Raw genomic sequence first — 72,089 nt, forward strand, 5'->3', positions numbered from 1 at the left:
GGTGATGGTAGGTAGGCATAGTAGGTGTGTTATGGTAGTGAAGGTATGGTGGCTAGTGGTAATGGCAGTGGTACAATTAGCATGCTGAGTCTGGCAGGTGTTGTGGTGTTCGTAATAGTGGTAACTGGGTCGACGTGGGAGGAGTGAGAGTGGGTGGGAGTCTACATTTTCACTATATTCCTCACCTTCTACATCCTCCCTACCTTTACTCTCTTTTATTTTCCTTCCCTATTTTCCTTCCTTTCCTCTTCCTTTTTCTGTATTTTCCTTCTTCATTCTCCTCCATTTTCTCTTCCTCTCTGTCCTTTCTTTTCCTCTTCCTCCCCACTTTTTCTCTCTTATATATTCCTTCCCCATTTTCCTCCCTTTCCTCTTCCTCCCTACTTTTTCTGTATTTTTTTTTCCTTCCCCATATTCCTTCCTTTCATCTTCCTCCCTACCTTTTCTATCCCCTGTTTTCCCCCTCCATTTTCCTCCCCTTTCTCTTCCTATCTGCCCTTTCTCATCTATTTTCCTTCACCATTTTCCTCCCTTTTCTCTTCCTCTCTGCTCTTTCTCTCTTCTGTTTTCCTTCACCATTTTCCTTCCTTTCCTCGTCCTCTGTACCATTCTACTCTTCTCTCTCTGTCTTCTGTTTTCTTTCCCATTCTTCTCCTCTTTCTCTTCCTTTCTTCCCTTTCCTTCTTCTGTTTATCTCCATTCTCTTTCATTTCCTCTCTGCTCTTGCCGTACATTCTCATCTGTTTATCTTCCCCATTCTCCTTCCCTATCTTTTTCCTTCTTATCCTTTCCCTGCATTTTCTTTCTTCCCTCTGTCTTGCCAGTTCTCCTCCTTTACCTTTTCCATCTTACTCTTTCCTTGCATGCACTTTCCCATTTCTCTTTATTTTCCTTATTCTCTTCCCTTTCCTCTTCATTCCTACTCTTTCCCAACCCTTCCCCTCTTCTATTCATTGTCCTCATTCTCTCCACCTTCCTCTTCCTCCACACCTTCCTCTTCCTCCACACCCTTTCCCTACAATTTCCTCTTTCTGTTTTGTTCTCCATTTTCCTCCCCCTCCTCCCCCTACCCACCCTTTCCGTACAGTTCCCCTCATCTGTTTATTTTCCCCCCAATCTTCTCTTCCTCTTCCTCCCAACATTTTTTCAATAAACCCTCTTCTCTGTGTTTCTTTGTCTGTCTATAACCAAATGCCTCGATCTGTGAGGGGGTGGTGACAAACAGATTATCTTCATATCACCCTATTCTCTGTTATCAGGCTGCCCTCCTTCCAACTCACAGCACCTTCATTCATATACCTCTCCACCTCATCCTTGGTTTCCTCCTCTATCTGACTCACATACACACTAGTCAGGTTCCTGTTTATATCCCTTCCTGCTACCTTTCTCTGTACCCTTCCCTCCCTGCCTCTCTCTCCTCTTCCTCTTTACCTTTGTCCACCTCATTTCTCTTCCATCCATTTTGTACTTCCTCCCCTCCTTACCTCCTAACTCTTCCTCCATCTTGTCTATCCTTCCTCTCCCTTTCCTCCTCATCCTTTCCCATTACCTTTATGTCCCTGCATCCCCTGCTCTTCTCTTCTTCTACTCCTACCTTTATCCACACTTCCCCTTTCCTACTTCCTTACTCCTGCCCTCTTCATACACCTCCCTCTCCCTGCCTGCCCCACCATACTTGTCTAGTCTGTCTGCCACTCCGGTACTGGAGAGGGAAGCCTTCATGTTTTGGCATTGATATAACTGGGCAGCTCCTCTGTCCAGTTACACCAACATCCCTCAATTCCCTCTCTGTCCCCTGAAAGGAGGATAGTGCATAGTATGGAGGACAGCTTCAGCCTGCAGTCCACTGGGTATACATTTCAGATGAACCTGGAACCACAACATCATCGTAAACAACAATGTCTGCCTCTCCAATCGTACCTTCCTATAAGTTCCTCTCCTCACAGCTTTGCACTTCTTCCCCTCTCCGTCACTTCCACATTCCTTCTTTGTCTTTGATCTCTCCATAATACCTCCCTAAATCTTACCCTTCTCCACCATATCCACCACACCTCACCATCCCCACTTCCCTCATCCCTCTTACCACTTCTTTACCACTCCATCACAGCAACCTAAAACATCTCCACTTACATATTTTCTGATTCTCTCCCTCATTTCCTTTAGCTCTTTTCACTCCTTCATAACGAAGCTGAAATCTGTTTATCTTTTTTTTTTTTTTTTCCCCTTAATGTGTCGTCTCTGAGCATAGACTTGGCAGCATATTCCTTAAGGCCCAGCAGTCCTCTTATGTACCACACACCATCATCTGTGATCACTTGGGTGCTGATATCAACAAAGGTGGGGGCAGGCACCACGAGGCACTTAGCCATATTGCTTATTTCTGTACCTTAGGCCATTGATCCTGTGGTGTGTTATTTACTCTGTATTCTGGGATACAAGGCCACTGCTTCATCTAGGTTACCACAGTCTCCTCCCCTAGTTGTTATGCTAAGTATTTATTTCACCCACCAACCCACAAATGGTGGATGGACACCTGAGTCAACTGACAGCAGCTGCCCACACCAGTATTCGAACCCTGGTGCTAGCAGGCTGACAGCTTTGCAGTTAGTGATGCTAACCACTAAGCCACCGTGGCAGTTGCTAATATCTACAGTCCATAATAAATACGTGTTAGGGCTGTTGCATTAAAGACGTGTTTGTTGATATTAGTTGGGGTGTTTTTATAGCATGTCGGTAGGTCTTGTGGGGGATGAGTAAAGTCTGTGTTAACGAAATTCAAACAAGCAGACTGTTCCATGGCCCAGGTTGGGATCAAACTTTTGTCTTTTTTAGCAGCAGGCAATCTCTCTAACTACTCCCTCCCTCTTTACCTGATATCTTCACTCTCTTCCTTCACTCTGACATTTTCCTTTAACTCCATTGAACACTCCCTTCCTTCTTCACATATCCTCCATACCTCACCAGCCACTATTCCCAACTCTCTTTGGCATCTCTTGAACCCCCTTTTCTCCACCCCTTCAGCTGTACCCTTTCCTTACCCCATGAACCTCTATCTGTTACCACCCTAATGATCCCACCTTCCTATCCCCTCATGATCCCTGTTACCCCCCTAATGATCCCACCTCCCTATCCCCTCATGATCCCCCTCCTATCCCCTAACAACCCCCCTCCCTACCCCCTAACCAACCTCCCTCTCTTACCCCCTCATGAAACCCCCTGCATCACCTCCCACCCATCTCACAGCTGTGCCTCACCTCACCTCACCTCTCCTCTTGGTGTTCATTTAGCCACAGCTGGGGAATGCTTTAGCCAGTCCTCTTTGGAACTTGTTTACAGACAGTTCTCATTATAAGTAAGGAGTACATTCATAAATATCACAATTTTTTTCCCCTATATTGGAAACAGAAAAGCTTGTTATATGCCAAAGATGTGTTCCAAGATTTTTTTTTTTTTTTTTTTTTTTTTTTTTTTAAATACAGTTGATACTCCAGAATAGGGGAAGTGGCTGATTTTCTTTACAGGTAGTGATGGAATTTTAATGTTTTTTCTGTAATATAGTGTAGACCTGAAAGTGAAAAGAATGTAAAGAAACTGGCATATAATAAGGAGTCAGTATGGTAAATTGGTGGCAATGCAAATCAGCTGTATGTGTAACAGGGGAACCCTAACCCCTTGGAGCAAAAAGCATTAGTGTATTTCATTCTTGCTGCCTCCAGACTTTTTTTTTTTTTTTTTTTTTCTCCAGATTATGAAAGATTTTCAAGGTGTAGTGGTTAGATATAGCGTTACTTAACCCTTCACTTCCGATCTCCCCTAAGCTGGATGAAATAATCAGGAGGTAACAAGAATGATGCTGCCCATATCATCAGGCTGGAAGGGTTTCTCTGATTTACTTTGGACCTCCTAGCAGAAAAGAAAATCTTTAAAAGTTGATGTAATGGCATATGATATTGGCAATACAATGTGTTATATTGAATTATTGGTGCCAAATATAATTCTGTAGACTTACATTTATTTTCGTTCAAATGGAAGGACTGAAAAGTTAAGCGTGTGCAACAGAATCTTCTCTTGCATTGAAAACAAATCTGATTCATGAATATTTCAGGACAAATTTTGCTGCCCTGAAAATTTCAGGGGATGAAATATACAGAGGTGGAGTGTACCATTTTTGTTAATAATGTACAGATGTGAATTTGAATATTGATCTACTCCATAGTGAGTGCTGGAGAGGGATACCTTCATGTTATAGTGCCATTAATAACCAGTTGCTCCACTGATTGAATATACGAATGTTTCGCAGTTCCCTCCTTATCATCTGAATGGAGGATAGTGGACTATAGAAGATGGGAATAACAATACCATAACAATAGGTAATGAGACAATAACTTTTGAAGCCCAGTGATGCAATCTTAGTAACCCAACAACTTTCCAGAATGCCATATAAGAGTTTCATAACATTCAAGTAAAGAGTGAAACGACATTACTGTACGCAAGTGTAGCAGGTGCCAATTAATTCTTCCAGTGGAGAACTGGTGCCTTGTTGTCGTGAGTTGAAGAGGCTTGCCAGCACCTCAGTTATTTATTTCCCATGTTGCACATTAATATTCTTTGTATGTTATTGGCAAATTTTAAATATGGCTATAGTTTAATAATACTGAAGTGAATTTGAATGTGCTTTTAGCAGAAGTAGAAATTACTCTATTATGCTGAAAGCAGAAAAAGTTAGTACTGATGTGCCGCTGCTTCCGTTGTGTCCCTAGGTTTATCTGAACATGAATCCTGTGGACAGCAGGCAGAAATTGCCATTCTCCTGCAGTCCACTATCCTCCCTTAGGGTGAGAAGGAGAGAGTTGAGGGATGCCTGTATACCCTGGCAACAGAACCGCCTGGTTAAATGAGTGTCACCACATGAAGGTATCTCTTTCAAGTGCCTGTATTATTGGTAACTTTTAGATATGGATGAATTTTTCATAAATAAATAAGTGAATACAGTATAATATTTCCTAAGGAGAAGCAAATGTTGTTACAGTAAACTCTCAGTTATCTGTTGTAATACAGTCACGCCCTACACCGAACAGCATGAAACTCTAATGCTTGATATTGCATAGTACTCCCCATCAGCTCAACATTCAGCGTTGAGTCAGATATTGTGTTACTGTACGTCTCGACCCTCTACCCTAAACTCATTCCCGTAAGTAAAAGATGAAACCAAGGTATAAAAACACAATAAAATGATAATACAGTACAGTAATACAGTGCCGGTTGGATACTACTTTTGAGTCAGCTGATACGTCTCAATGCCGGATATTGCATAGAACTGCTGGTTACGTCCCACTTTGGCGCCAAGTGTTGCATAATGTCACCAGATATTGCTTTAATAGAGCCGAGCCAGCAGCGCCGGATATTGTGTTGGGCTGGATGTTGCGACGATGGATAATTGAGAATTTACTGTATATCATAAGCAAAATTGAATATCTGTACTAATATGCGGTACAGTATGCAGAAATAAAGCGATAAGGAAGAGGTGTAATGTTAGTTTTGAAGCCCACAAGAGTACTTTATACAACCCTTGGACTTAGGGATAATGAGAATGTATGGAAAGACAGATGCTGCACATGGAAGAGTACCATACTTTGACATCTGTTAACTATTGATTTTTACGACAATCTTGGGCTAAGGTGTTGACCCTCTTAAAATGTCATTTGAGTTTGCATGTACTGTAACCATTGGCAACCAGATGCATTTTTTGACATCAACAAACAAGCTTTCAGTTGTCTCAAAAGCTTAACATATTGGTTGCTAGTGCACGGTTTAACCCAGCAGACCACAGCAGCTCTTTATTGTCTTCATGGACAGTTTGCCATGGAATTAATGACAGCGTAAAGATTTACTTTGCATAATGAAGAAAAGGTGATCGGAGATTGTACTGAGTATTTAAAAGAAAACATCAAGAAACCTGTTTGAAACCTTATGACAGAGTATGCAGAAATCTTGTATGTTTTCAGAAGACAGAATGGAGAGACAAAAACATTATACAGTACAACCACACTTTGTAAAGTTAAGTATATCTGCCAGGAGTGTAGTTACTTTCAGAAATATTGTCCTGAATACTTACAGAGCTGGAAGAATTTTTGAATGTACAATAGAATGATAGACAAATGAAAGGAACATGTATATTACAGATGTTAAGCATGGGGGAGCAGGCTAAGGATAAGCAAGTGAATGAGTCAAGAGCGTAGTTCTTGTGCTGAAGATTTACAGAACTTAAGAGACTTTGATTGTACACCCCGATACAGAAGCAACAGACAGTTTAAAGAAATGATGTACAGATGTTAAGAATGGGATAGTAATCCAAGAATAAGCTGAGTGACTGATCCAAAAGTTTAATTACAGTCTGAAATTTTGTGCTCAAGACTTACAGAATTGAAAAACTCCATGAATTATTAGCAGAAATGACAGACAGATAAATGGAACAATGCAAAGAAGTTGTTATATATTTTATAGATGTTAAGCATGGAGCAGCAGTTCATGGATAATCCTAGTGACTGTTTGGTAAGTGGGAAAGTGTAGGCGATAATAAAGGATACCGTTACAGTCGAACATAAACCCAGTTGAATCTGCCACACAGCATCTTCACCATGTCTGGTTTTCCCCGTTCATTTATGTGGGACCTGCAGCGGAAGGTTAGTCAGGGTTTTCAATTACCAGTATTGCAAGTGCTTTTTTTTTTATGGCAGATTTTGGTGTGTGTTTTCTATTTATTTTTTTAGTAACCAGTATTTTGATTATTTGGCATTTTTTTCTTACAGAATAATATTTTGACCACTTTTGACTTTTTTTTTTTTTTTTTTCCCCCAGTGACCAGTTTTGTGAGCACCTTTGACTTGTCTTGATATGTTCAGGCATTTTGTTGGTTAAAATTTCAAGCACTTTTGACATTTTATTTTGGTTTATTCATGAGGTTTTTGATGACCATTGTTGCTGACGCTTTTCGCTTGTTATGGCATTTTTTTTTTTTTTTCAGCGACCTCTAATCCAAGGTATTTTGGCTTTATTTTTATTTCCCCTCTAGGTTTTCAGTGGCTTATATTGCAGATATTTTTTTACCCTTTAGTTACAATATCTTCTTGTTTTGGTTAGGTCTTGAACTACTTGATAACCAGTATTGCAAATGCTATTCATGTTGTGTATATTCTTCCTTGTGCTCTACAATACATTTATAGTGGTGGCACCTTAAAATTTTTACTCTTAAACAGATCTTTATTTGGGTTGGAGGAGTGTGCCTGCATATGTGCATGTATGAGCACATGCTTTTTTTTCTTTTTTTTTCTATTTTCATTTTCTTTATTTATCTTCCAAAATTAAAGCAGTGGAGGGAGTAACTATATATTACATGGTTCGATATTTATATATAGCTCCTGTTATATTTATGTTAATGCCTGTATTATTTTACAGTGCCTAAATTGCCAAATATCCTGAGCCATATTTTGTACTCTATAATAAATATTTTCCCGTTAGAATGTGGTAGGGTTTTCACTGCTTCATTCAGTATTCATTACAGTGATATATTTTTCATTTTATCCATTCTACAACCACACTATTTTATTCAGTTTAAGAGAACACCATTGTTGGGAACCAGCAGAAAATGCCAGAAATTAAGTAGATTTTGTATTTTAATTTCATGGGACATAATGTTTAAAGAAAATTTTGGCCAAGGGGATATGAAGTGAAGGTCAAAGAGAGAGAGAGAGAGAGAGAGAGAGAGTTTGGGTAAATTCAGGGAGATATGAAATGGGGGAAATGAGGATGAAAAGGACATATGTTTCTGAGAGAGAGAGAGAGAGCTAGACAGACAGACAGATGACAGACAGAGACAGAGAGCTAGACAGACAGACAGAGACGACAGACAGAGACAGAGAGAACAAATAGGCGGGAGTAAGAGTTCTGGCTGTAAGAGGTGGTGATGGTGACCAGATGGTGCCAGCTGACTAGCACTGACTCATACACATGGTGTGTGTGTGTGTGTGTGTATGTGTGTTTAGGTACAGTATTTATCCACACATGCTCCAGTTTGTACACATTGCATTTTGTATATTTTTAGGCCTCAGGAAATAGAAAAAAAGTTAAAAATAGTAAAATAAATTATGAAAATGATCCATACCCTATTTAAACATTGAACTGTGAAAAGGTAAGTGAAATATTTGAAGTTTATTTTGTGAAATTAACTGGTTCAGGTGTTGAGCTCATGCAGACCCTCACAGGTGTGTGTGTATCTGTGTGTGTGTGTGTGTGAGAGAGAGAGAGAGAGAGAGAGAGAGTAGGAGGGAAAGGGGGAGGGAGAAAAAAGATTAAGACAAGGAAAGAAGAAAAAATAGAATAAGGGGTTTCAGAGAGTGAGAGAGAGTAGAGTACTGTGGAAATCAGTTGAATCAAGAGAAAGGATGTGGAAAGGTCAAATGAATAGGATAACCACAGGAAAAGGAGAGAAAGAGAGAGAGAGAGAGAGAGAGAGATTACCATGGTCCCTGCCAGTATGTATCCATTGAACTGACACAAAGTAGTAACTCCATTTGTTAATGTTTTTGTGTTTTATCATCTAACTGTCTATCTGTCACCGGTCACCGTCATCCTGTAAGGGATGGTTACAAATGAATGGTCTCCATGTCACCATCATCTGCTTTGTAGCTGTTGTTTCTCCAACTCACGTCCCACCCTCTCATCCTTGGTCTCCCTCCTCCCCTCCCCTTCCTCCCCTTCACCTCACAGACAGTTTAAGGATTTGAATTTCATTAAATCAGGCTTTACTGATCTACCAGAAGACCCGCCGACATGTCGTAAAAATACCCCCGCTAATATTAATACACCAGTCCTGTATGAGACAGCCCTAGCATGTATTCAATATGGACGGTGGGTGTTAGCGCCGAAGTGGTGACATGTAGAGGTGTATGGTATGTAGGAGGACTGCTGGGCCTTGATAGCAGGCTGTGAAGCCTATGCCCAGAGTCGGACACATAAAAAAAAAAAAAAAAAAAAAGACACTCCAAATCAGCACCTAATTCTCCATCCTCTTCACATGGCCAAATTTAAATGGTATAAATGAGGTACCAACTATTAAGTGTTTTACCTAAGTGACTATTGATGTGTGTGTGTGTGTGTGTGTGTGTGTGTGTGTGTGGTGACTGGCATATTTGTGAGTTATCACATTATCCATCAGTCAGTATCACCACTGCTTATGTCAGTGATTGGTGCCAGTTTAGGATGCAGCTATTGGTATGGGGGTATACACACACACACACACACACACACACACACACACACACACACACACACACACACACACACACACACACACACACACACACACACACACACACACACACACACACACACACACACACACACACACACACACACACACACACACACACACACACACACACACACACACACACACACACACACACACACACACACACACACACACACACACACACACACACACACACACACACACACACACACACACACACACACACACCAAAACTGAGCTTCTTAGGTGACTACACTGAATGACAAGCCTAATTGTTTCCTGTAACACAGGTTAGTATTTACACTGCTGGGTGGTAACTACATAATCATATAACAAGGTGATGTACAGCCTACTGTGGTGTCCCTGTTAACTGAATGGAGAGATACAGTTGCTGCTTCCATCCAGGAGTTAAGCCCCCACATTCATCCCTGTCCCTCACTGTGTTGAGGCACTGTCCACATACAAGGGAATGGCAGATCATTGCATGGGACAGCCCTGCATGGGCAATTGCTTGCCTGTGGTTGATGAATCTGCTCGGCCAGACAGATAAGGGTTTCTCAACTACTACAACTGTACTAGTAGTACAACCTGAGTTGTGTGGATTGGTGGTACAAAAGCCATTTAGTACAATACCTTTTTTCATTCATGCTACCTGCTGGTGTTTTATTCAGCTGAGGAAATGCATCTCATACGAAAGAGGATGAAAGATTTCCACAACCCACATCAGTCCAGTTTTTATCTTTATTCATGCTGATGCCAGACTTTATATTTAATATATATATATATATATATAGAGAGAGAGAGAGAGAGAGAGAGAGAGAGAGTGTGTGTGTGTGTTTTTTTTTTTTTACCTAGGAAATGCCTCATCATAAAGAGGATACAGATACTGTAACCTCTTAAGACATGATTACGTCATTTTATATTGTATCATATAATTGTTGGTGCACCAGATAATTTTAATCAGTGTAATTTTTTTTTTTTTTTATAATTCATTCTAATACAGTTCAGCTGCTTATGAAAGATCTGTCATAACAAATGGGTTAGAAATAATTAGTTATGCTTTTTCAGTATTTTTCATTCATTCCTTTAATTTGTTTAGAAGCTTTTCAGTATGCATGTATCAGCTCTGTTTATATTAAGGCAGCTCTTCATGCTGCTCAGTCTCTAGCAGTATATTCAGTCTTGTAACCCTGAGGTCATACTCTGCGATCATATCCCAGGTCTTTTTTGGTCTGCCTCTTGGACTTCCATCCCCAGCATTCAGACCTCTCACTCTCCACACCCAGTTGTTATCCTCCATCCTCCTCACATGCCCAGACCATCTCAGTTAGCAGAAAGTTAGGAGAAACTTTACAAACTGAAGGAGTTAGCTGTAGTCCTTCCCTAACCCCTTTATTGTACAATTTCAGAATGACCTCCCAAGTTAAATTGTGTGTTAGCAGCAGTAATGAAACAGAGTATGTTCTTGGATAGTCAGACGGGAATTACTAACATATTTGGTGAGATAAAGTCCTTTACTGCCGTCATCATGAGTACAGTTTTTTAGTTGTGGCCTTGTTATCTTTACATGATTTACCCAGCTTAAGACCATTTCCTCACCCAATGCTTTCTGACGTGGTTGGGATTTCTGCAACACCAAAAGCTTTAGAAGTTCTCGCCCACACCTGCCCATGTCGGGTAGGCCATTGAGAGAGGGAGAGAGAGTTTTGCATCAAGGGCTTCAGCAGTGCAAACCTCCCACTGACAGTTGTACACACCAGCTGGCATTTGCTGTGAACACAGATGGAGAAAAAAGTTTGGATTGGAGGGATTAATTAATGTATAGCTTTTAATGACCTGTTCATTACATGTCTCAAGAATGTATAAATTTATGGTTTTCAAAGGTCTGTCTGTCTGTCTGTCTGTCTCTGTCTCTGTCTGTCTGTCTGTCTGTCTGTCTGTCTCTCTCTCTCTCACCTCCCCCCCATCATTATCAGCGTATGATAAGATTACAACCCCCACGATAAGAATCAGATACGCCCCTCATGCATTGATGAAAGGAAGGCAGGGAAAGAGGAGGAGGGAGAAAAGGGGCAGGGTTGGTATAAAGGAGGGAGAGAAGAGGGGTAGGGCAGGGAGGAAAGGAGGGAGAGGTAGGGAAAAAGAAAGAGGAGGAAGGAAGTGTTGGGGATTGGAAATTAGGATGATAGAGAAGGTGGGGGGGAAGAGTTGGGAAAGGGGAGGGGGAAAACCTGGAGAGGTAAGAGAAACTGAAGGAAGGGAATGGAGTGTTGGAAATTAAATATAAAAATAGAAGGGAAGATAGGGAGAGGGTAGATGGAAGGACTGGATGGAATATAATGTAGAAGAGGAATGAGGGAGGTGGGGAGAGAATGGAGAGGTGGAGGGAAGATGGAGGAAAGACTAGGGAAAGAAGGAAGGGGACAGAGGGAAAGATCACATGGAGTATAAAATGGAGGAAGAAGCACGGCAGAATTAGATTATGGATAAATGGAAGAAATGAGGGTGGTAGGAATGGAGAAAAGAACTGGAGAGATCAAGTGGAAGGAGTGGGGAGAAGATACGATGGAGGGAAAGAAGGGGTGAAGTTTGGGAGGAGGAAAGATGGAGGAAGGTAGGGTGGGGATGGAAGGGGTATCTAAGGAATGTGAGGAAGATGTGGAGAGATGAGATAGTAGGGAGGGGGGTGAAGGGAAGAAGGGTGTGGGGATAAGGTAACAGTGGAAGAAGAAAGAATTGGAGAGGTAAGGAGGAGATGAAGAAAAGGAGTGGAGAGATATGAAAGAAGAAATGTGGGAGGTAGTAAGGGAGAGAAAAGCTGGAGATATATAGAGTGAAAGACAGAGGAAGTAGGGACAGTAAAAACAGAAATAGGGAAGGCAGGAATTGACAAGGAAAGGAGAGGTAGGAGGAGGTAAGGAGAGAAGGTAGGGAGAGGGAGGGGGTAGAGGGAATGAGATAGAGTGGGAGGGGAGTTAAGGTAACGAGGGAGGAGTTTGTCAGAGGCAGGAGGGTGAGATACGCCATGAGTGTTGTAAACAGTGACGGTCATTCTGCCTTAGTGAACTCTGATCCCAGCCTCGTACATCAACTGCAGCCACACACCATGGGAGGTTAGTGTGTATTTAGATATGCACTGGGGAGGTAGGTATATATGCCTCACAGTGAGCATTGATATCCTCCTCATACATCAACTGCAACCACACGCTATGGGGGGTTAGTGTGCATTTAGGTACACACTGGAGAGTTTGGTAGATACATCCTTACTTTCTGAAACCCTTTAACTTGTGATGTTATTTAGTCTACTATTCCAGACAATTGCTTAGGGAATTAGGTAGATATGGCTTTACATTCTGAAGCTCTGAGAAACTTCTGACTTTTTTTTGTAGTTATTCCACCAGACAGTTGTATTTAACTTGTGAAGGACCCGTGTCAGTGAAAGAGTTAAGAAATGCTATATCTAACCTCAGGAATTTGAAAAGTCTTCCCAGTCAAGTATGATACTGGAGATGGTATTAGTAAAGTAAAATCTAATAATGTCATCACATACGAAGGGTTAAACAACGGTAAGTGTATTCAAGGTGCAGTCAGATTAAGTAGCTGTACATGATGGGCTTACTTAAATGATTGTAGGTGTATTTAGGAGTGGGTTGGAATATTGTGCTATCCTTGGCTCTCAAGGCTTGAATAAATCACTTAATTGTTCTTGAGTGACAGAATAACTTGCTGTTCTTGGCTGACTTGACATGTAAGATAACAGGCCTGCACAAGACTGAGTGGGAATAAATTTAGAGATATTTGGCTAGGTACGGCTGAATGGATTGATGGATTGAAAGATAGACTATAAGATTTTAATTTGTATTTCAGTATGTAATTCAGAGTTGTGTAAAATGGAGAGCGTTGTTAGCTTTGGTTTGAAGAAGAACTTCAACAGATTGATCCCAAAGATATATTTTTCATATTATTACTGCCATTTCTTGATGCTTTTATTCATCTTAGGACAGGCTTTTTGAATTGGACGGACTACATAAAGGGTGATCAAAAAGTCCTTGTGCACTTGAAGAGTATGGTGTATTAAGTGAACTAAAAAGAAAAAAAATTGTATCCAGAATTTATTTTAACCAACAAATCATTCAAACATATTTTAAACAAAAGCACAATATAAATTTAACTGTACTTACCTTTATATCAGATGCCTTTATTTAAGTATTATAGCCAATACAGTAGTATAATAAATCATATTCTTTGTAGCGTATAAAAGTGCACAGGGACATTTTGATCACCCTTTATATATACAGTAATTAATAATCCCCTTCAGTATGAGAGACTTTTCCTAAGTGGAATAAAATTGTTTGGTATCAGCAAGAACAAAGAACTAGGGAGGATGCCACCCATCTTGTTTTTGCAGGAAAATAAAAGACATAGGATGATTCTGTGCTCCCGTTCTTTTAAAGCAAGCATAACCTGTGATGACTTTCCTCTCGTAACCCAAACTTGTTTCTGCAAGAGGAGCAACAGATATTGGAAGACCTATGTATTCTCCTCTCCCTGTTCCTCCTACAAAACAAAATTATAGTTACAAAAAGGTGCTGATCATAAGTTTTTGAATTTGGGCCCAGGACAGTATCTGCCAGTGTCATTATTCTGCTAGAAGTACCTCATGAAGGACTGGTGTGTTTTGCTTGTGATGTACTCGTAGTTGTATCCTGCTTATACTGTACACACCTCAACCCCTTCTATACTCTAAGATCAATCAGTCGTTTCCTGTGTCACCCCATGGAATGCATAGGGCCTCGATTAACTCTCTTCATCAATATTTGTCTCTTACCATCTCCTTCAGGTCCCACCAACACTCCTCTCCTGCTTCTCTTTTCATTGTCCTCAACCAGGTTTCCCTCGGCCTACCTCAGCCTCTTCTTCCTCAAGCAGTCCACTCTGGCACATCCTGGATTAAACTGCCTTCTTTTCTATATATGTTCCCCAGCCATTTCCAGCAAGACAGTCTAACATATTCATCAACTGGTTCCACTCTCGTACGATCCCCTACTTTTTCATTTGTACCTCTGTCTCGCAAGTTTACCCCAAGAATCCTTCTCAGTATTTTATTCGCAAATCTTAATGTTTTCTTATCTGTTGCAATTGTACTGTACCATGACTCATGCCCATAAATTAAAATTGGTCTAACCATGACCTTGTAAATTTTTACTTTAGTATGTACGATACTTTTATTTTATTTGTGCTAACTGGGTTCAGGGCTGTGAGGGCAGGGCCTCTGGCCCATGTTCACCTTCTATTTATTCCAGTTATGGAATAGAGAGACTGCTTGAGTTTGAACACTGGAGGGTTGCCATTAGGTGACCAGGGCAGATGCATGCAAGCATGTTGAAACTTTTATAAATGAAAGTGAGAGAGTGTCATTAATGGAAGGGGGTCAGTGAAGGCTACATATAACTCCTCAACTTCAAAAAGTTTCATAAGTTGAATTTACTGAGGTAGAGGGATGGATGGAAAGGTACATAAGTATGCATGGTGTGAGTTGCAGGGAGGAAAGCCTGATGGTGGAAGACAGGATGACATAGAGTTAGAGTATTTATGGCCACCCCTCTAGGATTATGGTTTCCTGCTATTCATACATAGATGAATAGATAGATAGATGAAACTGTCTAAGGTATTGGTAAGAGTGCTGGTTCTGTGGTCAGGTGTGGTGTGAGTAATGCTAGTGTACAGCCATGATTAAAAGTTAAGTTCACTGACACTTCTCTGTTGGCTGTGGCAGTGGAAAGTGTTACATGAACTGTTTTTATGTGATAGTAATATGAAAGACACAGGATATTATTATGTGAAAGAATGATACTCTGTGATTTGGGCAGGATTGAGAAATGTGGGAGGCAGGACACGATGCTGGCAGAGGATTTTTGATGAAGTTTTCCCAAAGCTGTACATTTGTGGCACTCAGTCATCATTAAATATATTCAGGTGTTTGGTAATTGCACTGCCACCCACAAGGGGGGTTATGAATGTCCTAATGGCTGAAGATTTGATGCATTAGGCTGACATTTTGAAATTTGAGCTGTATTGGAGGTGGCATAAAAGGATTCATAGCACATCTCTTTGTGTGACTAATTTGCATATTACACCTGAGCATTTAGTCGTATGTTATATATAGCATTTTCATATCGACATAGTGTATGTTGGTGACATACCCAAGCCAAGTGAGTTGTAATATGCATTGTAAATCACCACATGGAGAGGATGGAAAATGAGAAACTGACTAGTACAGTATATGTGAGTGAGGTGGAAGGGGAGAGGAGGAGGAGGGAGAGATCAAGGATGAGTTGGAGGGATGGAGTTGAGAGATGTATGAAAGAGGGGGGGGTGAGAGTTGGAGGAAGGGCAGCCAAATGGCAGACAACAGGGTGACATGAAGGCGGTTTGTCTCTGGCAACCCTTTTTGGAGTTAAGGCTTCTGACAATAGATAGGTAAATCGCTAAGGAAAAGGTATTAAAAAAAATCTCCAGAAACACTTAGAGTACGAGCTTACATATATTCTGTACCGTACTATGTATTAAATGCTGGAGGAAGCTTTGATGGATTAAGATGACATTTGGGAATTTATTATGTCAGCAGACCAAGTTGACCTTTCACCAGATTGTGTTATCCCCAGCTATTATCTCGCATTTCCTGCTTCTTCCCATTGCATTCTCTCCCCACCTATCTCTAACGTCCTTTTTCACATTCCCAGTGGCATTCTCTCGCAGTGACTCTCTCATTTCTTGCATCATCCTCCCGCCTCCTCTCCTCATCCATCGGAGTTGTGCTTGAGAAGGGAACCTTAACTCTTTCAGTTTAGTGACAATTCATGGTAGGCAACCAACATGAGATAGGGATAGCTTTCATTTCAAACCAGGGTAAGTGAAACGTGCCTAAGAGATGGGAACCCAAATTTCAAACCCAGAGCCTGTATTGTAAACTAGGTGGTAGTAGAATGGACTGTTGTTCCAAGAATTCATCGTATCATACCACAGTCAACAGAAAGCAATATAACTGTGTCAGCAGAACCACAACCCCAAGTACTATACATGGAGGAACGGTGTCACTCTCAGTAGGGAAGGTTTCTGATGCCAATGCCACCACACCATCAGCCACCTTTTGCGTTTGCAGTTATGAGTATGTTTCTGAAGACCTTGGCTGTCATTGCATATGTAAACCTTTTTTCACCTGTTGATGGCAGCTAACAGACGGACAGTCAGACACATTTATGCGGAGAAGCTGAGAGATACCAAGTTTATTGCTCTACAAATTATATTGATATAGACCACCACAAGTGTTCTGATTAAACTACAGTTTATCCACATACCTGTACTTACATTCTCCCTCTCTCTCTCTTTCTCTCTCTCTGTCCCATGCATGCACAATTATTTATCTGTATTCAAACACAGTGATTTCTTGGTTATCATGCATAATTGGTACCAAGCTTAGTGCTCAGGAACAAAGTTGTGCAAAAATGAAAGCACAGAACCTATGGGATATATCCTAATTTGTATCGGGCACCCCACTTGTAAACCCAAATTTTCATGTTTACAACAGTTTATACCCACTAAATACATTCATACTGTTATGGTAAATATCAGAAACACATAGGCATGGTTAGAAAAAAATGATGAAAAATGCACAGTTAGGAAGAAGCACGTACCATAGAGAGACTTGAGATGGGTTTGAGGAAAGGGCTTCTGAGGCAGTGGGTGGAGAGATAATTGTGTGAACTGCCTGGGATTAACTTCTCAAGTAGGGCCTCATCTTTGAATACCTCAAAGCCTTCAGAAACCACAGATCCTGCACCTTCATTGTCAGCTGAAACTCACTCAGATGTGCAATAACAATGTTTTTTAGCTGAAAAATGCACAATAATGGCAGCAGTGCAGATTCATCTTGCCATGATAATGAAAACTGCTGTAACTATATATAATTTCCTTCAATTATAACTGTATAGTAGTTCACTGCAAGTAAAACAGCCACATACATTATGCTTTGCTACTGCTTATTCACGTTGCAGAGGTAAGGTAACCCCCACCCATTGCTGTACAGTATTTTTAACCAATTACAGGCTGTTCGTGCTTTAAGAGAAATTACTAGGTTTAAATGCAGTTTGATTTTCCAGCACTATATTGCTTTTTTTAAATACCTCAAATTCCATCCTGTTAGAGATATACAGATTGGTCCATATGTAATGCTCCTTTGCCAATCTGCTGGGTGATTTCAAGTGTGTTACAGGGAAAGCTCAGTCAGCATTAACAGTGTTCATCCTGCATCATTAATTCATTTCCTGCTTTCACTGCCATGCCAGGAGACTGAACTGCCCCCACAAGACTAAGATACATCCAAGTGCGTGTCTAGTGGAGTGCTGTGTATGGACCACCCTATATACTGTATAAGTGATGCAAAGACATCTCTTCTTGCACCTCCATTCATTCAGGAATATTGTAAGGAGTGTCTTGGTTAATCCATGCAATTTTGGTGATATCCTTGTTTATTTCTTGCTGGAGAGGGATGCCTTCAACTGGTGTCACTGATGTGACTGGGAGGTAGACCTGCCTAGTTATACGTGTTCCTCATTCTCCTCTTTATCTCCTGAAAGAAAACATTGAAGTGCAGTATGAAGGCCACCAGCCTGCAGTCCTCTGGGTTTACATTTTAGATGGGCCTAAGATTGCAGCTACTACTGCTATTATACCAGACAGTTTTATTCAACTTAGGAAAAAACTCTTGTATTGAAGTTTATTAGTTATATATCTGACCCCAACAAATTAAAGAGTCTGTCCTAAGCTGAAAAAAATCATCAGAATATGTCAAGAATATACTGAAAAAAGTGTTCTTGGTTTTGAACACAACAGTAACTATGAAATCTTGCACCCATGACAACACTGCTTTGTACAGTACAGTGCTTAAGGTACTGGAAAGAGACACTGGAGATGGTGGACTGCAGGGTGAGGGCAACTTCAGCCCACACAACTAGGTTAATATTTCAGATTAACCTAGAGCAACAACAGGAAGAGAGAGGTGAAAAGATTAGTAAGAGAGAGTAAGAAGAGAGTGGATCAGGAATTTGGAAGGAATTTGAGTGTAAAGTGGAGGGACTGTAAGAAAATGTTCTGGAGAGAAGTGAAAAGAGTAAGACAGGGTGGAAGTGAAGTTAGCAGGGGAGTGAAAGATAAACATGGTAGATTACTAGTGGAGAAGGGAGAAAAAGTGAGCAGATGGAGAGAACACTTTAAGGAATTGTTGAACGTAGAGGATGGAAGTAATGCGAGTATAAGTGGCTGGGGAATGGCTGGGAGAAGGAGGGAGGTGAGAAGACAGGTAGAAATCAGTAGGATAGAGGTTGTGGAAGCAATGAAGAAAGTTAAATCGGGGAAAGCCCCAGGAATTGATGGAGTGTGTGGTGAGATGCTGAAGCATGGGGGAGAGATAGTAGTAGAATGGATGTGGAAGATGTGCAGATTGGCCTGGGAGGAAGGTAGAGTCCCGGAGGATTGGAAGTCAGGTATAATTATTCCCTTGTACAAAGGAAAAGGGGAAAAAGAAGTGTGTGGTAATCATAGGGGCATTTGTCTTCTTAGTATAATAGGAAAAGTGTATGGTAGGATACTTATAGACAGAGTTAGAGAAAGAACAGAGAAATTAGTTGGAGAAGAACAGGGAGGCTTTAGGAAGGGAAGAGGTTGTGTAGATCAGATATTCATTCTTAGATCTTTAGTGGAAAAGTTTCTAGAGAAGGGAAAGAAGTTGTATGCGGCTTTCATGGATTTGGAGAAAGCATATGACAGGGTGGATAGACAAGGATTGTGGAAAGTGTTAAGAATATATGGAGTAGATGGGAAGTTGTTGAATGCTGTGAAGAGTATGTATGATGGTGCTAAGGCTGCAGTGCGTGTGGATGGTGAACTAAGTGAATTTTTCTCTTTGAAAGTTGGTTTGAAACAGGGATGTGTCATGTCTCCATGGTTGTTCAATCTGTACATGGATGGGGTAATAAAAGAGGTACAAGGTAGGGTAGTGGATGTTGGAGTGGCCCTGGTGAGAGAGGATAGTGTTTGGAAACTCCCTGTACTGTTGTTTGCAGATGATACTGTGTTGTTGAGTGAAGATGAAGGGGAGCTGCAAGGCTTGGTGGATGAGTTTGAGAGAGTGTAAGAAACGGAACCTAAAGGTGAATGTAGGGAAGAGTAAAGTGATGGTCTTTGAGAGAGGTGAAGTCAGTGAATGTATAGCGAGGTTGGATGGTGAGGAATTGGAAAATGTGAGTACGTTTAAGTATTTGGGTAGTGTGATGAGTAAGGATGGAGGTTTGGAGGGTGAAGTGCTTGAAAGGGTACAGCAGGGAAGAAAGGTTGCTGGTTCCTTGAAAGCAGTGATAAGAAACAGGGAAGTGAGCATGGAAGTAAAAAAGTTACTACATGACAGTATTGTGATACCAACTCTAACGTACGGAAGTGAAGCTTGGACGTTGTTGGAAGGACACAAGTCAAGAGTGAGAGCAGTGGAAATGAGTTATTTAAGAGGAGCTTGTGGAGTCACGTGGAGAGACAGGCTGACGAATGAGGATATAAAGGAGCGTTGTGGTGTTGATGTGGATGTGATAGGAAGCGTTGTGAGGAACACACTGAGGTGGTTTGGCCATGTGGAGAGGATGGAGGGTGAAAGACTGACGAAGAGAGTGTATGTGAGTGAGGTGGAGGGTGGAAGAGGGAGGGGGAGACCGAGGATGAGATGGAGGGATGGGGTGGAGAGGTATATGAGAGAGGGGGGTGTGAGTTGGGAGCTGGGTAGTGAAATGGCGGGGGACAGGGCGACTTGGAGGCGATTTGTTTGTGGCCACCCCAAACGGGATTGAGGCGTCTGGCAATAGATAGATAGATAGAACAACAGCTGCTGCAGTTCCAGTACATATAATGTCTGTAAATGTCCTTCAGTATTACTGGCTAGTTGTGTGACGTTGTAGTTTCTGACTCCATTGCATTATAAAATGTCGATCCAGGTCAGGGATTAAGGTGGTGATAAGTACAGTGTTGTGATAGAATAAACTGGTGGGAGGTTACCAGTTAAATGGAGTATCAGTTGCAATAATGTACTGGTTTAGCACTTTGTTTAGTTAAAGAAATTTATATATAACGCCTTGTGTGAAGTATCTCCAAGCCTGAGTGAAATCACATAAAAGTAGCAAGATATATATATATATTTTTTTTTAATATGAAAGGGATCATAGTGAATGGGCTAAGGCTTTTAGTGTAAAATGCGTGATGTTTGCTTGTTTTAAAAGTTCATTTGAGAATTTGTAAAGGTATGGTAAGATCTTTAATGCAGACAGCTATTTGAATGTGCCTTGTGTTAGTTTTAACTGATCAGCATTTTTTTTATTTTTTTATTTTTTTACTGTTAGCATACAAAACAGAATTTGAATTTATCTGCAGTACATGGTTTAGTCATAGGAACAAGAGCTGTGTGTGCTTTGTTTGGAGTGTAGGTTTTGTATTATAGTCAGGCACAGGTTCTCATACACCACTGCATATGTTTCACACTTACAGTACAGTATGTCCATTACTCCCATAATTACAGCACCTCTATTATTCTCATTCTTGACACATCATATCAGTAAGAGTCATCTGTGGGCAGAGATGAGCTAGCAGAGGACAGTGAAAAGCAGAAGAGGTGGAATACAAGAAGAAACACAGCCTCTTGCATATTAGGAAGATTAGCCAGCAGAGGATATTGAAAAGTAGAAGAGGTGGAATATTGGGAGAAATGTATACAAGCCTGTCATAGATTAAGATGATTAGCCACCAGAGGGGAGTGACTGATAGAAAAGATAAAATGTTAGGAGAAACATAAGAAGTCTCTCAGCACCAGAAAATTAGCTAGCAGAGGCGAGTGAGAAGAAGGAAGTGGTGGAATATTTGGTCAGACTGTTTTCCTGTACTTTACATGTAGAAAGACAACACTAGACTTTATTTTCTGAGGTAAATTGTTGGAGTGGAAGAGTGAAATGTACGGTATCTTGATTATAATTATTGTTTTTTTTCTGTCATGGATGTGTTTAGCTATTTATTCAAACTGACACATCTGTTTTTTTCGCCCGAGGGCAGTTTCAACATTCTTTGGATTAACTCTTGCAGTACAGTGACACCTTCTTGCATAGGATTCATGCAGCAACTGAAATAGTTTATCAAGCATAGGAGACATCTGATAGTTAACGTTTTAAATATCGTCTTGGTGCTTGAGAGGGATGCTTCGTGTTGCAGCACTGATATCACTGGATGACTCCACTTCTCTCCGTGTCCCCCAAAAGAAGTTTGGTGGGTTTCAGGAGAAGGCCGTTTTCACTATGTATTCCGTTGGGTTTGTATTCTGATGAGCCCTGGGTCACGACAATAACAGCATCGATAACAGCAGTACAGTCTCCAGTAACCAGCAGCACAGTACTGTAACATATTATTTCTGTCCCTGCTTTCACCTGATTAATTCTTTCCTGTTTCCACCTGATAAATTTAGGAGAGACACATGGAACTGAATATGTGTGTGTGTGTGTATGTGTGTTTCAGGGAGGGTGGAGTGATGCCAGGCAGGAAATGGAGCCTCTAACCGACTGTGAGGAGGCAGTGGCCACCTCACCCTCTGACCCCGATCATGGGGATGGAGGAGATACGCACGATGGTCATCCAGGTAAGAAATCTATATATGTGTGTGTGTGTGTATATATATATATATATATATATATATATATATATATATATATAAGCATTTTGTAAAATTCATGAAATAAAAAACAGTAACAGCCATAAGCATTTTGTAAAATTCATGAAATAAAAAACAGTAACAGCCAATCCCAAAGTGAAAAAAAGTACTGCATTTTGATCTAAGGATTTTTAAGATTCATGAAGCAAAAAACAATAATAGTAGCACTCACAACATATGAAACAGTAATAGCCAGTCCCATAGTATCCTGTTTGAGATGTAGGAGTTCAAGGCTAGAACAATGAAGCCCAGTACAGTATATTTAAGGGTAGATGACCAACCGTCCCACCTTCTTGGCATCACAGAGTAGAAGTTTCCAGTTGCCTCTTTGGGATCTAACCCTCATGAGTATTAGGGCCCACATTCAGACTGTGGCATGCTAACCACATGATTTTTTTTCCTCCCCTTCAACTCTGGGATAGGCTTTAACATCCCGTTCCCTGAGGCCCAGCAATCATAGGAGCCTGGGTGGTAATATACACCTTTCTTCTGTTTATGTTTGCAGCCCTGGCACCAGATGCCCCAGATTTCAGTATCCCGCGAGGCCTGCACCCTGATGGCAAACGACAGGTATGAGCATTTAGGATTTTATTACTGTGCTTACATTAGAACTAGCATGTGTATTAGAGAGAGACAGAGAGAGAGAGAGAGACAGTGCAACATACTGTAGTACAGAAAATTAACCATTAAAGGTCCATTACCACCTTTAAAGCTGATTTACCAATTTGCCCCACCCCTCATTTAAAGTATCAGCTGCATAAGAAAAAAACTGATATTTAGGAACACATCCCTGAATGATTGTTTACGTTTTCATTTTTTAAGGCCTTGGCCATGCGTGCTTGTGTAAGCCATTTTTCCTCTACTTGTGGCAAGTAACAGTGATACTTGTGGTAGCACTGTGACCTTGAGTGGAGCAGCTAGGGTGTCCACCCGGTAATCAGACCTCATTTTTCTCTGCACTTCTTTGTGGGAAGGACCCTGATTTGGCACTGGCAAGGTGCTGTCTACCACACAGGGGCACCAGTTCCTTACATGGTGTATGTACTCTACTATACTTTTAGGATTGCTTGGTCAAAGCTCTTGCTTACCTGTGATGACAGATCTGCTTGGCCAGACAATCTAGGGTTATGCTAGAGCAGCAAGAACAGCAGTGATAATGATCAGGATGACTTACTGTTTTCCTCTGTTTCCCCATGTCTCCACTCTGAAGCGTCCGAGCCTCGTACTGCCAGCCACTGTTCAGAGTCCCACCTTGGGCTCCCCGGACTCCGACACAGATGTATTGGGCTATCTGGACTACACCCCAGACCCATTTGCGGACTCTGCTGACCATGGTGAGCGTTTGCATATTTATGGCTTAAAATATGCAGACAGAATCATGGTAAAACATTTTAACCCTTTTCTACGATGATTGTAATCATTACTTTTAACATTTGTAGTTTAGTGGCAGAATGAGATACTGTAATGCTTGGGCACTGCATCCTTTCCATAGCACTTCTTTGTGGCTTGCATTGTATTCTATTGGTTAATCTGTTGTTCCAACTGAACGGTCCAGATAGAGAAATGGCAGTATTAGAGCAGTCAAGATACAGAGATGGTAGTATTAGGCAAATTTAAAATGGAAATAGTTTAGTGTATCTGTCCCCAATATGGGAAGATGCAGTGTTTACAGGTCTGGGGTCTGTGGTTTGCTCCAGAGTGTACAAGCAGTTATAGTACAGTACACGGAGCTGATTTACTTTATACGATATATGTTTTTTGGCAAAAGAACAAGGAGAGGAGGCATAAAAATCTTTCCTTGTCTATATTTCTCTGTACAAAATCAAATCAAAGTTACAAGAGGGAGTCCATCTTAGGTTTGGTAGTAAAACTCTCCCTAGTATTATATGATCAACTACCTTGTATGACTGCTTTTGCAGGAAGAACAGAAGACATTGAAAACACTGTCACTCACCTTTCCCTGTCTTTCCTGCAATATTGGATCATAGAAATAACAGCAGTTCATGAATCCATCTCCAGTATGTTAAGGTGTAATATTTGCAGGTGTTGGGTCGGTGGCATACTCCAAAGTGTACGAGCAGCTGCGGTACACGGAGTTGATGCCGGGAGTGTTCATACCACACAAGCCACTAAACCTGCGCATCACTGAAGTCCAGATGTTGCATTCTACCATACAGCTCTTCAGTAATTATCTGTGAGCAGCAAAAGTCACTGTGTGTTGTCTTTCTTTTCAACACCTGTAACTTTCAAATCTTCACACTCCCTCGGTTCTCTCTCTCCCTCTCCTGTCTTTTCAGTAACCACCAGTGAGCCTTATAGTTCACTGTTGTCTGTCTTACAATTTGTGAGATACTGTAACTTTCTGTGAGCCTAATTATTCTCAATTTTCTGTCATACAACTCTTTGGTACCATCTGAGAGCATCATAACTCTTTATTTTCTGTCATGCAACTCTTCAGCAATCATCTGTGAGCATCATAGTTCACCGTTTAGTCACAGTCTTAATCATTTTTGAAGAGCATAATTCGCTGTTCTTTGTTATGCCTTATGTTATCCCTGTGTTTGGCTCAAGGTTCCTTCTTTAATTGCTGTGGTTTTATTATTCCTGTAATTGTGTTGTGTGGTAGGTGGGGGCACTCACCATCCACTCACTCGATGTAGTGCTGCTCTCGGTTGTCTGCCCTTTCCTCTCCATCCTTCTTTCCTTCCATTCTCTTCTGTCTTTCTTTCCTTCATTCTTTCCTTGTCCTTCTGCCTACGGGTGACTTTACACTCCCTCTTCTGTCTCTCTTTCCGCTTCCTTCAGCCTGTGGGTGACTCTACACTGAATGACAAGCCAAATGGTTTCCTGTGCACCAGGAAACCAGTTACTATGCTGGGTGGTAACCATATAACCAAGTTTTGGCGCCTGGTGGTTTAGTGGGTAATTATTGCCCTCCAGTCGGATTGAGCCGGTGAAGGTTTATATCCAAGGGGTGGTTGGGGTTGATTGCTCATGTAATGCCACTCGGGGATGAGTGAGGCTGGTCACTCTCATCTTAAATGTCGGGACCAACTGCCTAGCCCCAGGCTCCTATGCTCCTCATGGGGCAACACAGGATTGGATGATGGATGGATGGATGGATGTGTACTCTTATGTGTACCTCTTGTCAGATGTTGTTCTTGTGTCAGTACTTTTCATTGAGAACAGTGTTCATTCCAGCTTATCATCTCAAGATCATTTTTATGCTTTAATATTTCCATTTGTCAAACTGATACTACCGTGCAGAATGGTGTGCTTTTTTAATTGTATCTGTATCATTCATATCTTTTTCATGCTTTTTCAGTGCCATAAACTTTTTCAACAACCGCTTCAAAATGCCGTACTGTATATGTGATAGTTATGTGTTTTATGATATTATTGTGTTTGTGTAGGTGACAAAAGTAAACCTTGGGCCATTGGAATGATATTTTATTGGAGTCATACTATACACAAGCAGTTCTTTTTTTACATCCTTTTTTTCCATTAACTTACTTAAAAATTAAAGAAAAATTAGCTATTCAAATTCAGTTGCTACCATTGAAATTGATTGTCATTTGCACTTGTATGTGAAAAATTGTGATATTTGAAAACTACAGTACGTAAAACGAGGACTGACTTTGCTGGATGAGTGTGGCAGCTTGTGTGTTTCATCATCATCATCATCATCATCCGGACCTCCTCTCCGACCCTAGGGCAGGGGGAGGAATAGCAACATCCAGACAGCCCAAGTTTGCCCAGTCCAATGGGCCACGCTTCCTTTCACTCATGATTCAAGCCTCCCGGAATTCTGGCTCTATCTGATATGCCAAAAAACTTTCACCACATTCTGTAGCTTCACATAAATGTATAATAATAAATCCGTCCATCCATCCATCATCCAATCCTATGTTGCCCCGTGAAGAACGTAGGAACCCAGGGCTAGGCAAGTTGGTCCTGACATTTAAGATGAGAGTGACCAGCCTCACTCATCTCTGAGTGGCATTACGTTAGCAATAAACCCCAACCACCCCTTGGATACAAGCTCAGTCCAATTGGAGGCGCCATAATTTGGTTATACTGTTACCTCTCAGAGTAGTAAATGGTTTCCTGGTGTACAGGAAACCGTTAGGCTTGTCACTCAGTGTAGAGTTACCCATAGGCAGAAGGAAGAGGAAAGAACGAAGGAATAATAATAATATAGTAATAATAATAATAATAATAATAATAATAATAATAATAACAATAATGATAATAATATTTACACTTTTTTATTTTATTTTATGTTGGTTGGCAGGTTGGTGATCAGCCTGGAGCATGGAGAGCACCAGTGGACCGTTAAGAGAAAGGTGCGCCAAGTGGCATCCCTTCATGGTGACCTAATCCTCCTGAGGTTTGTATATATGGGGTTCATCATTATCATTTATCATCATCATCATTACTGGTGTTACTTTCTTCTCTGTGCTATCATTCTTGTTGTTGCTGTCATAATCATCATCATCATCATCACTACTCTTGTTACTTTCTTCTCTGTGCTGTCATTCTTTTTGTTGCTGTCGTAATCATCATCATCATCATCATCATCTTCACCATCATCATCATCATCATCATCGTCATCATCATCATCATCATCATCATCATCATCATCATCATCATCATCATCATATTTTCTGCTTAATACATTCAGTGGGAGGGATCCACAAATGTGAAAAGAGAAGCACAGTGAAGGAAACAGAGTGCCCAGTCAGAAGCACCATATATCATTGCAGTCATCATTCATTCTTTTCAGATTCCAGATCCATCTCACAGACTTATTGATAACAATTTTCTCTTCAGTCCAAACCATTGTTCCTAGGTTGAATGAACTTAATTGTTTAGGGGAACCAAAGTAGGGAAGAAAAATTGGCCTGGAAATGAATGGTTTGCTGTAGGTCGTTTCTATCCCTTGCTGTACCAGAAGTCTACAAGTCTCCCCAAAGATATATAAAATCACCAGCTAAAGTAAAAGAGGGAAAGTAGGATCATTCAGAATTAAACTCATGGTGTTTTCTTGGCAGGACGCGACTAAAGATGCCAGCCGCCACACGGGTGACGAGAGCACGGAGGGAGAGCATGAGGCAGCAGATCAAGCAAGCAGACAAAGGTGGTGACACTGTGGATGGCGAGGTGGAACCATATAACAGACGACTCCTGAAGTGAGTGTTAGTAGCAGAGGACTTGGGTCGGGTCAGGTAGCTACTGGTAGAATGGCAATTTTGGGTAAGACTAGGGACTTTAGGGGATATGGTGAGCATTAGGGGAACAGTTTGGTGATTTGGGATGGAGACTTGAGGTACAGGTTGGGGATTTTCAGCATGAGCCAGAACAAGACAGTGCAGGGAGAGCATGAGGTAGCAGATCAAGCTGGCTGACAAGGGTGGCATACTGTAGATGACAAGAAAGTGACCAGAGAACATGAAGCAACAGATTAAGCAGGGGGATAAGGGTGGTGACAGTGTGCATGGGCATGTACCATACAACAGGAGTCCTGAATTGGGTTGTGTTTAGAGAATTTAGATGATGTTTGTGAAATGCACCTGTGAAGAAAAAGAACAAAGATATTTGTGTATATTGAGGCCTGTGTGTTGGAGCCAGGATTCCATGGACTTGAATGATATTTGAATGAGTGTCTGTCACATCTCGCTGATCATGCTGTTGATAGTTCTCCACTCTTGTTCTTTGTTTTTCTGTGTGTTGTGGATCCCATCACACTCCATCCAGGTAGCAGAAAAAGGTTAGGATGGATGATGATGATTTTGTGGACCCAAGCTTGTCCTGACATGAATGTAGTAGACAGCAAACTGAAATTGCCATTCTCCTGCAGTGCACCACCCTCCTTTTAAGGGAGAGAGAGAAAATTGAGGGAATTTATATAACCAGGAAGCTCTGCCACCCAGTTGTATCAGAGCCACCACCTGAAGGCTTCTCACTCCACCACCATGATGTTGATGATGGCAATGATGATTATACTTCCTCTCTCCTTTCATTGATGATGGTGGTAGTGGTACTGTCCCTCTCCTTCCAGGTTCCCACGTAGAGCTCTGCAGACAATGGATGATGGAGTGAAGAGTGAACTGGAGACCTACTTGAGAAATGTCCTTCACCATTCTCTCTTCCGTAGTCACCAGGCTGTCCTCGAGTTCTTTGAGGCAAGTCCCAGGCCTTTTTGTATTTTGAGGGAGTGTAGATCGTATTGTGTCCTTGTCACAGGAGTAGTATTAGTAGTAGAGCAACCATGCTCTGTATGGTTGGGTAGACCCATCAACCCCAGGCAATCAATGGCCTCTGCAGGGCAGAGGCAAATTTCCTTACAAATGGCAGGTGTTTACAGGGGTATCTTAGCAGGCTGTACATGACCTCATTATTTGGTTATATGGTTACTACCTAGGGTTGTGAATGGCTTTCTGGACCACAGGAAACCATTAGGCTTATCACTCAAAGTAGTTGCCTAAGGAAGAAGTAAGTGTGGGAAAAAGTGTGGAAGTTTGGTTTCTGAATGGACATGGCATTTGCATCTCTCCACCCAGTTAACCCTTACCAAGCTGCAGACCTCATATAAGGCACAATGGTCTTCACAGGCCATGCTGCAAACCTTATATGAGGTACAATATACACTGGTTATAAAACAGTGGCTCAGGTAGGGTTAATTTCCCTTCAAAGGATGAGTGTGGCAGGTGTTAATGGGTATCAGACTAGGCTCTACGTCACCACATTTTTTAGGTATATGGTTACCATCCAGGGTTGTAAATGGCATACTGGATCTCAGGGAACGATTAGGCTTATCACGTTGAGTAGAGTCACCTAAGGAAGAAGTAGGCAACACTACTTCAATTGAGTGGATTTTTTTAGTCACCACCACATATATGCTGTTTTCTGTTGTCTGAGTGTGTAATGAATTGCCTCTTAGACTGAAATACCCAAAAAAGTTTCCTTACCCAGGCTATTGGTGGTTTCAAAATGGGCATTATTGTTGTGTGCTTTATTTCATAGGGCAAGTACTGCTGAATGTACAGTGTAATTTGTATGTATTATAAAGCTTTATAAACAGAAATAGCAAGCATACATATAAGTAAAAAAGTACAGTAATCAGCTTCATTCACCTGCCAAAGATCCCTGACCTCTTTCATCTCAGTTGATGGCCAGGCATTGTGAGGATAAATTTGTGTAGTAACTATAGAGACTCATTTCTGCCTCATAATGGTAGCTCACCGAATTAACGTAACCTTAAACTTAGCATTAAAGTTGTAAATGACTCTATTCTATTAGGTGAAAACAAACTAGCTGTAGAGAATATTTCAAAATTTCATCCACTGTTTCAGTATGTAAAAATGGTAAAAATAGGGATGCTTTCTGGGTCATGATGGACTGTGTGTCAGGTATAATTTTTGTTCAAAATGATAAAGAGCTTTCATATAAAGAAAATTAAGAACGAGTTATATTACCTAGCTAATTAATTTCAACTGTTTAGGTTATAATAATTAAGAGTGAGTTATGAATAAAACCATAGATAATTAATTTAAACTGTTTTAGGGTATAGTAATTAAGAGTGAGTTATGTCATGGCTTAAAACAGGTAGATAATAAATTTAAACATTTTTGGTTATGTCAGATCTCGCCCATTTCATTCATCCGAGAGCTGGGGGTGAAGCACAAGGAGGGATATGTCAAGAAGAGAACAGGGGGAGGAGGGACCAACAACGGCTGCTGTAATTGGTTAGTTTGATAAATATTCTTATAAGTTCCAGTGCATATATTTTCTGAGTTAACACCTTTATTCCGGTGATGTTTTCTTGAGTTCATTCTTGCTACCTCCAGATGATTTTATTCAGATTTGGAGAGAGTTTTTGGACTGGAGGTTAGTTACAGCTTTCATCAACTTCCCCAGTGTTAGATGAATGAAATCATTGTTTAGAATCGTCTGCGTTTCATTTTGTATTAACTTGGTGAAAATTTTCATCCTTTTGTATCATGCTTCCTGTAGGTAAATTTTAGAATAATACCTTACGCGTTCTTCCTTTCCACAACTCTTCTTCATTACTAGCATCATATTCTAGTATTATTGTTACAACTGAATGTTCTTGATAGAGGGCTGACAGTTCTATTCCTAGTTAAAGTGAACAGATAGTGGTAATTTGAATAAAATTTAGTGTTACTGGATTAAAGAAGTTAACAACAAATGAACATCTGGTTGTCTATTGGGTTAATGCACTCTAGCAAGATCTGATCCATAAGGGTTGGAGACAGAGGGAAGGTTGAGGTTTATTGCTCAACCAGATAATTATTTTGAGCTGAATTGTACAGTACAGTACAGTATTACAAACTTCATCATTTCTGCTCAGGATAATGTTAGGATGTGGTGGTAAGAAGGGGTGTTGACTGGTGGTGTGTGGGGCCTTCCTTGACTTCATGGTACCAGAAATTTTTATATATCACAGTAGTCAGAGTTTAGTCATATATTGCAGTCTACCTTTTCCTACTCAGAATGACGTCAGCGTGCATTTGTATTTACAAAATACGTTGGTTGGTGGTGCGTGAGATCTTCCTTTTCTTTATACTACCCGAGATTTAGATTTTGTTGTAGTCAGATTTAGTCATGTAACACACCCTGCCTTTTCCCATTCAGGATAACATCAGGATGTGGTGGTAAGTACAAGGTGCGGTGGCTGGTGGTGCGTGATACCTGCCTGTTCTTCCTAGTGCCAGAGACGGGGCGGGTGCGTGGTGTGTTGCTCATGGACACTGGCTTCCAGGTCTCACATGGTTACAGGCTCATCGGAGCGCGCAACTCACTCCTCATCTCAAACTTGTCCAGGTCCCGTACCCGTTTATTTTTTTATTTTTTTATTTTTTTTTAGAGTGACGATGAACAGGAGAAAAATATAAATTAGTTTATATTAAAAACTGGTCACACTTAACAACAAAAAATGCTTTGGATTTTGGGTCTGTGGTGTTGTTTTGTTTACAATTTATTAATGATTATCAATTTTGTTTAATTGTATTTTATATATATATATATTTCAGATGGGAAAAGCTTAACTTTGATTTATCTGTCTCACACCAAAGAGACATATAAGTCCTGCAGTGAACTTCTTCTGAACTAATAACAGATACAGGATTTAGGGTCTGTCAAGCTTGGGGCAGAGTTTGATTAGTTTTGCTTTCAGTTAGGTTTTTCTCTGGTTCACTGGACCCTACCTCACTCTTTCCTAGGGTGGGAAATGAGGTGTGGATGATGATGATGATGATGATGATGATGATGATGATGATGATGATGATGTGTGGAAAAGAGGTATGGATGATGATGATTTTGATATGTGGAAAAGAGGTATGGGTGATGATGATGATGATGATGGTGATGATGTGTTGAAGAGAGGTATGGATGATGATGATGATGATGATGATGATGATAATGTGTGGAAAAGAGGTATGGATGATGATGGTGATGATGATGTGTGGAAAAAAGGTAGGGGTGATGATGGTGATGATGTGTACTCATTTACATCTGATGTGTGCAGGTCAGTGGTGATCAAGTGTGACTCGGAGAACAGTAAGAAGGAGTGGCTGACAGAGATCACCCAGTCGCAACAGAAATATGGTGAGTAAGTGTGTTGTGATGATGATGATGAGGATAATGATGACAACAATGATAATAGTGAAGGATTGACTGTGATGTGATGCAGTAGTAAGATGCATGTGGTGAGTAAGTATATTGCGATGATGATGATGATGACGATGATGGTATGAGATGTCTGTTATATGACTGTACAGAATAATTTCTATTCTCTTCATCTTGCAGCAAAAGAATTCACCAGCCAAGACACTCGGTTCGGATCCTTCGCACCCATTCGTCCCAACTCATATGCTCGTTGGTAAGGCTCCTTTACAAAGTGTTATATTCACTCCCTCAACTGTTAATGATAATCTAGAAAGCCATTCACTAAGTGGGGTGGTAACCATATAACCAAATGATGCCTGTGGGTTAAGTAGCTTGAGCCAGATGGAGCCTTTAAGGGTTTCTGTCTGTAGGTTGGTTGGGGTTTATTGTTCACATAATGCCACCCAGGGATTAGTGAGGCTGGTCACCCATGCTTTATATGTCAGGAATGAGTAGCCTAGCCCAGGGCCCCTACATGCCTGTTGAAATAAAAAAGGATTGGATGATGGATGGATGAATTTTTTCAGTCCTGTTCTTGTCATGTAAACCCTTTCAGTACAGGAGACTTCCCATAAATTGAGTAAACTTGTTCGACAGTAGTCATCCATTCTTCCCCATCCCCATTAAAGGAGGATGGCGGGCATTGGAGGCACCCGTCTATATTGATGCCACCATGTAAAGGCATTGATTTCCCCACTACCCCTTCTACACCACAGGTACGTTGATGGTGCACGGTACATGTGGGATGTGGGTGACATGCTGGAGATGGCAAAGGAGGAAGTGTTTATTACAGACTGGTGGATGAGTCCCCAGATATACCTCAAGCGACCAGACCTCACTGGACACAGGTGGAGGTGAGTGTGTGTGTGTGTGTGTGTGTGTGTGTATGTGTGTGGTAGGTGGGGGCATTCACCATCCACTCACTCGATGTTGTGCCGCTCTTGTGTGACTGCCTTTCCTCTCTTCCTTCCTTTTTTCCTTCCTTGCTCTTTTGTCTTTCTTTCCATCATTCTTTCCTCTTCCTTCTGTCTAAGGATGACTCTACACTGAGTGACATCTTTTCAGTCCATTTGTTACCTCCCATCTCTTATTTTTTACACCTTTCTTCTCAATTTTTACCTCCTTTTACCCTTTTTTTCCTTCTCTCTCATTGTTGTTTGCCTCTCTCTTCTCTCCCATTTCTTTTCCTTTCTTCACTGTCTTTAGTTGTCTTAATTCCTCCACTTACTATGTCTCCTTTTTGACGCAGACTGGCTGAGGTGCTACGAAGGAAGGCAGAAGCAGGTGTTCATATTTTCATCCTGCTGTACAAGGAGGTGGAGTTGGCACTGGGGATATCCTCACTCCTCAGCAAGCACACACTCAACCAACTCCACCCCAACATTAAGGTATCGAATGGTATAGCATTTTATTTTTATTTTTTTTCTCACCTGGTAACGATTCCTAACCCCTTTCAGCTCATTTGTTGGCTAAGTGTAGTCAGATTGGAGGGTTGATTTGACTAGTATCTAAGTAGACTGTCAGTTGTTGGCTACTTGTAGTCAGATCGGAGGGTTGATTTGACTAGTATCTAAGCAGACTCAGTTGTACTTCATAATTAAGACTTAATGAACTTCATGCAACCATAGCTTAGTATTCAAGTTGTGGGAGTGGTCCAGTTCTGTTAGGTGAAAGCAGACTGACAGTAGCAAAGGAAGAGGTACAGACAAAAGCATTGGTCAGTTTCTCCCCCTCCTCCCCTCAGTCCCAGCAGACAAAGGTGTGGGTCAGTGATGTGTGCTCCATATCACTGTCTGATCCATCATCTCACTGTAAACTCAGTCTCATGGTCACCATCTTTTGACATTTGTTTTGCCCTTCAGTAAATGAGTCTGTTCACTGGCCATGAGATTGTGCGACTTGGGGGAGGGAGGATGTCATTCATTGGTGTAACGTTTATCTTTTGGCTATTCATTTCTTTCAACAATTAACCCCTCTGTGGCCGACCGTGTGTAATTTGTCAGGACCCACTGGCCGACCCCACTGCCGATTTTTGAAGTTCAATTTTTTTTATTGCCATATTGAAGAGGAATGTCAGACACACCTGGCAATGCATTTTTGAGCTTTGTAGAACCATCCTGTGCTGCATAATGAAGGTCAAAAGTGTGCAGATTTACTTAGATGATATCGGTCACACCTAGGTATTGCTGTGATGTTTCGTTTCCCCCCCCCCCTTTTTTTTTTTTTTTACAGAAACCAATGTCAGTGGTGGTGAAATGGTGTGAAATGACTAGATATGTGTATTTTGAAGTTTATTAGTACATGACATGTGGGGTTTCAGAAAAAAAAAAAAAATTGTATGAATTTATTTAGCATTTTTTGGTATTTCTTGTGTTTATGGTTGTATCGACTTATTTTTGTACTCTGGGTGGTGGACTTTGTGGGAAAAGGGAGGCGAGAGATTAGATTTTTAGATCCAGATGAGATAAAGGTCATCCCTTGAGTGTACAGGCTGAACAGGGAGGGTTGAAACGCAAGACGTGCTGTGATTCGCACCTCACGCAAGATGATTAACGGGGGAAGGGAAGGGAGGCCTTTCCACCTACCAAAACATCACGTGAACACAGCAGACATTGACGTAATGTTTGTGCAAGGCAAAAAATATATAAAATGATCCAAACCATTACAGCAAATTTAAGCATTTAGGTAAATATATCCCCCCAAAATAATGTATTTTTCTCTTATTTTCATGTCTTTTTTGTTTATGCCTGTATTTATTTATAATCATAGAAAGGGTGGTTGTGTGTGTTTTGGAAAAGAGGAAAAAGATGATAATTTCTGTCTGGGTCAAGATAATGGATGTAACTGTGTGTGTTTAGGCATGGCCACGAGAAAAAAAATCATACTACCACTCGTCATTGCAACAGGCATGAAGCGACAGATGGGGTGAGGGAGTGTAGTCAAGGTCAGTCTCAAGATTTCCCAGACATTCATTCACATCCCAAAAGTTTTTGCAGTTTTCTACAAGTTGCAGTGCTTCAAATGATCCAGACCAGTACAACAAACATAAACAAATAGGTAAAGATACCAAAACAAAAATATATTTTTCTCTTTTTTTCGTCTTTTTTGTTTATGCCTGTATTTGTTTATAATCATAAACAGGGTGGTTGTGTGTGTTTCGCAAGGGAGGAGAATGGTGATATTTTCATCTGGGTTGAGATAAAAGGTGTATCTGTGCGTGTTCATCATGGCAGCAGGCTCTGAACTGACTGCTGGGGTGTGTTGGAATGTAGTGTAGGTCAGTCATCATATCCCACGCGTTCATTCACTTCCAAAAAACTTTCTCAGTTTTCTACAAGCCGCGCTGCATCAGCATCAGCATCCGTGCAATGGTAAAGTCATTCGACACTAGTGGCTACAGACGGGTTAATTTATACCCTCACAGAGTAACCATGATGACTTTGTAAAAGCTAGTCTGTTCTTCATCATTATTTCTGATGCCCTTACTGTCTCCTGGGAGATCCCCGAACAGATGACCATGACAGAAACACCTCCAGGCTACCTTATCCTTACACACCTTTCTTACACTCTCATACATTCTTCCTCTTTCTTCTCTCTTACCAATACAGTATACTGTTCCACTCTCTTCTTCCAGTCTATTCATACCAGCTTTTTCGTGTATGCAGGTGTTGCGTCACCCCGACCACATAGCAGGTGGGGTGCTGTACTGGGCGCATCACGAGAAGTTGGTTATCATTGACCAGACGTATGCATTTGTTAGTGGCATCGACCTTGCCTTTGGCCGCTGGGATGACTATCGACACAAGTAAGTCAGAGAGACAAAGGCTTGTATCATGAGGATGTTGGAGAATTTGTAACATCTCTTTCATACAAATTTCTTCTTCAGTTTACCCCTTAGTACTGTATATAGCACAACCTTATTTTCTGACCGCAGTGTATTTTTGAAAACTGCTTGTAGAGCAATTGATTGTATAATGAATTTAGCTTTGTAGCGGTGGAATAAGAAAGAAAAATGATTGTGTAGAGAAAAATCAGGCATCACAGTAATTTTAGTAGTGATAAAACAATTGTAAAACGAAAAAAATATGTAAATTCTCACCAGTTGTAATAGCAAAGGATTGTATATGAGCACTTGTATAATGAGGGTGTATTAATACTCTCATATGTTATAGATGCAGACTTTGTGAATATTAAAACAATATAAATAACATGCAGGAGAGTGCCAAAGGAGTAGTAAACAAAGTAAGTCACTAAGGAAGATATGAACCCTCCTTTGCCACCTAGAATTTTGTCCACAGCTTCATACTATTGAATTTAAGGCCATGAACAATTTGTTCATCAGGGCCTGTGTTTATGTAGCTTCTTCCTCACGCTATATTCCATCCACTTTAACTTTGCTTGTAATTGCCATCTGTCTGTCTTGAATAGTAACAAAAGAGTAACATTAGAATCTGGTGTTAATCACGAAGAAGTGCTGTGGAAAGGATGTGAAGCCTTAGTATTGTCATCTTGAGTCATTTGATGATGATGCCATGTTCTTTTCTTTCTGTTTCTTCGTAACACCAGACGTTATAATCTGTACCCTCTTTACCTTACCCTGGCCTAGAATATTGTCTTTTTTTCATGTGATTCACTTGCAGGAAAAGGCAGTACTACAGCTCTGGTTCCTTTCCTTAACAGATCTCTTTGACTAGCATCATATTTCAATGCTAATCTGTTACGGCAGCACAGCATTCAAGATGGAGAGATGGCAATTTTAGGCCAATTTAGCGTAAAAATTAGCAGGAACCTGTCAAAGTGAGTGAATAAAGTGTAATGTTTTTATCATATATCCACCAGACTGGTTGACATTGGCCATGCGGGTCTGCAGCAGCCCCATATCTCCCCAGGACGGGAGGCTGGCACATATGGGCCCTCACGGGGTGCCCTGCAGCACCTGGTTCGGGGCACCAACGAGGTCCTGGTCAACACTGTCAGCTGGTCCAACCCATCCAGCGGCCGATCATCACCTACCACTGTCCACTCATCACCCTCCACATACCACACTCCACCCATCACAGCACGATCATCACCCCCCAGTCATCACTCCTCCATGGATGGGGTTGGCAATGTTACATTGAGCACCACTCTTAGCTCAGACATGCTACATCCAAGTGATTCAGATATAGCTGCAAAAACTGTCTCGGAAGAGAACATCATGAACCACAGAGACAGTGGTGAGAAAAATGTTTATGAGCAAAAAGTGAGTGATGAAACCGAGGTTTACAGGTCAAAAAAAAGTAGAGATGGAAAGAGTGTACATATAAAAGAGAGGACAGAAAGTGATTTAAGTAGTGGTAGTAAGAAGGGGCAGGATGTGACAGATCGAAGTGCCGCCACACTTAATGACATCAGTAACGGCAAGGAGTCGACCCCCCTCCGATCACGTACAAAGAAGTCGAATGCCAAAACTAGGTTTCTTCTGCAATCAAAAGCAGCAAGGGAGTCAAAGAGAAATGACGATTCTGGGAGTGACGATGAAATGAGAGACGGTGGGAGGTTTGGCCGGAGTATGAAGGGAGTACGTCGCATCGGTCTAGATCTGATGGATGAGGTGCGTGAGAGAGGCAGGGAGGTTCGTGCCTGGACTGCCAACAAGCTGCATCGGTAGGTTTATTGTTTACCTTTTATAAAATATGATTTTTAGATTTCTTTTGTCCAAATAATTTCCAGCATGGTTTTCTTGTTTATGTTTTTATTTATCTTTTTTTTTTTTTTTTTTCGTCCCAGCAATTTCCAGCAACTGTTAGGAGGTAAATATTTGGTTTGGCACTTGAGTTAGCTCCCAATCTAAAGAAAACATTAGTTGTATCATTGCTAAATTTAGTACGGATCTGTCTATTAAGACGCATGATGTCACGTGATATGATTTTGTGTGTATGTATGTGTGTGTTATTTGTTTATTTTTTCATTTTGTAGCCAGCTATGGGCATCGACAGCCTTTCCCCTGACACCCAACAGTCCTCCGATGTGCCTCACACTGTTACATATTACCACCTCGGTACTAATACCCAGTGTCTATATTAAATACCATACATGCCAAAGCTGTCAGTCATGATTGGTGTGTTGGTACTAGCTGAGGTATTTTTATGACACACCATATGACAGTGGGTTTTATGAAAGATTATTAAAGTTTGTTTTAATGAAATATAGATAATCAAGGCATTCTCTGGCCAAGCCTGGGATCAAATTCACATCCTTTCAGACAATAGACAGCTTCTCTGACCACTTGACCACCACCGCCTGTAGTTTTCTTGCCTTGATACTTATGAGATCCTCTGGCAGGCACTTTTAACTCATAAAGGTAAAGTACTATAGTTACCGTGAACCGGGGTGAATTCGGACACGGGGTGGTTTCGGACGAAATTTGCATAAAAAGATTAAATGCTACGCAGCTGCTAAACGAAGAAAGATATCGTATATATTTAAACGGGATAATGTTGCATAGGTTTTGTAAAATGTTATGTATAATTATCTTTTTAAAATATTATGTTCCACTGGTGAATATATTGTAATAAAGACAATGCTATTTTTTGGTGAAAAAATGAATACGGGAAAACTTGGTCTGGTGTGAACGAATCATAACAAACCGCACGCTTATACACATTTAGAGGTTTACTTTAACGTCTAACTTGAAGATTGGAACAGAGAAAGGGTTAAAATCTGCATTTTAAATGTATGTAAACATGACATGAGTGAATGTGTACGCATTTTTGGGATTTAAAGGGGTAACTTCGGACAATGGATATTTAAAGGGTTGAGGTCAGACAGCATATCTAATTTGCTTTTTTTATATGTAATAAAACATATTTTGTACAATGTACACAGTCTGCATGCTTATCTTTGTTTTTGCTGCTAAGAAATATGATGTGAGAACACATATTATTTAAGTTACCATATGGTACGGTACCGGTATGATATCCTTATAGTTCGTCTCCACTCCCTCCTCTTGTTCCTCATCTACTCACCCCTTCCATTCCTAACTCCTGTTTCTCCTTCCCAAGCTCCTTCTCTCATTCCTTCCCAAGCTCCTTCACTCTTTAGCTCTTTCCTTCCCTATCTTCTGTTCCTCCATTCCAAGTTCCCTTTAATTAGGCATTTAAATAGCCGGCACGCTTTAAACCGTCCGGTCAGTCAGTCACAATCGTGCCTTTAACCTGCGCATAGCGTGGGAATGTACTCCCTATAATGTATATGTATAATCAACTAAACTGGGGTTGTAAGTCAATGGAAAATTTATTTTTTCATCTATTTTTGCTATATATCACTACTATTTACTTGTAATTTTTCTGTATTTTTTGTATTTTTTTCAGCAATTTTTTTAAAAGTCGCGCAGTGTCCGAAGACCCCCCGGAACTGTCCAAACATTCAGCTGAGCTACTAGGGGCCCATTTCAGTGCATTTCTAATGAGTGTCCGGGGTCACCCCAAGGCAGTCCGAAGTCTCCCCAGTCCGGGGTGACCTCGGACACCTATAAAATATTTTACTACGTCTAGATGGAGATACTGAGATTATCTGGCTGTTAGATACTTACAGGTTATTGGCTCACGTACGTATGTAATACTTAACATCAGTATTTTGGCCAAAATAAATTGTGTCAGGATGAAATAACCTTCAAAATCGTACGAAGTCACCCCGGTTCACGGTACTGTACCATGATGATTGCATAAGTAAGTTCCATTTGGAATCACAATAACTGAAGTACCGGAGCTGTAGTTTGTAATGTGTCAACTTGGAGTAAATATAAGTACTGTACTTGGTATTTGTAATTAATTGATTTTCTGTTCTGTATTAGTTTTTGATCCTTAACAACTTGAACTACTATTGCATTGTTCATGTTAGGGACGAGGTGGTACCAGTATATTTAAATCTTAGTGTGGATCTGTCAGTTATGAAGGTTTATAGTATCTCACATAGTACACAATACTGCATGTGTGTGTGAAACAGTTTATTAAATCAGACCTTGTATTATGATGGCTGTGCAAGTGTATTTGATGACTCATACTTGTGTGTAGGTCTGTGTGTTCTTTTGTTTATTAATTTTTAAAATGTTTTCAGTTTTCTGTTGAACTCTTGTGGGTAATAACGTCAGTCCACATTCAGATGATTAATAACAAAACCGCGAGCAATGACTTATTAAACCAATACTCTTTTTGCTTTACCTTGGCCCAAAATTGTCATCTCTGTCTCAAATGCCAAGTTGTAACAAATTCTCATCCTTTTGCAGCTTACTTCACCAAAGGAGGAAGATCTGGGCCTAGTTAATGTGAACTGACTATAGTGATGTGATTTTGGAGAACAGACTTTTCAGAATATTATGTTAGAGTTTCATAAGTGCTTGACTAGAAAGTGGAACGATGTTATTGTCCACAGCGCTACTTCATTGTACAGTACAGTATACAGTACACTTTTCACTTTAATTTTGCCTGAAATCACCCTCTCTACCTTGAATACTGATTTAAAATAAGGGATTAACACTATGACATGATACCAGTCATAAAGAAGGGCTGTGGAAAGGATGTGGATCCACAGCATTGTCTTTTTCTGCCTCTGAGCCCTGTGAATTAAGCTGCACATGGACGAAGTCTGGGTCTGTGGTTCATTCACTTTAACTAGGTGGAGATTTTCGTTCTTTTGCAGCTTATTTCCCATAGCTTAATGAGAGAATAAGACATTAATGCATCTCAGCATCCTTTTTATAGAACTTCATGATTAGCACCATATTCTGGTGTTAATTGCTTGTGCTATACCTTAGCACTCAAGATGGTGATATGGCAGTTTTACACCTAGGAAACCATTCACAGTGCTGGATGATAACCCTATAACCAGTTAACAGAGTGATGTGGAGCCTACTTTGGTGCCCCTGTTAAACGGATAGAGAGACGCAATTGTGGCTTCCATCCAAGAATCAAAGTGCCAGATTCTTCCCTGCCTCTTGTGGTGAGGTGTTCTCCACTGCAAAAGAACATCGGTTCATTGCATGAGACATCCCTGCAGGGGCAATTGCTTGCCTGCAGTTGAAGGGTCTGCTCGGCTGGACGGACCAAGGTTACTGTACTACTACTATTACTGTTGCATGTAGTTAAAGTAAACAGAGTATAACTAGTTGAGTTGGATGAACTATAGTGTAGTGTAGCTAACTGTATGTGTGAACTAACCATGGCAGACGTGGCAGCGGCGACTCAGATGTCTCGGAGGATGAGGAGCAAGAGCAGGGACCTGGCGGAAGGTTGGTACTCTCATCACTTTGTAAGCTTGAGGCTGGACTCTGCTGGACTTAGCTTTTACTTTAGTGAACTTTATTTACACACTTCTGAACTCTGCTTGACTCTACTTACACTCTTTTCAACTAGGTGGACTTTATTTACACACTTCCACTGTTTGACTTTATTTACTCTTTCCTACCCAGTTGGAGTTTACATACCATTCTTAAATCTACTTGACCTTACTTACCCTCCTCTGAACTCTGGCTGTATAAATTGTTTGCTCTTCTGAACTCAGCTTAACTTTACTTACTCTCTTTTGAACTCTTTTTGACTCGATATACACTCCATTGAAGTATTTGTGACTTTGCTTACACTCCTTCAAACTCTCCTTGACTATACATACATTCCTCTAAGCTTGTCTTGACTGTGTATGCACTCTTCTGAATTCTTCTTGACTTTACACACATGCCTGAACTCTGCTTTATGTACACTCGTGAACTCTGCTTGACTACATACACTCTTCATGGGCATATCAACATCCAGCATACATGACATGTTTACAGTCAACTCCCTTTCGTACTTCAGATTACTGTATGTGTATTTTATTCTTGCAGAGAAGACAAGGAGAATGTAGACTTTATACCATGTCTTTTGTTCATCTGCAGTATGAAATCTCTCGATAGTTTCCAGCAGCTGTTGGGAGGTGATTAGCAGGTTTTGGCACTTAATGTATCTCCCAGTCCATAGAAAACATCAGCTGTATGAATACCATCCTCATTGTGGGGATTCCCTATGAGAAACATGTAACATGATATTATTTGATTTGATCTGAATGTCTGTTTGAGGCCATCTCATGAGCTTAACTGCTTATATCCAGACCCGTGTGTGCTGTTTGATCCTGTTACCATATATATAAGTAAATCACACAACACATACCCACACATGTACATACAAGAGTGTATACATCATGGCAGCCATATTCATATTTTATTCAGTACACACACACACACACACACACACACACGCTCGCTGGCGCAGTGGTAACGTTCTCGCTTGCCATCTGGTAGACGAGAGTTCGAGCCTCGCTCAGGTTGCGAAAAGTTTCATTGACGAAGTGGGTGGTTACTGTCCCCCTTGAGCAAGGGGATGGGTGTGTGCATGTGTGAAGGTCACAGCCTTGCCCTTAGATCGGACTATATGAGCTCTCAGCTCCTTTCCGGGAGGGTAAAAGCTGATGATCACGACCATCAAGTGATACTGACCGACCCGGTGAATTACACACACACACACACACACACACACACACACATGTGAGAGAGAGAGAGAGCACCCATTCTAAGCTACCCTCTCCCTGCACACACACAGCCTGTACCGTCGTCATGGTGGTATGCAGCACATGGGTGGCAGTTGCTCCTCCTTGGCAGCAGCACACAGTCAGGTCATTATGGAGGACACCACGTCGATACACCTCTGGGTCGGCAAGGATTACGTCAACTGGATTAGCAAGGATCTGAATAATCTGGATGAACCGTTTAAAGGTGTGGCAGGGAGTGGTGCAGTACAAACTCTCTAATCTAAAATGCTTGGGTCCAAAAGCCTTGTGGGACTTTGATTATTTTGGAAAGTTGAATCATGATGGTAACTATGAGAAAATTATGTTAAAGAATATAGGCCAGGATGATGGTGATGGTGGTGGTGGTGATGATGGCTACAGTGATGAATTATTTTATTTACCGTCCTTAGTTATTTTAAGTCAGGAAAACTTGCATGTCTTTTCATAAATATCTTTTTTAATCTTTACGTCCAGACAGTGTAAATCGTCACCAAACCCCTCGCATGCCATGGCATGACATTGGACTCTTTGTGGAGGGTCCCGCTGCTAGGGATGCTGCACGACACTTCATACAGCGGTGGAATGCGGTGAAGACGGAAAAGGTAGGCTTCACTGGTTGTATTTGTATGCTTGTATGTATGAATGTATGTACAGTATGGTTATATGTGTGTGAGAGAGAGAGAGAGTATTAAATGCATGCATATTGTGAGTGTGGTAGTTAAGGGAGATATCATTAGTATAGATATGACTGACTAATTTATCCTGTGAGTGTGACATGGAATACTGAATTTTGCTGTTGTATGAGTAGGCTAAGTAAATTTAAGCAGATAACCATAAATCTTGCCTCCAGATAAGTTAACCAGAGTCATTCAGTTAAAGGAGTATTACCCTTCAGGCATCTTCTGTTGTTGGTAGTAATATCATCCTTCTCCTTATCCTTAGCTGGGAAAAAATGTATCTATGATGATGATGATATTGATGATGTTGTTGTAGTTCATTTTTCTTAGACATAAACCTGATGAACTTTGGGAATCCAACAACTCTTAGGTGTGTGATGCAAGGAATCTTTTGTTATGAATAATGTTGAATGATTTTTTTGATTGTGAGATGGTGGTGCATGAGGTTTGTTGTGGTTAGAGCAAAAGGTTTTGATACTCAAAGGGCAGAGTGATTCATTCTGAAACTTTTTTTTTTTTTAAATTGATATTGAAGTAGATAAATAGATAAGTGTCTTTGTAATTTCACAGTTTGGTAAGGTGAAGTGTCCCTCTGAGAAAAGTAGCTTCTATAGGATGTGTTTTATCAGACAGTTCTAAAAGGATATTATTTAGCTGAAGGTTTCATATGTCTTTAGTAGCTCTTTATATGTTGTAGTATAGTGTTTAGTGGTGGAGGGAGGATCTTATTAAATCACTCTTTTGAGTGCAGAGAAATCGATTTCATTCATAAGGCTTAGTTTTGTGCTTTTTAAAATTTTGTTCATGTTTGTGGCTGACTGTGGGAGCCCAGCCTAGGGTAGCAATTTAATGTTGTGCAGACGCAGTGTGTAAACTGTCTTCAGTGATTCTTTCTGTTGGGCTTGGTACTGTTTTCAAAATGTTCAACACTTTGAGCTTAAGAGAGACCTCTGCATTAATGTTGTTTGTCTGCTGTGATAAGATCATGTGTGTATGCAGTGTGAGGTCAAGATTTTTGTGACGTCTGTCACTTTCTGAGTGAAATAGTTGGTTAAGAAGTGTGAATTAAGAGTGGTTCTGAGTTTGTATTTGTTTGTAGTGAAAAGAGTGATGGTTGCTTTTTTATTTCAGGTGAAGCTGTCATTCTGCGCTTTGTAAGCTAAGGTGTCATTCTGTAAGTGTGCAAGTGAAATGTAGTGAGATCAGCCATAGAAGAGCTTATGACATGACGATATTGGCAGCAGGCATAACCTGGGATAGTTTATGCAAGTGTGTTTGTGGGTTAGTGGAGGATATGATACGACTGGTTGTGAGAGAGTTTGTAATGCATTTTAAAGAATGTGAATGATGAGTATGATTTAAAAGAAGATGAGGTTAGAGGACTGACAGGAGATCAAGTTGGTTGGATGAATTATGTTGAGGGCAGCAAATGACAGAGGTTTGTAAACTTCTTTTAACTTGATAGTCATCAGATCTACCATCTAGAATAGTGTGAGGTGCATCTGTAAAGAAAAGATAAATAATGTGATATGGTTTGACTTGTAAGATAAGAGTCTGGTATCTTGAGAATGGTGAGTGAATGAGTGTGTTGTCCATTTAACGGGGTATGATGTTGATTAGTTCTTCCTCTGTTATGTTTTCTCTCTCCTCATTGTCTGAACCGTACCTTACCCCATCCTTAGGTGGGAAAATCAGGCAGGATTAATGATGATGTCATAATCCAGAATTCAGGCAGTGCAAAATATTTCATGCATCAGTTTGTTGTATAATGGGTGTTTTGTAGAAGCATGTTAAAGACAGTTTGACGTAATTATCACCTTAACTTTGACCCTGTAGTGTGTAGTTGACATGGACCTGCATGAATCATACCAGTGTTCCCCCCCTCCCCCCCCAGTACCAGTGCCATTAATGATAATTTAGTGATGAAGTTAGATAAAACTGATTGAAGTTATTTCAGCATTACAACTTCAGTGAAAGTTAGTGTATTGGGAAACTAATGTCCTGTGTTGCTGTGTAGTGCTATACAGTACTGTATTTTTATGTTTTCTGTGTTGTTTGAACTTCTGAGTACAAAATCAATGGAAAATTTGCCATTTACTTTGCATATGCAGCTCAGAAAGTGATGTGGGTATTAATGTTGGTGGTGGTTGTAATGCTGGTATAGTTCTTTCACCTTAACTTGGCCCAGATAGTCATCCTTTTGAAGCTTTGAAAAGACTTGAAAGTGATTTTAAAGATTAATTTTAAGCCAGGCAAAAGTGAAAAGATTGTAGTTGTTATGGTGGTGGTGTTTTAAAGGCATGTGTTCTGTTTTTATAATGCTGCTTAAAAGAGTTAAAGGGGAATTTAAGGAGCAATTTTAGGCCAGGTTAAAGTGAAAGGAGTATATTGTAGTTATACTGTGTGAGACTTGTGTTTTTAATGGCATTTTTTTTTCTCCTATTTTTATAATGCTGCTAGGAGAATTAAAGAAGCAATTTTAGGCCAGGTAAAAATTAAGGGATTATAGTTATGGTGGTGGTTTTGTGTGATTTTTTTCTTTTTTCTTTTTTAATGGCACTTGTTCTCTGTTTTTATAATGCTGCTTAAAAGAGGGTTAAGGGAGCATCCATTCCTCCAAGACATGCTGGCTTGCTGTGTGCGTCCCCAGGGTTGTAAGTAGACAGTGTTGTGTATGTTTTTGTTGGTTGCACCGTGCACATGTACATTTGATATTTTGCAACAGCACACATACACACACAAGGTTGCTTTCACAGTTGCTAGTTGTTTGTGACCCTTTCATGCTGAGAACAACTCTGTTATTCTGTTCAGCTAATGCCAGATGATTTTTATTCAGCTAAGTGAATTATAGTGGAGTAGAGAGGTATATGAGAGAGTGGATGTTAGCTGGGGGGAGGGCAGTGAAGTGGCAGGGGACAGGGCGACATGGAGGCGAATTGTTTGTGGCCTCCCCTTACGGGATTACGGCGTCTGACTATAGATGTATAGATAGATAGAATTGTATGAGCCTCAGAGTGTTTATACATTATACTGTCACATTAACCCTTTCATGCAGGGAGGACGCTAGTATTCTATGTCGGGTGATGCCTAATGATTTTATTCAGCCGAGAGTGAGTCAGTGAGGTATGAGAATGTTAATAGTATAACATTGATTGTTGCCATTAACCTTGTCATGACTGGCTCAACTTCAGCAATATATTATTCAGGTGAGAGTGAATCATAGGACCCTGAGTGTTAACTCTTCAGCTTGAGGACGTACTTTTATTTTAGTCTTGCTGTTACCTAAGTGTGTTATTGTGATTTGGGGAAACATCTTATGGTGGAGGATAGTAATAGCTGCAGCCCCAAGCACATCTTAAATGTGAACCCTGTGGACTGCAGGCTTAAAGTGCCGTTCTCTTGCAGTTCACTATCCTCCTCTTAGGGTTTGGACATGTATATAACCAAACTCTGTATATTCACACCACATATACATAGCAGTATAATAAATAAAGCAAATAAGAATAGTCATCCAACAATGCTGTCTGTGCAGTACCTAACCCCTCCAAATCCAAAAGTTTATTCCAAGGTGAATAATATTATCTGGATATAGTGAGAATAACCCAATATGTTACTGATTCAAGGGATGAAAACACCATCCCATGAAACTTTCCTGCCTGTTATTACCTTTGACAGTGGTGTTAGTAAGTGCACCAACCATTAACATCAGCATTTCAATATTAGAACGGTTACCTTGGGATCGTTAGTGAACTCCACTCCTCACAGTGACGTGTAACGTAATGATGAGCAGTGAGCCAAAACCTGAACATTTTTAGAAACATTACCAAGGAATCCCAGTTGAGCTTTATACAGTATCTCCCCAGTGAAGCCTACCATTTTTCTTATTCTTTTTGTTGAGATATAGACATATTCTGTGGAAATGGCCCCATACACCATAGTCACACCTGGTTTTGTAGGAATGTATGTGCACAAGTTGTATTGATATGCTTCACTGCAAGTGCACCACACATACCTGCATGATTGAATTGCCTTTGATGTTATAGGTCATAATCGGATCTCCATTTAAGCTGTTTTTTGCACCTGAAAAAATACCTAATGAAAAAATCCTGTAAAATGAACTTCTGTTTATCTGTCTGTCTATATCTCTATCTGTGTATCTATATCTATATGTCTGTCTTCTCTGTCTCACTGTCTTTAGCCAGATGCAGTAATTCTGGAAGGGATGGCCACACACACATCATCCCTGTGTCACCATGTCTTCTACAGTATAAGTAAATTTGTTATTGGTTGCAAGAGTAAAATCTGAAAGTTGTCATCAAAGTCAAGGAGATAAGCGCTTTAATGCTGTAACGTACAGCACTGTTTAATGTTATTTTTCTCTATACCAGACGGTTTTATTTAGTATTGGTGAGATAGAGGGAGGAGGTTATTGAAGGCTGTATCATTCCACTCCCTTAAAGTTACTCTTCAGCTTTATGAAATCATTAGTAGGTTGCAAAAATCATGTAAAATAGCTGCCATTTTAGTGATGTGGTAAAATGATTCCTTGTGCTGTTATTGATTTGTGCTTCAGCTCATGCAAGCGGAGATGCGAGTGTACTGGGCATTGTTGTTGTCTCCACTCTCCTTCCTACCCCCAATCCTATCTGTCTTCCCCCCTCCCCCCTCTTCTTGGCTTCTCCCCTCCCCATTCATCTCATCTCACCTCCCCAGTCTCACCTCATCCCATTAGCTTCCCTTATCCCTATCTGTTTCCTCTCTCCCCTTCCATTCTCTTCTCCACACTCTTCTTTTGCCTTCTTTCCTCATACCCACTCTCCTTCTTCATTTTCATTTCCCCTCTCCTCATCCTTTTCATTTTCTCCCTCCCCCTCCCTCTCCCTTTTCCTCTCCCAAAGCTCAGCACAGTGATTGATGCATGAGTACACTACAGTGGAGAATATTGTGCATGAAGAAAACCAAGATGCCTAGAGGTGTGGTGGTAGAGCTCTAGGAATGGATTGCACTATGGTTCATGTGCTGTGGTTCAACTTCCAAGAAGTAAACACAGGGTTTTTCTCGCATGTAAAAACACTGCCAGGGGCATTGGTGTGTTTCCCACTTTTAAATGATTTGGATCCCTGTAGCCTCTCCTCAAATCCTCATGCTCTGAAAGGGGCAATGTGGGATTGACATTTACCAATAAAGAAATTCTCTAAGTGCACAGTGTGTCTAAATTTATTTATTTATTTACTTATATTTTTTTCAGTAAAGAAGCTGTGTGGTGTTAATGAGGAAGTGATTGAGAGTGATAAAAGAAATATCGTACTTGAAGATGGTTTGGCCGTGTGGAGAGGATGAAGAATGAGAGCCTGACTAGAAGAGTGTATAGGAGTGAGGTGGAGGGGGAGAGGAGGAGGGAGAGGCCAAGGATGAGATTGAGAGATAGAGTGGTGAGATATATGAGAGAGAGGGGTATTAGTTGGAGGGAAGGCAACCAGATGGCAGAGGAAAGGGTGACATGGAGGTGATGTGTTTGTGGCCACTCATGGGATTAAGGCAATAGGCAAACAGATAGATAGAAAGATTGATAAATAGGTTCTAGAAGTGTTTAATTTAGCATCTTCCTAATATACCTACATAAATTTAGGGATAGGATAATTGTGGGGGCCTTGAGTAAGCACCACTGTGTATCTAAATGAAATATACGATTTCAAAAGTTACAGCAGAGGGAATAGGTAGTTTTGTAGCAACCGTTTGTAAAATTTAGGCTGTTAAAAAAGTTGTAGAGAGGATGGGGTGGATTGGGATTTCTTCCTCCTGTAGTGCCACTCAGGGGAATGTGAGGCTGCCATAAATATCAGGACTGAGTAGCCTAACCCCAGGCCCCTACACCTGTCTTAATATAGGTCAAACTGGGGTTAGATGATGATGATGATGGTGGTGGTGGTGATGATGATGATATGTCACCTATCTTTTACTACATTGATGTCTTCTTTTGTTTGCTTCATGCTGCCCGCAGATGATTTTATTCCACTTGGGAAGGACATCCTTGGAAGTTGGAGTAACTGAATAAGTATATTTGGATGGTTTAGTAAGAGCCAGGATTTTGAAGACTTGAATGATGGGTCAGAGATTGTGTAACACATTTTACAGGATGTGGTGTTTGATAATTATGCCGTTGTTCTCTCTCTTTATTTTATTATTATCTTTTTTTTTAATCCTCTTTACCTAATTAGGGACATTGAAGGATTGTGACTGAGTTGTTTCTGTGTATGTAGCTTTGCAGTTTCACCAAATTAGACACTGAAGGCTTTTAATTGTTTCTCTGTATATATATATGTGTGCAGTTTCACCAAATTAGAGAAACTGAAGGCTTGTGATCAGGTTGTTTGTATGTGTTTGTATTAAAATATCTCATGAATAGCCCACATGATGTGGATTAAACATGAATATTGTACATGAAGATGGGAGGAATTGATTCAGTTCTGGTGCAGATCAATTAGAGGTCAGTGTCATAGGTGAAGGTCAGAGTATAGGGTGTTACATCACTGCTCAGTTTAATCTCTTTGGATCATCTTTTTAGTTGGGAATAAGTATTGTCATGATGGTGATGATGCATGTTGGGTGCTTGTGCAGTGTTATCATCTATTGCTGTATGTATTGTAATGTGATTTTTCATTCAAGTGAATCATAGGTGCAGGAGAGGGATGCTTCAAGTGGTGGCATTGGTATAAGAAGCGGTTATACAAATGTGCCATAAATACTGTACCTCCCTATCCCCCAAATGGTGGATGGTGTATGGCAGGTAAAGGGCAGCATCAGCCTGCAGTCCACTGGGTTTGAATCCAGATAAGTCTGAAGCAATAACAACAGCAACAACATGCAAACCATAAGAAAAAATCATGTTTAAACCATGGCTTGTAGGTCATAGGCTTTAGCTTCTTTAGATGATTTTGTAATTGCTTGCAAGTGATTATTTGTAACTGATTATGGTTTCTGTTAATCTGATGATGTAAGTTATGAAAGCTTTTTTTTTTTTTTTTTTTTTTTTTTTTTACTGATTATGATTATATAGTAAGTATGATAAGAAATAATTAAGGTTAATGTTTTTGTATGTTTTCTGTTGTATTTTTGCCTATTTTATTGTTTTGCAGAAGGACCTGTTTTATTTTTTAACTGTGTGTTGACTTGATCCACTTTGTCATATTCACCAACCCTGATATTTGTGTTGAATGTTCATCACTTGTTGGCTGACTAATATTACATGTATTAGTTATTGGGTTTTGCTTAATATCTTTGTATTGCGTGTGACTGATTTTTTGTGACTGTGATGCTGTGTTGTGCGACTATGATGCTGGAGTTTGATGGTGCAGGTTCAAGGAGGGCGGGGGGATAGGTATTCACATAACTATACAGTACATACATCCTGGGCACAAGAAGAGGAAAAAGAAGACAGATTTTGACTAATGTCTGTTGACTCCACCAGGTTTATCGTGAGGCAGGAAATTAGTTTTTGCCAATTCTGAATCTTCCCTTTAAAATGTGATGTCAGTTGTACCTGCTGGGTGAACAGGGACAAGGGGGAAAACAGATTTGTTCAACAGTCTGACCGCTTGAGGTTTTCCATTTCCAAGCTGGATATATTATGACTACGCTGCAAACTCCCTCTTCAGCACACTGTGTGAAAAAAAGCATGGATGGATGCAAGTGAAGGCCTTTATCATTAAAGTACAGATTGCATCATATTGTTCACATTGTTTATAAACGCTCCAACATACTTGCATGCGTCGACCATGGTCACTTACTGGCCACTCTTTGTGCTGCTTGATCTCAGCCAGCCTCCCTATTCAGTCCCTTATCCCTGAGGGTGGTAGTAATACGAGTATATAGTGGTAACATGTAGTATATGTAATGCAGGAAATCATTTAATGTGTTGAGTGGTCACCATCTAGCTTAATGATGGCTGGTGGTTCGTTGGGTTAAGGAGCTCCAACTGGACTGAGCCTGTATGGGTTTATATCTAAGGAGTTGTTGGAGTTTCTTGCTCACATAGTGCCCCTCATGGGTGAGTGAGGCTGGTCACCACTGCCATAAATGTTGAGTGTGAGTAGCCTAGCCCTGGCCATCTGTGCACCATATGGTGGAAACATGGAATGAATGATGGATGGATGGGTTATTAGTTGTCATGAAAACACCCACTGATATCACACCACTCCCAAATGAAATAGCTGTGGCATATTTTGATGTGGTTGGCATGGTAATAATGCCGTGACCCCCTCAGTCCAGTGACTTGGCTTACCATCTTCAGTCAGTTTTATTTGACTTAGGAAAGACCTCTTGTACTGAAGGATTTAGTAAAGGCTAGATCTGACTCCTCCTGCTTGCAAATCTCACCTATAAGAAGAAAAATAGTCAGGAGAGAACAAGATTAAACCAACATAATACTGTAAACCTGTGTGTTTATGGATTAGCTGTGTTGTGTTGGGTGTGCATCCTTGGTAGGATCATGTAGAGCAAATGGGTATTAAGAGATGGGTGAAAATATTACACTGGTAATGATTGAGTTTGGGAGTATTACAGTGGTATGTGATTGAGAGTATTACACTGATTTGTGATTGAGTTTGAAAGTAGGATGGGACATGGAAGGCCAAGAAGAAGGTGGCTGGATGTGGTAAGTGAATGCTGAGAAAAGCAGACAGGGTAATTAAGGAAACAGAAGAACAGGTTGAGGATAGAAGGATATACAGAGATACACATGACAAGGGTTACATCCCTTTTAAAGTTGGTAATCAGTAGTGGTCTTGTATCCTATGTGCATGTATGGAAGAAACAAAGTGGGCCTGTGAAGTGGAACACCTTCTTTAGTGCGTTTCTGCTTTTTAAAAAATTTTACCCTTTATATTCTTGGGAATTGAGTTTAGCTAATAATAATTTAAATGTCATTCACAAGACTAAGAAAAGAGGAAATTTTCTGACCACTTGTGGATATCAGAGATATCAGCATATTAATATATTGTCCCTTTAAATTCAGTGTATTAGTGAATTTTGTGTATGTGACTGTATTGTTGGATTAATTTTTATTCACATGACTGCATTGTTGGTTAATTTCCTTACATAAGACTGTTGGTGTCCACAGGTGAAGGCCAACCACAGCTACCCATACCTTTTGCCTCGAACCTATGACCGTTCCAGTTTTACACCCTCACCGTTCCACCCAAAACACCGTGTCAAGTGTCAGGTAACTATTCTTTCTCTCCTTTCATACCAATCCTTTTGCTCTCTCTCTCTCTATTTTATCTGTGGAAGAAGGAACCAAAGGCCAGAAGCCTGCATGATTGTTCCCTCCAAGAAATAAACAAAAACAAGATAACAGAGGGCCTCATTCAAGATGTGTTAATTTCAAGATGCCTAGACACACTGTGTTCGAAAGACTGGAGGTCTTAGACAGTAGGAAATACAGATAGAAAAAGTCAGTTCCAGGGTTGACCTGTTGCTTACATGAAGGACTGGGAGTAACAGTTAACTCTTGCATTAGAGTGTTGGACAGAAAAGGGATGAGAGTTTGTTGCTAGATGGATGCTATGTGCCTGTTGAGGTGGTGGAGGGATGCAAGCGGACAGTTCAGAGGGCAGTGGCCACTGAAGCATCAATAGAAAAGAGATAAAGATGCAACAGTGCGGCAAAGAGACACAGTTTGATGGGAGCCAGTAAGAGAAGGAAAGCTAATGAAATAAAAAACCTTTGACTCCACTTTGTTGAGAAGAGCTGTATGTGGGGAGCCGGGGAGCCTACCCACACATGAGAGTTGTACTTTACACAGGGGCAAATAAAACCTGTGTATGAAGTCAACAACTATGTAGGGGTAAAGAAGGCACAGAGTTGGCTTAGCACACCTAATCTCATGGAAGCAGATTTTACGAGAGAGGTAAAATGTTTTTTCCAAGATAAATCCCGAGAGAATGAAACCCCAAGTATGTTTAAGGATGATGCAGGATTAAGCTGAATATTGCTGAAAATTAGAGGGTACTCCTGTGGAAGATTTTGTTGGGTTGATAGATGTAAGAACTGAGTTTTTGATGAATTAAAAACAGCACGATTACTTTTACCACGGTCAGAGATATGAGCCAAGTCAGACATTAGATGTGCCAAAGCCTCATCTCTTGTTTGTTGAAGTAGCTACTGAGAGGGACGCTGCAGGAAGCGAATGGAAAGTTGAAGGTGGAGTCATCAGCGTATGAATGGATAGGGTTAGATGTACAGCTTAGGTCATTGATGAATGGAAGGAAGAGAGTTTATGATAGGACAGAACCCTAAGGAACACCACTGTTGATAGCTCTAAGAGAAGAATGGTGGCCGTCTACAACAGCAGCTATAGAATAACCAGAAAGGAAGCTAGCGATGAAGGCACAGATAGAAGGATAGAAACCATAAGAGGGCAGTTTGGAAATTAAAGATTTATGCCAGACTCGATCGAAAGCCTTTTGGATGTCCCAACAAAAGTCTTTAATATGGGCACCATTGCCTTAGCACCACACCAAGAGGGGAGTGCATGACATAAATCTATCTATCTATCTATCTATAGCCCGATGCCCTAATCCCGCAAAGGGTGGCTGCAGACAAAACGCCTCCAAGTCGCTCTGCCACCCACCAAGAATGTCCTGTGTCCGTTCCTTAGTCATCAACGTAAGGTCCGTCGGGGTCTGAGGCGCTTTATTCGCTTTTTTAGTTAGTTCTTTTTACTGGGAGGGGCACTAACCCACCACCAACCCTTTTAGTCGCCTCATACGACAAGCAGGGATACTGGGGGAGTATTCTTGAAAGTCCCCTACCTCTGGTGATTATGTATACATTTTTGCTTTTGAAGAACTTGCCCACGTATGGATGTATAAACCTGTTATTTTTCACTTATTGATAGCACAGCAGCACTGGTGTCATTTAACTCCAGGTCTGCCACCTACAAGGCCACAGGTTTTGGATTCAGAGTTTTCCTTTTAGCAAGCTGCGATCCAAGGCTTACCCCCAGCTTACCTTAGAGGTTAGGCTGTAGTTGTGTAGAAGGTGTATGTATCTATAATAGTGCATTAATATGTAATAGTGCCATAAATGTAATTGAGTCCCCCACCAGAGTGTTGTACAAGGCCAGGTTCAGAGCATTGGGCCAGCCATATATCACTTCCAAGTTAGTACCTCCCAGTGAGTATGGAGCTCATCCATCTTTGGCCCCCACAGAAGACAAACTGAATGCTGGTTCCACAGGTAGTGCGAAGTGTGGGTCGTTGGAGCTGTGGGTTGGATGAGACAGAAGCAAGCATCTTCTCAGCGTATGTGGACCTCATCCGAGGGGCCAAGCATTACATCTACATCGAGAACCAGTTTTTCATCACCCGAGCTGACCTCACTGAAGTGCGTGAGGTCACCAATTACATTGGTCACGAAATTGTTGAACGAATTGTCAAAGCACACCAGTAAGTTGCCAGTGGAAATGTGTTGCTTTTATCAGACTGTTAGTATTTTTGTGTATTTTTTGTGGTGGAAGCCAGCTACACTCTATTGGAGCAATGTCGTGCTTGACTTAGGCTGAGAGTGATGTCACAAGACCCCATGTAATACACCCAAATCCTGCTGCATGATCATCCATAATGTGATCATTCACATATTGATCTTAACATGTTAGCTCATTGTTTTCGAACTACGATTGCCATTTTCATTTACACAGACATTATGACTCCCTGTGAAGCATCTCTTTTCAATATACGATCAGTATTTTTGCTTGGATGATTGCAATGATCCTTACATTCAATATATCATAGATCATTATCCAGTCAGTTTTGCAGGGGCATAACTTGATCATATTGCAAGGTTTGAGTGAAGCTGCTCTGATCACTTTTTTAGAAGGAGAGTTATTGTTTCACTTCCATATAGATAAAAGCCATGTAATAACTGATAAACCCAGGGACTACTGTTGTTTAAAGATTTCTGTGTGCATCAGATGTGAGCTGGTTGACCTCACTCTTAATCCACTTTTGCAGTATATAAATTCAGTATGATGCTTTTTTTAGTCATGCCAGTATTTTATCATTCCCTTTTTAGTACTGTAATTGGTTTTTCTAAACTTGTATCCAATGGTTTTGTTATTGTTATGTGTAGTTGCACCAGTAACTATTGTAATTTAGGTTTGCCTGTAGATAATAAGGAATAGTATCCATAGTATCATGGGACAGGGTCATACAGTATGACCTCCAGGATAAGGAACCGAATAGTGAGGCTGCTAGACATCAGGCAGCATAGGGAGCTGCCAGTAGGTGACCAAGACCAACACATACAAACATGTTGGACCCTTTATAAAGAAAACTAAATGAAATGAAGCAAAACATAAGCTTAACCTGAAAAAAATATTGATTGCATAATGTAAGGTAGATTGTGTGTTGTCAGCAGTATATTTTCTTTTGTTTTATCATTTCTGTATTTGAAACTTCTGGCTGTGTAGTAATTCAATTGGACTGCAAGTCTGTGTAGAATAGAAATGAATGGGTTAAAATGTCCGGTAATCCTCACATACAGAGTTTTTACTGGTTCTCCACCTATCTCTACTGATCCTTGATTCCTCACCTCACAATTAGGAACAATGAGACCTTCCGTGTTTATGTGTTGCTGCCGCTGCTGCCAGCGTTCGAGGGAATGATTGGGAAGTCCAGTGGTGTGGCCATGCAGTACATTGTTTACTGGAATTATGTCAGCATCTCACGGTAAGGCGTGGACTTGGGGTAGAAAAGTGCATAGGCTGAGAGAGAGAGAGAGACCAATTCTATATTCTTTTATATGTATCTGAAACCCATCTTACACTGTCTTTAGCCAGGGAAATAAGACTGGATAATGTTGATGATGATATAATGATATAGATGATGACGTTGATAATGACTATGATAATGGTAATGATAATAATGATAATAATGGTGTAAGTAAACCATCACCATCACAATATCAGAGGGAAGTCCAGCATCATCCACTGCCTTCGAGAGCGTGGTGTGTCCGACTGGCAGCGCTACATCAGCTTCTGTTCCCTGCGTACCCATGAGCTTTTGGGGGGGCGCCCGGTCTCAGAACTGATCTATATACACTCCAAGCTGATCATCGTTGACGATTGCAAGGTCATCGCAGGATCGGCCAACATCAATGACCGCAGCCTTAATGGAAGCAGGGATTCTGAAGTTTGTCTTGTCATTGAGGTGTGACTCCATTGTTGATTCACCTTGTACTTGTAAAATAATGTACTGTATATGTGTGTCGAGCACTAGTGAATTCCCTATTGAAGAACTATTGCTTTTGAGAAACAGAAGACCAGATTATTTTTATTATTATTAACTTGGCCCAGCTTTCTATCATTTTGCAGCTTCTTTCACATAGCTCAGTGATGGAAAAAGATGATGCTAAAGATCTCTCCCTAGCACTTCATCTTAACCAGCATCATATACTAGTGTTAATTTATCAGTACAACTCATCATTCAGGATAGGATGATGGCAGCTTTAGGATAGGAAAAATAAAAAAGTGTCTGGCTGGTTGTGGTTGTGTTTGGTTTACTTGGTTCTTGGGTTGAGTAGGAAATTTTGTGTGTGTGTGTGTGTGTGTGTGTGTGTATACACATATGCATGTCTGTATTTCTGTCTGTCTGTTTCTGTTTTCTGTTTCACAAATCCTGGAGTCTCTGTCAATTTATTACATACTTAATGGCATAAATGAACATTGAAATACATCCCTTATAACAAGAGCTTTTTGCATATCTTTCCCAGGGACCAAAAATTTGAGAGTGACACCATAAATGGTGTAGTACATTACTGTAATGAGGATAATGACCATGATGATTTAGCCCACCATCTGATCTCTCCTTCCGTCCCATCTCACACCTCTCTTTCCCTCCCTTTTTATCCCATTCTTTCCTTCTCCTCTCAACCCTCTCCATTCTTCCCCTCCCCTCTTACTCCCCTCATTCCAACCTCTCTCATACCTCTCTTTTTCCCCACTCAACTCTGTCCATCCCTCCCCAAGGACCAGGAGTTTGAGAGTGGTACGATAAACGGAGTAGAACGTGACTGCGGAGTATTTGCCGGGTCGATGCGGCGATACATCTTCAGTGAACACCTGGGTCTGGCGGACACTGAAGAGCCGCACATCGACGTCTCTGATCCTGTGGCTGACTCTTTCTTCACTGACGTCTGGTGTCGCATTGCAAAGAGGAATGCTGAAATTTATGAGAAGGTTGGTGCTGTATCGAAAATTTCTTGACAAATGCCTTCGTTGAAAAGAGTTTCCCTAAGAAGTATACCTGTCTAAAAGTGTTGAATCTTCCCCAGTAGGCATTTCTTGAGATGGGTGTTCCTGTCTAAAAGAGTTTCCCTCGTATAGATTGTTCCTGTCTGCAAATTTCTCTAAAAGTGTCTTCCCCAACAAACATTCCCTTCTAAGAAATCTACCCGAGCAGGTGTTCCCGTGTTACCCTTGTGACTGTTCCACCACCTTTACCAATGTAGAACACCTGTGTCGTTTTTCCATCAACAAGTGTTTGTCTTTGTTTCCCTCGGCAAGTACTCCCATCTAAGATATACTCATTCACCAAAAAATAGTTTTGCCTTTAGCTCATTCCTTTGAACCTGGTGGAGATTTTCATCCTTTTGCAGCTTATTTCCCATAGCTCAGTGGCAGATTAATACAGCACTAGGGCCCCACATCGGTATCATAGTCCTGTATTTCTTCATGGCTAGCAGTATATAATATTGTTAATATATGACTGTGCATTCAAGAGAGGTGGCTAATTTACACCTAGTTAATGTGAACAGAGTATTGAACAGCTGCGTGTGCCCCCACAGGTGTTTTCATGCTACCCCTGCAACAGTGCCACCACCTTTGATGATGTAGAGCAGCTGCGACATGTGCCCACCATGGCTGAGGTCAACCCTGCCGATGCTATGGTCAAGCTCAGTGAAGTCCAGGTCAGTCTATGGGATGTTTAATGGGCTTGTTTTCATCTGACAGAACTGAGCCGCTTCCACAACTTGAAAACTAAGAAGTGTAGACATGATATTTTATGAGCCTTAGATATGAGGTAAGAATAAGTCATTTTGGTTACTAGTCGAATTAAACCTCCAGTCTGACCACACTTGGCTATCAACTAAGCTGAAAGAGGTCTGAGTTATTTAGCAGATTATCTATCTATCTATCTATTGCCAGACGCCTCAATCCCGTTTGGGGTGGCCACAAACAAATCGCCTCCAAGTCGCCCTGTCCCCCGCCATTTCACTGCCCTGCTCCCAACTCACACCCCCCTCTCTCATATATAACTACTATAATATCCTACCGTAGCCATCTGTCTTCCCTTTTATTTTTTATAGACTGTGATTGCATTGTCTTAGGCCCCTACACCTCTTAACTCCTTCATTCACATGACATCTCCTATTTAAGTCAGGCTGCCAGTGGACAGTTCTGATGCTGAGGTCAGACCCAAGGAAGTACAGGTTAGACCATAGGATTTATTTGCTGTCTATCAAACCTTTTATTTTTGTAGATTGCAGTAGCCTTGCCTTGGACCTGCATGCTTCATAATTTTTCAGTCAAATGATGCTTCTTTGTACTGTATGTGTACGGTACTCAGTTGTCCTGTACAGAATTTGACCTGAGTTTGTGCTGTCCTGTCTCCATATCTACCTTTATCCAGTCTGTTTGTGTGTGTGTATGTATGTATATGTGTGCATTTTGATTAATTAATTTGTTTATGTATTTATTTATTTTTGTTTATGATTCAAACCCTAATCTCTCTTTCCCTCCTCACCACAGGGTCACTTGGTGGAGTTCCCAATAGACTTCCTAAAGAACGAGACCCTCAAGCCAGGCGTGGGCAACAAGGAGTTCCTCTTACCTATGGAGACTTGGACATAGCCACCCATACCACCAGCATCACATCTCATTATAAGCCCATCTTTCCTACCTCCTACCCGTGGAGACCTAGGCGTGTATTCTTGTCGGTTAAGGAAAATCTCTCTAACACCTTTTCCTGTGTGATTTATTTTGTTTATTTTACCTTACTGTCTTATTCTGTGTTATATAAAACTTTCAAACATCACCATGCTTTGCATAAATAATGTACAAAAGGATATTAACCTACCATATCCAAAAATAAATCACTAAGGAAGAGGTGCTAGGGAGTCTCCTTACCCGACAAAAATACTGGCCCTAGACATAACCATTCATACCACCCAGCATCACATATCATTATAAACCCATCATTCACACCTCTTACCTGTGAAAGCCTGGCCCTACCCACTTTTATTACTAGCATCACCTCTCGTTATAAGTCCTTTTTATATTAACACCGTCACTTGTACCACCATCACCTTGCATTGTATGTCCATATTTTGTACCTCTTGCCAGTGGGGACCTAGACATAACCATTTGTACTGTCAGCATCACCTTGCATTATACATCTGTCTTAATACAGTACCTCTCCTCTCATAATTAATCTGTCGTTTTTACATTAACACAGACACTTTTGCCACCAGCATCACCTGACGTTATAATTCTGTGTGTCTTCACACTCTTAGGCTCCTTTAAATCTACATGACCAGCCACAGCTCTCAGTATTTGCCTGCCTGACTCAACAAAATTCACTCTCGGCTGATGAGAAGTATATGGTGTTAGTGGGATAAATACTAGAGTTATTCTGACCATGAGAGGGTTAATGGTGGCAGTATTAACACTCTAAGCCTTTGGTGACTCACTCTCAACCCAATGAAATCATGTGGTGTTGGGGAAAAGAATATTAGAGTTGTCCTGACTGTGAGAGGGTTAATGGTGATAGTATTAACATGGTAGGCCTTTTGTGACACACTTTCACCTAAATAAAATACTAGAGGCAACCATGAGGAGGTTAGTCCAGGAGGGAGTGGCCTTGAATTATCATCCCCATATTGCCATGTCCTGCACTATCATGCAGCCCTTCCTCCACCATCAGGCTGCATAAAATCATGGGGAGATACGAGGATCAGACCAAAAAAGATATCCCCAGGCATATTTCATTAACAGCTTCGATCAGGTGGCACATTTTTCATTATCATGTTGCTACTGTTGGGCAGTCTTATGCAGCTTGGGAGAAGAGTCTTATTGAGAGAGGCCCGTAGTTCTTTTGCCTTAACCCAGATTTTTTACTTTTTGCAACGTACTTCATGTAACTCAGTGGCAGAAAAAGACAGTACTGTGGCTCTACATAACTTCATGACAAGCAACATATTCTGCCAATTTCTAGTGTTAATCTATAGTTACAATGCAGCATTCAAGATGAAGAGATGGCAATTTTAGGCCAAGTTGTAGTAAGTTGTAGTAAAAAGTGTATAGGGAATTCCATGTTTAATCCCTCCAGCTCAAAAATTCTCTCCAGAGCTGAATAAAAACATCTGGTGATTTCAAGAATATAGAAGAAAAGAAGTCAATATTATGAGGAGGGTAACAAATTTCACAGAGGATGGTGCGCCCCAGGACATTCACACAATTCGTTCTGTTTAGCGTTTATTGTTATTCCAAAACATTACATTTTCCCGGTGGTCTAGTGGTTAGGATGACCCAGTTGGAGTGATGCCGAGCATTGACTCGCTGTATCTAACAACTCCAGTTCAAAAAGTCTTGTCATCCTCATCATCATTGTCATCATCTATACTTCAAGGATGGGGTACGGTTGGGTCCAGAGAGCCAAGGGGAAAAAGAAAAAAAAAAAGTCTGCCCAGTTGAAAGGTCTGTACACTCATTCACTCACCATTCAGGTCCATGGAATCCTGACTTAAGCATGAATAAAATGCAAATAACATCCTTGGGTGGAAGTGGGTAACTAATATCTTGTTGCGATGAGGTTTATAATGAGAACCAGTGGGGTAAAGCCAAAAGCAGGGAAATTGCCTTGTCTTTCGTTTCTTCTCTTATGACAAATGATGCTACCCAGTGACTTCTTCATGATTTTAGTTTTGCATTGTTGATTCATAGGCAGAAATTCATGACTGAAAAAGTTCATATTTAGGAGGGCTAATAATACTAAAAACAAGAAAAAGAATATGACCATATACCTGTATCCATCCGTCCATCCATCATCTAATCCTGTGTCGCCCCATGAGGAGCAGAGGAGCCCGGGGCTGATGTGCTAAAAACTTCAAGAACTTCAATAAATGCATTATTATTCTAGACTTTCTTAGACTGAGATCTGTCAGTTGTGAACCTGAATAGACATAATGACACAGAATATATCCAGGTATGCTGAATGGCAGTTATTTAATGCTACATTACTACTCTCTATTTCATACGTCTTTCACATCACGTGTGCCCCATTATTGACCTAAGTCTAATTGATTGTTGATAATTCTGATGATAGGTTGTATTATTTGGTATTTCCATTTTATATCATAATCATAAATCACACTGAGGTGGTTTGGCCATGTGGAGAGGATGGAGGGTGAAAGACTGACCAAGAGAGTGTATGTGAGTGAGGTGGAGGGGAGAAGAGGGAGGGGGAGGCCGAGGATGAGATGGAGGGATGAGGTGGAGAGGTATATGAGAGAGGGGGGTGTGAGTTGGGAGCAGGGCAGTGAGATGGCGGGGGACAGGGTGACTTGGAGGCCCTTTGTTTGTGGCCACCCCAAACGGGATTGAGGCGTCTGGCAATAGATAGAATAGATAAATCACATGCTTTAGTGTTAAAAGCTTGGTCTTTTTGGTTGTGCAACACATACTGTCAGTGTTGTATATTAGGTGAGTTGGAGGTTATATCAAAAGTTTAGGTTACATTTTTTGTAGTATCGTATCACTTATAAAGGCTCCAACATGCTTGCACGTGTCATCCATGGTCACTTAATGGCAACTTTCCATGCTGCGATATTTACTAACATTATCTGTTGTGTGGAGACTCCTAACACAATACATATCGATTACAACACTTTCACTCACACATGCATCACTCTTCCTACAGACACCTCTTTCCCATTGGAACTTCTCCAGTTTGGTGAAGGGTTACATCCTGGCTCAGTCCTGTAGTGGATGGACAGATACAGATACATTTTCATATTTGTCATGCAAATTATAATCATCTCACCAGATATTGTAAAAATTCATCATTCACATGTCACATATGGTTGTGTCTGTTTCCTGCCTCATAATTTTGGTGGATTTTACTTGTTTGCTCAGTATTTGAAGAGAATATTTTTTTTATATCCATCCATCTATCCATCATATGCATTTTATATCTATCTCTCCATCCGTCCATACATCATACACCTATTAGGAAGAGACATTGGTGTTTCAGCAGATCAGTTTTTCTTCTTTTAGATTTTTTTTTTTTTTTTTGAATAAATTCCTTCACTAAGAGAGGTCCTTTCAAAGTTGAGTGAAATTGTTTGGTGTTACAGGAAATAAATGGAAAATAGTAAGTGGAAGGGTTAATGTCACACTCGTTTTTGGCTGCTGTTTCTCTCTCTCTCTCTCTCTCTCATGTTGCAATGTAGTTTCCTGATCTGTGATATTCTCTCTTTATTATAGTTTAGTTTTTATAGGCATTATGTTCCGTATCTTTTAATGTAATAATGCAGGTCTTATATTTGTCTTATTCTTTCTTTCTTTAATATTAGAGTGTAGGTTTTATGTCTGTCATGATCTCTTTTAAACTTTAATTAGCACACTCTAGTTGTTTGTCAGTCATGCTCTCTTTTTCTATCCATCCATCCATCATCCAATCCTACATTGCCCCATGAGGAGCGTAGGAGCCCGGGGCCTGGCAGTTGGTCTTTTTTATCTTTAATAATACATTCTAGTTTTGTGTCTGCCATGTTGTCTCTCTCTCTCTTCAGTTGTAGTACAGTACATGGTTTTTTAAATATTCTTCCATATACTTATTAAACCCAACAGAGTCCAGCAACCATTGGGAAGTAATTAGATACTTTTGGCAGTTAGGTTTGTTCCCAGTACATAGCAAGCCTTCCCAGCCGTACCATGGCCAGCCCCTTAATTGTTCAGTATGAGAGTTTTTTTTTTTATTTAATTCCTGCTGCCTTTAGATAATGTTATTCAGCTTGGAGAAACTTTGAGAACTGGAGAGGTTATACATAGCCTTCCTTCATGTTTTCATTGCAGGAGATTTTCTGTAAGGAGGGAGTTTAGGAAATGGAGAAGATAGATGTCGCCTCCGTTATCCCTTTCATTATCGATCTTCCTGAAGGAGATATTATAAGAAGTGGAGAGGTCAGAGGTAGCCTTCATTAACCCCCTGAGTACAAGAATCTACCTTGAGCTGAATAAAATGATCTGATAGTGGCCTAATTGAAACGAAGGAAACTTAATCATAATCAAGGAGTTAAATGGAGGCATGCTATAATTTAAATTGGTTTGCTTATATGATAACACCTCCTAATAATGAAACTGTTACGTAAGACATAGGCCTGTGTTTTAGGTGGCATAGGAGGCTTGATACCACCTCTACCTTGGTGATTTATTTTGCTTATTACACCTTAACATTCTCTTCTATTCTTATTTTTATCATTAATATCAAGATAGTTTTTACCAGTAACATATGAGAGGTTATAAAGGTGTAATTTGTTTTGCATATTACAGTACATGACAACACTTTCTTGTATGCCATTTACTGGTATATCTTTCAGTGTAAGAGTAATATACAAGAGGATTTAAAGGTGCAATGTGCAGAATTAGTCACTAAGGAAGAAGCGGTGTTTATAAGTCTCCAGAACCGCTTATCATACTACCTGTAATGCAGATGCTGCAGTCAAAGCTCTTCACCCAGCAGTTATGATCAGCCACATCAGGCATACAGTATGTGATTAATTTTCTCCCAGATTTAGAGCTTTCTTTTCTTTGCTTTATTTTGTTTTATGTCATTTATAAAGCCACATTTTTTTCTGTGTACTGTAGTGATCTATCAGCCAGATAATAATGGTTCTTCTATCCTTCTTTTAATTTTTATACTTTTATTTTTAATTGTCATGTTTGCCACTTCAAAAAAGTTCACTATCTAACCGGCATATCTCTCAGAGTTATCAGTGTGGGTGTTGAAGGTTCTGTACTGTAAATTGCCACACACGTGTACACATTAGTATGTCGTTGTATAAACATCATCAGTTTATATTATTTCAGCAGTACATTTTCACTCCATTAACATCATTAATATATTTCTATTTGTAAAGCCATGTAAACAGTATTTTGTATAGTGGTGTAGTCAGAGGGGTGACTGGGGTGGCACTGACCATCCTTGAAATATGCCAGACCACCTAACTTTTAGTGGTAATAACCCTGGATCCTTTCTAAAGACTTCTCCTTGGGCCATGCCATAGGTAGGCTTTGGCACTCCATTTTGAAAGTCATAGGTATGTCCCTGCCCCTGCGGTGTACATCAGACGTTTTAATAGTGTTACTTGTATGTCAGCTCCTTCAATCCAAGGATATATTTTTCTTCTTGTTAGTACCAGATGAGTTTAAAGAGCTGAGGAGAGGACTTAAGTAATGAGTGGGATCTAGTGCCTCCAGCTTAAGAAGTCTCTCCTGAGCTGAATAACGTTGTCTGGAGGTGGCAAGAATAAGAGAAGAAAATTCTCAGGCAGAAGGAGTTAAAATTTTATGTAGAAAGAAAAACCAAAAATATTTAGGGGTATGCGACTGTTGTTATCAGTTACACCCTGTGCCTGTAAATAATAATGTGTAAATAGCTGTATAAAGTGGTTGGTTGTGTTTGATTAGGTGGTGTGGTACTCTTTATCTAAGGTTGTTGATATAATGGCAGGTAATGTGAAGGTTTGGTGACATCTGAATTTTATAGGGCCCATGGTCATTAAAAAAAAAAAAAAAAAAAAAAAAAAAAAAAGTTGACCATTTTTAAAATTAATGAATTGGAACCCCCAGAGATGAACCTAATGAGCTTTGGAACTGTAAGCCAGTAGGCAGAGGGCAGTATGTTAAGTACCCTTCCAGCAAAATCTCTTGCTCAGTAACCCTGGGTAGTAATGGGGTGCATCATGCTGTCATCAGTGACTGTTCATTTCATCTGTCGTCTTTTCATTGTTTAGATTTAGTTCTGGTACATATATTGGCGCTTTACTGTTTTTAAAAGGTTAAACACTTGTGACAGGAGACTGCAGTAGAAATTTGGTACATGATGTATCATATTTTAAGTAAAGTAATGGACTGCAGCAATTTCATCATCATCAAGACCTTTTTCCTCACGTAGGGATAGTGGTGGAGTGAGTAACATTTTTTGTGACATTTCGTGTCAAAGTGGAACCATTTTTTTGCTGACTACTGCCTCTGTCAACGTACATCACATTTAATGTATTCACGACAGCAGCAGAAATAGTCTGCATTCTTCATCACTGTCTCACCATCGACCCATTTTGTACATCATCATTTTCAGCATCACAGCTCATTTCTCATGCCCACTTAGAATAGTGAAGTTGTAGAGGAAGGCTCTCTGATTGCTTTTGAGACTGGATCAAGAAAATGGATCAAGAAAAAAGGAGTCCCAGCTATCATATATCTGTAATTGTTCTTGTAAATAATAGTAAGTTTTTTGCAATACAAGTGTTAGGTGATTGGGTTGCTATATACTTTTTCTGTCCTGTTGTACAAAACATGGAGTATGCTGGCTGTATCTTTCCTTTACATCTCAGATGGCACATAAAAATTGCCAGATTTTCATGTTTCCCAATGAGACACTGGTATATAATTTTGCTAAGAGATTTAATACATAGAACAGTTTCAGTGCAATAGCCTGCTGTAGTCAGTTCCACGTAAGATATACATTTGTCCATGATGTACTCACTCTCACATCCGTCCATACTCCCTCACTTTCATTTCAATACCTGTTGCAGTAATTCATTCCATTCTAGAATTTCAGTAACATGTGATGGAGTTCGAGTGAAGGAGTACGGACAGGTGCGAAAGGATATGAGTCATAGCCGGATGTAATTTTGATTCAGAATGGACTAAAGCCACCTTGTACCACCAGGATGTAAGGTGTTTGGCATTACAGTATGTTGTATTTTATATATTTAACTTTTGAAGAAAATTTTATCTAAGATTTTTTAAATGGATATCTTAGTATAATATGACATGATGTTTTAAAGAATGTACTGTACAGTATTTTACCTGTTATATAGTAGTGTACCTGTTCTTGGTGCTGGAGAGGGATGACTTCATGTGATAGCACTGATATAACTGGACAGCCCCACTTCCCAAGATTAGGTTCCCTCAGCCTTCAACCTACAGCAGTTCATGTTCAGCAGTTACAGATTGTTTATGAACAGAAGACACTTGTAATCTGGTGAATGAAAATTATTTATTTATTTTTCCTTATTTTTTTTTCTTTCTTTTTCTGTTCATGACTTTAAAGAATAAAAGAAAAGTCCCTTATCTCCCTCCCCATTTCCTATAGGAAGGAGGATGGAATGTGGAAGGGCAGCTTAAGCCTGCAGTCCAGTGATTCACATTTCAAATGAGTCTGGGACTACAATACAACAACAACAACTGCTGCTGTACTTATTATGATTCTCTTGCCAAACATTGATCCCTTCAGTCTGATTGTGTATTTGTAAACATGTATTCCTGCTAACATCAGATATTCTACTTGGGACTGACTTTTAAGACTGTATCTAACTCCTCTAGTTACAGAAAGTGACTTCAAAACTGAATAAGTTTGTCTGGTGGTTGCAATAATTGAAATTATGATACATAATCAGAGTGAAGTGATTAGCCTTTACTGATGCAGGTTGTAGTGATGGTTGAACTGTATGTAAGTTTTCTTTTTTATAGTCATGTTCTAAGTGGCATTGGAGATTTCATAACACCTCTTCCTTATCAGTTATTTTGCATATTACACCTAAGTAGCCTCTTTCACATCACAGAGGCAAACTGTGTTGATACTAGAAATATATAGAAGTTACATCAAGAATATCAAGGTGCCTGGCGGTATTATAGTTAGAATGCCCCAGATGATGATGATGATGCCCCAGATGAGGTGATGGCCTTGCTTAGGTTTGATCTGTGAGAGATGACTGGAGGATTTTGAGCCATAGAATGCAGTTACGGGAAGCAGGCTGATTGTCCACCCTTAAATGTACTTAATTTATGGTAGTCTGTCCCTAGGCCCTTACACCTCAGAGTGGGTAATATTGAACAAGCTGTTACTGTAGAATAAGCTATGTATAAGTTTCACAGAGGAGGAGTTGTTCCAGTCTTTATGCCACCTAGAATACTGCTGTGTATGTTAATATACAGTATACTCTCTTTATAGTGATACCAGGATAGTATTCATAAATATTAAATCATGAAGGGGGAGGCAGACTCCTAAGCTTTTTTCAGTGGAAAAATTACAAAATGCCTATGGTTATTGTAGTTGGTTTTGTTTTCATTTAACAGAACTGGGCCACTCCTACAACTTGAATTCAATGTTGTGGTTGGATGAAATTCAGTGATCTGTAGTCATGAGGTAGAAATGATTCTCCTTGGTTGTTAGTCAGATTGATCCATCAGTCTGATTTCACTTGGCCATAAACCAGGCTGAAAGGGGTTAGGGGTGATTGTTTACTAAGAACAAGTGTGTCATAGCTGTGATCAGCTTGCATCCCACATTACAGAATGCAGTCAGCAGTGACAGGAAGAAGCCATACTCTGTATCTTCTTCATTTGCTTCGGAAATTATCATTAAAAAATTGAGTGTTTGCCTTCCTCTTCATAATTTATAACACTTTCTACCTGTCTATGTTTTAATTATTTTATTTCTGTTACCACCGGATAATTTTATTCTGCCCGGGATAGATTTTTAAAACTGAAAGGGTTAACTGTAGCCTTCATTAATCCTCTAGGTGCAAAAGACCTAATATGAATTTAAAAAATACTTGGCAGTAGCAAGGATGAAATACATGAACATATAATTGAATTTAGAGAGGTTGATTTGTAATTGTTTGGCTGTAGTGATTGTGATTTAATTGAATAATAGTGCACTTGTTATTCTGGTGCATTTGAATAATATAATACTTTTATTGTAACTAAATTAAGGTTGTGTTGTGTATTTGGAAGACTGAACCACTTCCAAAGTTGATTTGTTTGCATCTCAGCAACAAAACTCCCTAGCATTGTAAGCCACATTGGGGTTGTGTGGAATTTACCATGGACTTCATAGTAACCATGCTAGTAATGTTGATATTAATGACTTGTGCATTCACCAGCATCTCGATTAAGGGGGTTAAAGTAACATACACACATTGGTCCTGAATGCCTAGCCTTTTGTTTACTGATGCAGGTGTTGTATCGTAACATGTTTTCAGAAATTTTCCATGACTAAAATTCTTTACTGCCAGTTACCTAGGTGCTGTCTGAGTATTGTCATAATACTTATGCAGTAGTTTGTTTATCATAACTTGGCCCAGATTTTTGTTGTCTTGTAGTTTGTATCTTGTAGTTCAGTGACGGAAAAAGACAGTGCTACAGTTCTGTGTCCTTTCCATAGTACTTTTTCATGACTGTCATCATATTATAGTGTTAAGCCAGTGTTACAGCTCAGCATTCGAGAGGGAGAATGGCAGTTGTAGGTTCAGTACAAGGAGTGTAACTGCTTCTTTCCACATTGCTCCATGGTCATGTTCAGTGCTGGATAGGGACTCCTTCATGAGGTGGCACCGATATAACTGGATGGTGGAGCTGCCTGGTTATACAAATGTCCCTCATCTCCCCCTATGTCTCCCATAACAAGGATGGTGGAGTGTAGGAGTAGATTCAGTCTGCAGTCCACTGGGTTATTATATGGATGAACCTGGAGCTACAACTACTACTACTAGCCCTAAACTTCTTTTAAGCTGCATAATTTAGTAGGGATTTAACCTGTAGAGGCTGGAAAACCACTCTTAAGCTGATATTGTTGGGCTTAGTAAGAATATTATGATTAATTCTGTAAAAGGATTAGTGGAGGCTGTTTTTAACCCATATAAGATGATGATAAGATGAAGAGTGAGTAGTGAAAAAGATAACTGGATCGGATGTGAGAGGTGTAAGGCTGAGAGGAAGACCACAAATAGGATGGATGGACAGTGTGAAGATAGCATTAGATGTGAGAAGGATGTCTGTAGAGCAAGGAAGAGTGACTGTGCATGATAGGGATGACCGGAGAGAAATTGTGAATGAATAAATGGTGATGCAGCCCCTAGGGAATATTCTCCCGCATTTGGTCTGATCAGCTGCTCAGGTCAGGTGCAGGTAAGGGGATTGGTCCATCATGATGTGGCAGGGGTAAACCAGCTCTGCTGTCGTGTCCTGCTGCGGATGTCATTGATTGTACTGCGCAGTTGACCCTTGCGCAGGGTGGTGTGGTGAGGATCTGTCCCTTTTCCCCTTGGGGCTAAGATACGAGTAAATGTGTATGAATGAATAAAGCTATCCCCCTTTTTTGGGTGGCAGCAGCCTAGGTATATACTGTAGACAGACGGAAGATGATAATGGTGCTGCAGTGGGATGCCTTCACATGGTGGCACTGATATAATTAGGAGGCTCCTCTACCCAGGTATACAAATATCCCTCAAGTTCCTCCCGATCCCCTGAAAGGAAGATGGTGAACTGCAAGAGAAGACTAATTTCAGTCTGCAGTCCACCAAATTGTCTTCCAGATAAGTTTGGGGCCATAAAAATACCAGTTTTATTACCATATTTAACTTAGCCAATTTTACCCTTTCATAATTCAGTATTGTTGGGAACAGCTAACCAAGGGTCCAAATTGTATACAGAATGCTCAACTCGGGCAGTCAGTCACCCAGCACAGAAAGTGACATGGTCCATCCGTTTGTATTGTTAGATGTGGTTTTTATAGGTGGATAATCTGTGTATGAATTATGCATTAAAACACTATTGAAGCTATAAATATCACTGGAATATCCTTACTTTGGCTACACTTTGTTTGTAAGATAGCCATATACTAAGTGGCTTTGGATATATCCTTACTTTGGCTACACTTTGTTTGTAAGATAGCCATATACTAAGTGGCTTTGGATATCACAACACCTCTTCCTTAGCAGTTTATTCTGCGCATTACGCCTCACTGTTCTCATGTGGTGTTAATGTTGTGTTGAAGTTAAAATGACAAATAACTTATAAGATAATATTAAGGTGTAATATGCAAACTAATTCACTGGGGAAGAGGTGCTAAAAGCCTCCTATGCTGACTTTTAATATGACTCAAAGACAGGTACAGTTGTAGATATGAATACAGAACCATGTCAATATAATAAGTAACGAGAGTATGTAGTGCCCTCCAAAACTCATTAATGCAGTCTTCGTAACCCAACAGTCTTTTAAAAATATTATTTAATGGTTCCATAATGGTTGATTATAAGGTGGAGCAATGGTATTTTTACTGTACAAGGAATGTATGTCCTTGGTCACTAATGAGATCAACCCTCCATTCTGAATGTACTGTGCATGGTCATTGACTGATGTGAAAGGACTTAGAGATCTTCGTTTGTCAGATTATACAAAAAAATAAAAGTACCAAGGTTGTTTCAGAAGATAGTAAAACTGCCTGTTGGTAGCATAAATACAGTACAAAATCAGAATATGAATTCAATGTGTGAGGCTGGGCAGGGCATCATACAGCAGCTGGCGTTGTCTGGCGGTGAGAGTGGTGATCTCCTCCACTCGGCTGCGATGTCGTGCCCATTCTTCTCTGACCAACACATGGGGAAGAGTTTTAGTCAGTATTTGAAGAAATTATACCTATATATTTAAAATGTGTTTATTTTGAAGATATTATAGTCAGTGCTTTCAGCTGATGGAACTAGGTCACACCCACAAATTGAATAGAACAACATTACTGTATCATTCCTTTGCTTGTTGATGTACCAGACAGCACAACAGTGGTATGGCATGAGAAATGAATGATTACTGAGGTTAGATAAAATGTTTGTCAACTCTGTGGTCTGTTCAGTTATGATGTCTGTCAAATGAAAGACACAGCAGTGACTTGACTGCAAGGACGCATGAACATTTCCAGGCTGGAGCAGGGAACACTTTTAAGATTTAGAGATTGTTATAATCACCCCTGAATTGTATAAGACAATGGGAGGAGAGGTGAAGGTGCTGCCACTCCCCACTTCTCACACTTCCTCCACCACAACTCATGTTAGAAACAACACATGACTTGAGTGTAGGGTTTAAAGTGTTAGCTATTTTCATGTGCTCACAGCTGTACCTTCAATGATACCACAACCGGACCCGTTTAATGTTATGATGGGACATACTTAGTGAGGTGGTGGAGTGTGTCTGTGAGCCAGGAGCGCAGGTGTTGCCTCAGATCGGCCTCGCGGGCATCAATGAGGGCCAGGTGGCGGTCGTGGATGCCCGCCAGTGCCACCGCCAGGGTGTCCCCGCCCTCGAACACTCGCTCTGTCCTTGCATCCTCGCCAACACCACCTCCACCTACACCTTCTTCCACCACCTGGTAAAAGAGAAGTTAATGATTGTTCAAGTTATACTGGCTCAGATTTTTGTTCTGCACCCATGGCTTGATGGTTGAACACTACAATACTTAGGCTCTGCATTCTTTCCATGGCACATCATGATTAGCACCATTTTCTAACTATAACCTCCTCTTGTCACAGCTCAGCATTCAAGAATTAAATGTGGCAGTTTGAGGCCAAGTTAAAGTGGACAGAGTATGCAGTAACTGTAGTGCGTCTTTTCTAACCTGATGATCTCCAACCCCCCTTCAGTGCAATAGATGACTGGATGACTGATTCGACTGTCTCTGTAACCTCCCCCCCCCCCCTCAGTGCTGTGGATGACTGGATAACTGATCTGACTGTCTTTAACTCCCTTCAGTGCAGTAGATGACTGGATGGCTAATTAGACTGATAACCAAGGGGATACATGTATATTCCTACCAAGTAGCCAATACACATCGAATTTCATGCAACCACAATCTGCTATACTGTTTTTAGTTTCTGGGAATGAAAGGACCAACACATATCGCATAGTTTGTGGTCTTTGAATATAACT

The 72,089-nt window shown here is 40.5% G+C and overlaps 2 protein-coding genes across 2 annotated transcripts in view; one reads left to right on the plus strand and one right to left on the minus strand.

Moving 5' to 3' along the window:
- The first annotated feature begins 21,934 nt into the window (after nt 1–21,934).
- Nucleotides 21,935–58,955, plus strand: LOC145397664 (phospholipase D2-like). The gene is made up of 25 exons (XM_080270704.1): nt 21,935–22,028; nt 22,606–22,670; nt 23,311–23,434; nt 24,144–24,294; nt 26,395–26,490; nt 27,155–27,292; nt 28,162–28,285; nt 29,745–29,848; nt 30,759–30,952; nt 31,656–31,730; nt 31,932–32,004; nt 32,507–32,644; nt 33,040–33,178; nt 35,456–35,595; nt 36,630–37,436; nt 40,996–41,051; nt 42,376–42,573; nt 42,843–42,970; nt 52,164–52,265; nt 54,284–54,492; nt 55,648–55,773; nt 56,013–56,253; nt 57,072–57,281; nt 57,890–58,012; nt 58,854–58,955. The coding sequence occupies exons 1-25, from the start codon at nt 21,935–21,937 to the stop codon at nt 58,953–58,955; spliced, it is 3,957 nt and encodes a 1,318-aa protein (XP_080126830.1).
- An 11,688-nt stretch (nt 58,956–70,643) lies between these two features.
- LOC145397665 (dynein regulatory complex subunit 3-like) overlaps nt 70,644–72,089 on the minus strand; it is a 35,776-nt gene continuing 34,330 nt past the window's right edge. Inside the window, exons 11-12 of the mRNA XM_080270705.1 lie at nt 71,333–71,529; nt 70,644–70,758 (exon numbers count right to left, since the gene is read on the minus strand). Of these exons, the coding sequence (XP_080126831.1) occupies nt 70,656–70,758; nt 71,333–71,529 (300 nt within the window). The 3' untranslated portion in view covers nt 70,644–70,655. The remainder of the gene's footprint in view (nt 70,759–71,332; nt 71,530–72,089) is intronic.

The sequence above is a fragment of the Coenobita brevimanus genome, chromosome 42 (genome assembly GCF_032717465.1).
Source record: "Coenobita brevimanus isolate Jiangsu-jjx chromosome 42, ASM3271746v2, whole genome shotgun sequence".
Lineage (NCBI taxonomy): Eukaryota > Metazoa > Arthropoda > Malacostraca > Decapoda > Coenobitidae > Coenobita > Coenobita brevimanus.

Bases quoted from the DNA above. Each gene is read 5' to 3' on its own strand.
- LOC145397664 (XM_080270704.1), top strand. From the start codon at position 21,935: ATGGAGCCTCTAACCGACTGTGAGGAGGCAGTGGCCACCTCACCCTCT. The intron at 32,645-33,039 runs GTGAGTGTGTGT...TTTTTGACGCAG, and splicing joins CTCACTGGACACAGGTGGAG to ACTGGCTGAGGTGCTACGAA. The intron at 42,574-42,842 runs GTGTGGCAGGGA...CTTTACGTCCAG, and splicing joins TCTGGATGAACCGTTTAAAG to ACAGTGTAAATCGTCACCAA.